The sequence below is a fragment of the Nelumbo nucifera genome, chromosome 1 (genome assembly GCF_055504915.1).
Source record: "Nelumbo nucifera cultivar China Antique chromosome 1, China Antique-T2T, whole genome shotgun sequence".
NCBI lineage: Eukaryota > Viridiplantae > Streptophyta > Magnoliopsida > Proteales > Nelumbonaceae > Nelumbo > Nelumbo nucifera.
Window position 1 is genome coordinate 206,775,697 of NC_142649.1, and position 72,089 is coordinate 206,847,785.

At 40.6% G+C, this 72,089-nt stretch overlaps 3 protein-coding genes across 3 annotated transcripts; 1 reads left to right on the plus strand and 2 right to left on the minus strand.

The window, feature by feature from the left end:
• The first annotated feature begins 3,200 nt into the window (after positions 1-3,200).
• Positions 3,201-12,295, plus strand: LOC104610396 (ent-kaurenoic acid oxidase 2-like). Its single transcript, XM_010276984.3, has 8 exons — positions 3,201-3,691; positions 9,781-10,258; positions 10,353-10,616; positions 10,808-10,897; positions 10,999-11,077; positions 11,226-11,332; positions 11,587-11,708; positions 12,035-12,295. The coding sequence occupies exons 1-8, from the start codon at positions 3,459-3,461 to the stop codon at positions 12,138-12,140; spliced, it is 1,479 nt and encodes a 492-aa protein (XP_010275286.1). The 5' UTR covers positions 3,201-3,458; the 3' UTR covers positions 12,141-12,295.
• A 1,370-nt stretch (positions 12,296-13,665) lies between these two features.
• Positions 13,666-15,792, minus strand: LOC104610395 (glycine cleavage system H protein, mitochondrial). The gene is made up of 4 exons (XM_010276983.2): positions 15,564-15,792; positions 15,216-15,304; positions 14,145-14,315; positions 13,666-14,068 (listed from the first exon to the last, which is right to left on the minus strand). Exons 1-4 carry the CDS (start codon positions 15,670-15,672, stop codon positions 13,940-13,942), a joined length of 498 nt encoding a protein of 165 aa, XP_010275285.1. The 5' UTR covers positions 15,673-15,792; the 3' UTR covers positions 13,666-13,939.
• Positions 15,793-33,053: 17,261 nt separating this feature from the next.
• Positions 33,054-51,526, minus strand: LOC104610394 (uncharacterized). Its single transcript, XM_010276982.3, has 3 exons — positions 51,368-51,526; positions 49,702-51,161; positions 33,054-33,467 (listed from the first exon to the last, which is right to left on the minus strand). Exons 2-3 carry the CDS (start codon positions 50,889-50,891, stop codon positions 33,353-33,355), a joined length of 1,305 nt encoding a protein of 434 aa, XP_010275284.2. The 5' UTR covers positions 50,892-51,161; positions 51,368-51,526; the 3' UTR covers positions 33,054-33,352.
• Between the last annotated feature and the right edge of the window lie 20,563 nt (positions 51,527-72,089).

Genomic DNA, 72,089 nt, shown 5'->3' on the forward strand with positions numbered 1-72,089 from the left:
CGAATACCATTTACACCCTTACAGGGTTCACCTCCTCAGGGGTGCTCATCAAAGGGACCATGCTACTCCACGACCGCAACGATTTTAGGGTGCTCGCGCATGACCACCCTCTGGCAGCGAGCAAAGCTAGTCTACTAGGAGTCCGTAGCAAAATCATCAAGGGCAATCTAGAACTCCTCGGACTCCTTGTACTTGGCGACCGCCTCCGTGGCGCATAGCAATTTCGCCTCCACCTCCTTGGCCACCTTCTATGCCTTGTCATAGTCCCCCTTGAGCTCACGAGCACTATTCTTCAAACTCCGCAACACTTCATCCTTCTCTATTGTTGCTTGCCTCAGCCTAACCATCTCTGCCTACAGATGAGAGAACTCGCCCTCCCAAGCCTCGAACATCTAACGAAAGGCATGCATCCAGTCAACCAATGTCATCACCATATAGACAACCTATAAAAGGAAAATGCAAGTCAATGAGCATGTCAAATCACACCAAAGAACAGAAAAGGCAGTGCAAAGAGTCTTACCGTGGCAGACTCCCTGATGGTTGCACTCTCCAACACCCCGCCTGTAGAATACCCCTAGCTAGCTGCTCGGGCACACCCTTAGTTTTCAGAGTGTCCTCAGGCTTGACACTCAAGCTCGACCTGTACACCTCGGCCGCCAGCTCTACCAGACTCGAGGATACCTCAAGACTTCACCGTGGCATGAACCGCAACTTAGCATGGGGTGGAGACCCATCAGAGCCAACATCCACCACGTCTCCCTCAATAGACTTCATTGCCCTCCTCTTTACGGAAACATACATGCGTTTTGTTCTCTCCTCCTCATCAATGACTGACATATCTGCTAAAGAGAACGAGTGAGTCAAAGCCAAATAAATGAAACAAGAAAAAAGACACTTACAAAAGCAATGACAGACCAGTCGGGGGCTCCATCAGCCCGACACGGATCAACATAGAGAATGACGTGTACTCCTGCACTTCTACCTTGGTCCTCAGGAATGATAGCTCGATAGGGATCGGCCAACCCCCTGGGCAGCGCACAAAGAAGAACCCCTTCCTTCCAATATTTCACCAGGGGGCTCCAATGAGCACCTTATTGTGTTGTTGAGCCAAGAAGTAATGATAGCCCTGCTAGTGCTTTTTCAGGTGTAGAAAGTATGTGAACATCGACAGGGTGATGCCCACGTTGTGAATCGAGCATTAACAAAGGAGGCTAACCAAGTATCTAATGGAATTGGGCATCAGTTGGACTGGGTGGACGTGATACCACCTCAATGCCATTGTGATACCCTCACTCAAAGGAAATCTCAGCCCGGCTATTAGGCTATGCTCATAAATGCAAAGTTCCCCTGGCCAAGCCGAGGTAGTCCTTTCACCGAGGTTGGGGCACCTCAGCTTGTACTCCTCGGGAATGCAATAAAGGACCCTAATTTGGGCCAAGTCTTCGGGTGTCAACCTACAATGCAAAGACGTGAAGGGACTATCGAACCTCACAGGAGCGTCAAGCCCCTCTTCTGACATAATGTCCACTTTGGCCTCATTGGTTTCCCCAACCTCGACTTCTCAAAGGGCCACGACCTCCTCCACCGCAACACTCTCACCCATAGGCCCATCGACCTCGGCCCCATGGGCATCGGTCTCGTGGGCCACGAGCGCGGTGGACTTGGGATAAGCCTCCGACTCTAAGTCATTACCCAATGTGCAAGAGCTAGATGAAGAGGAAGGACAAGAAGATGAGGAGGAAGATGAAGAGATCTTACCAAAGAATTACACCGCAAGACACCTGAAGCATCAACCGAGGACTAAGTCTCGCCAAGCTCTTATGATCACTCACACAAAATGGCAAAGTAAAATGGCTCGCCACATCCCCTTTTATAGGGAGGACCAACAGTCCAGATCTATTCAAATCAACGGTGTCGATTCAACGCCGCACTCCGCACGTGCGTGACCTCGAGAAGATGAAACGACTTGTCTGCCAACCCATAACGGAAATGGGACAAGCGTTAAACTAGCCCATCCACCCAGCGAACCGATCTTACCTTGAGTTCCTCAGCCGAGGACCGCAAAACTCATCCACACCCAATCGCAGCCAAGCACTACACTCCTCAACTCTGGAACTAGGGGAGTCGTGTTCAAGTAATGGTTGAGCTAGCCAAGAATGCCACGTGGCTATCTTCGTAGCCGCCCCCTCTCAGGCCACGTTGATGCCACGTGTAACAAAAGAGCACGACTAAGAAGGAGCATCCCGCATGGACAAGGAAGCAAACTCTGTTGAGGAAAAGGAAACCTCCTAAAAACCTCGACGAACGCCCTCATCTCGACAACCCCGGGAGCCATATCCATCTGGACGTGGACACTCAACTATAAATAGGTATTCTCTGCTCGAGGTAAGGGACCATTTGGAACTGCACTCTTTGAATACCTCTTTGCACTATCTCTTCGCCTCGGACCAACACTATTTAAACCTGATCGGCCGGGCCACATCGTTCTGAATCCTATTGACTTGATCGTCAGAGTACCTACCTAAGGAACAACTCCTCGGGCCTCTAACCTTTCTCCTAGTTGCAAATCTCGATGCACGACTTCATCCTTCTACTTTAACCTCCTCCGATTGGTAGGACTATTTGATTATGTTTTCGATTCGAAACACCTCTAATCCGAAAACATCAGGTACAATAATAAACTTAAAATTATCAAAAATGATACGGAGTTATTAATAAGAATTTGACCATTAAAAAAAGCTACTAATAGGAATTTAGATATTTCACTTGCTCATTTGTCACAATATTTACATGTTATAAAATGGAGTTTAACAAAAGTGGGAATTATTCCTTGCATAAAACAAGAGATCTAGCTAGAGGCTAATAAGAAATGTCAATAAGCCTCAACCCTAACACATCCTCACACCTAACCCAACCCAACCCAACCCATTGGTGAAACCGGATTAATTGGAAACAATCTTAATTTCTTATCAAATCTACAAGTCATACCACTTGTACAAAGAGACACTAAAAAGGCTAGACCAACCCAACTTTTCCATTTTCCAACCGTAATATACAATCTGCAATACATCCCCACTTTTCGGGTTGGATTCTAGGATTGGATTAGGTTCTGTTTGGCCCCACGAGAATTTCACTTTTACAGTTTTACTTGTACTTATTAACAAAGGTGTCTTATTGCGGGGTCTAGAGGGACCCTGTTCAGTCACTTCAATGACGACGTTAGCCAGAGAGAGAGAGAGATGCAGAGGCTGAAGGGTGTTAAATCCTATAACAAGTAGTGACAAGCAAGAGAGAATCCTATAACAGGTGTTGAATCCTATAACAGTATCTTCAGATTACAATTTTTATCTTTTTTCAACTCTCTCTCTATTATATATAGTTGCGTGCTGGAAACCTAGACCGACAGAGAGTTCAAACTCAAAAGCCTCGGCCAGAAGTGCAAAACAGAGAGTGTTATAATGGAACTGGGATCGTTGTGGGTGGCCTTCGTGTCCGTCTTGGCCGGGTTTTTTGCTTTCTATGGATTGCTCCGGAGAGCAAATGGTTGGTTGTATGAGCGTAAACTGGGTGAAAAGCGATTCTCCCTCCCTCCGGGCGACCTGGGTTGGCCTTTGATTGGGAATACGTGGTCTTTCCTCAGAGCTTTCAAGTACGACGATCCTGATTCTTTCATCTCCAGCTTTGTTAACAGGTTATCTCTCTCTCTTTCTCTTTTTAGTTTGTAAAGAGAATCCTAATTTTAAGCAAGGGATAGTGGATTAGTACGGATCTACAATAAACGCTCCCAACGCTGTCCAACAAGCCATTACAGTAACAAGATATTTTCAATGTGCGGCTACAGTGGCCTGTTAGAACAGTATTGGGAGCGTTTGTTGGGAGCAGACTGAGACATCATACACTATTCTTCTTCTTCTTCAGAGATACGTCCGCCGGTTCTCGTCATTTTTGTTGAAACATTCTCTTTCCTTCCGTCAAAAATTTTCTCTGCGTTTAGTTTGGGCTTTTGGGATGGGATTCATATTCACCACAGCAAATGACAGTGTTCACTGTTTTGATAATTGGTACCGGCACATTATGATGTGACACTAAATATGATTGTTCATGCAACAGCAAACCCGATTTCCTCCTCCAACGAAATTGAGACCGGATCTGCTCTTCACACAGCGCCTCAAATCGATCTTACACGCGCGCATCCTATTGTGCATTGGGAACATTTTCTGTACTTACAATTTATTATTCACGGAAAATATTCCCAAATATGATGTGCATGTAAAACACTCATGTGTGAAGAATAGATCCTGATACACCGATTTTACATAAAGTTTCACTATATGCCCGGCATCGATGCTGCTTAGAAAATGGTGCTATATATGTGCGAGTCGAAGCACCTATTTTTAGAAAATAGTGTTTTTTTTTTGTTTGAAACGTTGTTATTAAGTAGGATTTTTTTGGGGCCAACAACAACATCTTCTATTTGGTACCAGTGTATTGCATCTGTTTTCAATATTAGTATTTATTATAGAAAGTCCACATCATATCCTCGTTGAATGCAATGAACTTTAAATTGAGAAAACGTAGAATTTAATATTATTTTACCTTCTCAATTTCTAAGACATGGTTTAAAATACTGTTTTTTTATAAAAAAAAATGATTCCAAATTTTTACCGTGTTTTCTGAAGCACTAATATTTTTAACATGGCACTGAAAATGTGTCACCATTTTCTAAGCAACGGCATCAATGTCAAACACCACCTCAATTACATTAGGAAAGCGCCCCACAATGTCCCACATCACATCTCATCTCAGATGTGTATTGGGACCATCTCCTGATAATTGCTCATTATTTCATGTACTATCATCGGAGATATTCTCAATACATAGCTAAGATGTACTATATGACGTTGTGATCGAGACACTCCTTATTTGGGGCTGATGTGAACTCCTGTGTTTTAAATGCACGACTGATATATGCTGTGAGGTGGGTGTGAGCATTCCCTGTGATAAAAACATGAGAGATACTCCCAATGCAATGTCTGTATATAACTAGCGATCGAGACACTTGAGAGTCATGCATAAAAAACATTTCCCTATAAATAAAATAAATAAAAACATAGAGAAGTGTGAGATGTTTCCAATCCCAATGTACTGCTCTAAGAATTCTGAATTCTGAATTCTGAAACTGTTTCAGAATGACTGAAAAAATTAAAACCCTTTTTTTTTCCCTAAAATTGAAAAATTGGGTCTGACCGGTTGGTTCTTTTCCCTAAAACCATGGTTTTGACTGTTTTTCAATTTTTTTAATTTTTAAGTATAATACTCAGGTTGAACACCCCACCTAACACATGGGTGGATCTGCTGACTATCAGGTTGAACACCCCACCAATCGAATGATTTTTAATTTTCGGACCGTTTAAACCGGTAACAAAAACCCTAACCAGTTCGGCCACCGGTTCGATTTTAAAAATCATGGTCATGCTAGAAGAAGAAACGGAGAAAAAAACACCCCACCTAACACATGGGTGGATCTGCTGACTCATTCCCCTGCATGTTTGCCACGTGCTTTTAGGCCTTAAGTTTATTATTATTATTTTAAACTTAAAAAAATAATAACTAAAAAATTAGTGCTCTAGTTTTCTTTCAACTTTTATCAGAGTCTGTCAAATATGTACTTGATTAATGCGCCAAAAGCTTTTAAAACATGTTCAAGCTGTTACTCGTTTATAGAATTGTTAATCGGGTCTATTATTAATATTAATTGCTTCCAATTCCATAATGATATGGACATTGACGCCATTAAATCCGATTATACTTAACATCTATAATTATTTATGATAATAATGATTTAAAATTTTATTTTTAATAAAAATGATAGTAATTATTAAGTTATCTTTATATATATATTAAAAAGAAATGGTGGTCCAAATGGCAGTAATTTAATTACTAACATTACCGATTATAATACTGTTATTTATTTATTTAAACCCAGTTTTAATAATTACTATTCATTACAGTAATTTAATAAATATATAATTAGTGATTATAATTAATAATTTCCGTTATTATAAATATTATTAATAAATAGATATTTACTTTAAATTAAAATTATAAATAGTGTTATTAATAAATACTGTTAATAAATTTAGTAAGCCGGTTTTAATAATTACTGATTATTACAGTAATTTAATAAATATATAAGTAGTGATTATAATTAATAATTACTGTTATTATAAATATTGTTAATAAATAGATATTTACTTTAATTTTACTTTAAATTAAAATTATAAATAATGTTAATAAATTTAGTAATTATTGTTATATTAAAAGTATTGTTATTGATTATTTAATAAAATATTACAATTACTGACTATTACTGATAAATACTATTAATTTAATTTAATTTTGGTAATTATTAATTTAATGAATATTGTTAAGAAATCATATTCATAAATTTAATAATTACTGTTATATTAAAAATAAAAAAATGATATTATTAAAACTATCATTACTGATTATTTAATAAAATATTATAATTACTTACTATTATTGATAAAGGTTGTTAATAATTAAATATTTAATAAATAATGTTAACAAAAATCAGCAAAAATAATGTTTGTCTTTTTGCTTATTGAATTTCTTTGATTTAAATTTTTGGGTTTTGTGCTTTAAAGATTGTTACACGATGTTAGTTAAAAATGATATTTGCATTTAGCTTAATGAATTGCTTCAAGGTTCTAAATATCACCATGGGTCGATATGCCCTGTGCCGGTGTTTTTTTTATGTTTTACTTATTTTTTCCAAAATCAATTCAGAGGGGTCGATTTAAGGCCTAGCTACCCTCTGAAACAGCGGCTGACCCGATACAATCCCTGTAGGGGCGTATTAGGAAGCCACCGACATGACACGTATCAGCCGATACAAGCCAATATGTGTTTATACTTTGAACCTTGAATTGCTTTGGTTTACATTTATAGATTTTGTGCTTTAAAGATTGTTACACATTGTAAGTTAAAAATATTGCTATTTGAATATTTTTTTGAATTTTGATAACTATTATACCTAAAATTGTCAAATAATGTAACAATAACAATTGTCAAATAATTATAAAAATTATCAAATATAAATTAAAAGAAATTACCATTATTAGACATAAATTACCAATATTTATAAAAAAATTTACTAAAAATAAATCAAAAGAAATTATCACAAATTAGTAGACTTTAGGATGATAATTACTTGAAATTATCAAATAATATAATCCTAAATACATTAAAATAATTTGCCAAAGATTATCATAAATTAGTAGATATCTCCAAAAATTGCCACTAAATACCATAAAATCGATAAATTACTATGATTTACCAATAAACTATGATATAGTAAATATAATACATTAGTATATATTTACCAAGAAATTAGTATTTAATAGAAATTACCAGAAATTAGTAGAAATTATATAATAGAACTAGTCTCCATTAATTGACCAATAAACTATCATATAATAAGTATATATTGACCAAGAATTCTTATAAATTAGTATAATAGAAATTACCAGAAATTAGTAGAGCTTAGCCAAAAATAACCACTAATTTCCATAAAATATTATATTTACCAAGAATTATCATAAATTATTATATAATAGAAATTACCAGAAATTAGTAGAACTTAGGGACTAATTTCCATAAAATATGATAAAATAGATGAAGTTAGTATAACTTTGTAAAAATAACCATTAAATTCAAAAAATTAGTAGAACTTAGGATGATAATTACTTCAAATAATCAGATAATATAAACCTAAATAAATTACAATAATTTATCAAAAATTGCATTTCATTTTCTCATGCATCGCACGGGTCCCTGCTAGTTTATATATTAATAAAAAATGTTTTTAATCAAACTATCTTTTTAGACAAAGTATAACGAAAAAAGAACACTAGGACTTTATATAGTATTAATTATATAATTGTTTTGGATCTGAATTAATTTGAAAAAGCAGAAACTAATCCCAACCCAATTATTATAACAGACAAAACCACAAATCCGACCACATAATCAGTTAAGTCAGTTTGGTTCTATTGAATAGGCCTAACCCATTGACAACCCTAGCTGTTCATCATTTGTGGCAGGTAGCCTTGTCCACAAGGGCTGATACTCTGTCAGTTCTTTGTTTTTTATGCCTTTCACTTCTGCTGTGTTTAGCTTGAAGGAAAAAGTAGGGAAAAGAAGAGAAATGTAGGGAAACAAGCCTTGTATAGGTTTCCTTACGTTTCCCTTCCTTTCCCTACTTTTTCCTTCAAACCAAACATAGCCTTTGTCCCAAATAACCCCTTCTGTAACAACTTTCACTCTACTCTATGTAGAGTGAAAGAACATCAACATATAACATTTCTAATTGAGGTTTATTCCAATTGGAATAACCAATTTTCTAATTTACTAAATTTATTTATTTACTTTAAATAGTAACTTTATTTGTAAGTTATTAAATAATCTCACTAACTTTCTATTTCTATTCTAGTAATTTAAGTAATTTATGATAACATTATTAGTTTACTAGTTTTCATTTATGGTAACTTTATTAATTAATTAATGTTCTAATTTACAGATTTAATAATGTACTATTTACCATAAATTTTACTAATCATTAACATTTTACTAATATACCAGTTTCTAGTAGTTTAAGTAATTATTAGTTTTATTGTTAACTAACCTTTCTAAATGAGCAATTTTAAGTTCACTAATTTTTTGTTCTGTAATTGAAGTAATTTTCTAATTCAATAATTTAAGTAAATTAAGTAATTTACTAATTTAGTCATTTAAGTAATTTTCTAATTTAAATTTTATTGGTTCACTTTAAGTTAAGCAAATTTATATATCTAGTACATTAACTGTGATGGCTCAATCTGAGTAATTAAGAAATTTACTCATTACAATCACCTTTGTAATTTAATTTAATCAATGATTAGCTAATTTTAGTAGTTTATACTTTCTATATCTAAGTTATTTATTATCTAATAGAATTTAGATATATATATAGGGTGAGTTTCCTTTCGTCCACTTCAAAGAGAGAGAGAGAGAGATTATAGTAAAACTTTTAAATGGGGTGGGAAAGTCTGAAATGTGAGTAGTTGAATGTGGGTATTATGTGGAATTAAAAATTCAAAAAAAAAAAAAGAAAATTAGAAAGGGGATTTTGGGGTGAGTTTTAAAGGAGAGAAAGCAGTCCACGTGGACCGAGTCATAGGAATTATCTATGGACCACCATTTAGCTGCCTTTTGGGTTTTATCGACCATTGTCTTGTCATTTTGCACAGCCGGACGAACTCGAAATTTGGGACCCACTAGTTATATGTTATTTCTCCCGGTATGGTTTTCTACTGGACATCCCTTTAGCGGGTGGGCTGTCATTTATTCCCTGGAAGCATCATAAGATGGATTCCAGATGGCCCAGGCCCACCCATAGAAAATAATACCATCAGATCTCCTGGTTCTTCTTCACTTCTTCTCTATATCACAGTATCAGTCAACCGAGTGAACTTTTATGGGCCTGTAATTCATCCATTTTCTCAAGCCCAATTAAGAAGAATTAATTAGCCAATGGGCTGGGCCCATCATCTGGACATACCAAGCCTTCTTGCCCTCTGCAACTCTTCTGTATTGAAATTGTTTCTTCAAGTCAAGACCCCAAAAGTGGTGTAGTAGTAAGATGATTGATTACCTGTTTGCCATTTTTTTTCTTGTGATCACTTTGTAACCTGCAACATCCTTTGATCTGAAACGCAGATATGGTCGAACTGGAGTATACAAGGCCTTCATGTTTGGAAGCCCAAGTATTATGCTTACACTACCCGAACCATGCAGGCAAGCTCTAATGGATGATGAAGCATTTATACCTGGTTGGCCTAAATCCACTTATAAACTGATTGGAAGGAAATCATTTCTTGGCACTGTTGATGATGAACACAAGCGTCTGAGACGTCTTACAGCTGCTCCAGTCAATGGTCATGAAGCGTTAAGTGTGTATATCGAGTTCATTGAGGACTGTGTTAAATCCACCTTAGACAAATGGGTTGGTATGGGGCAAATTGAGTTCTTAACTGAGATCAGGAGGCTTACTTTCAGGATAATTGTGCACATTTTTCTTAGCACTGAGAGTGAACAGATGATGGAAGGTCTGGAGAAGGAATACACAGCTCTGAATTATGGAGTTAGAGCAATGGCCATTAATCTCCCAGGATTTGCTTACCATAAAGCACTCAAGGTGAGACCTTGCTAACCATGGAGTAATAACTTGCTTTCTTGTTTTACTTCTTCCCCTCTCTTAGCAAACTTGAATTGGGTTTTCATGGTTTCAGGCTCGAAAGAAACTGGTAGCAATTCTTCAATCTGCTGTGAATGCTAGAAGGCAGAGGAGGGCGAACTGTCCACCCCCGACGAAGAAAGATATGATGGATGCTCTGTTGGATGTCAAATATGAGAATGGTAAAATGTTGACTGATGAGGAGATTATTGATATCTTAGTCATGTACTTGAATGCTGGCCATGAATCTTCAGGCCACATTACAATGTGGGCAACTGTATTACTACAGAATCATCCAGAAATCCACCAAAAAGCAAAGGTGAAATCAGAGAACCCAGCCAGTCTAATATGCCTCTGCTCCTTGTTTTTTCAGTTATTCCTTTTCAGAGGTTTACATGTACTGTCACTTAGAGCTAGAACTCAGTGAAATAGACTAGCCCATCACTACTTTTTGCAAATTTCAAAATGAGATTCCTTGTGCTAATTGTAGCCATTCCGAACATGTTTTAGGCAGAGCAAGAGGAGATCATAAGGAAAAGGCCACCCACACAGAAAGGATTGACGCTCAAGGAAATTAGACAAATGGACTATCTTTCCAAAGTATGTTCTCCTTCACCTGAATTTTAAGCATCTTTAATGTCCAGTAGAATTGAGCAGATATTTGAACTACAAATGATTACAAAAATGTTCTGCTCTTGAAGGTGATTGATGAAACACTTCGCCTCATTAATATATCATCGGTAGTTTTCCGAGAAGCAAGAAAGGATGTTAATGTCAATGGTCAGTTTCTCTTCTCTATCTTCTACTTCTTCCATTTGCTTTCCTCCTAGGTGAACTCTCTCTCTCTCTCTCTCTCTCTCTCTCTCTCTCTCTCTCTCTCTCTCTCTCTCTCTCTCGATTTGTTGAAATAAAATGGTTTATTTCCCAGGTTACACCATACCAAAGGGATGGAAAGTTCTGGTTTGGTTCAGGAGTGTTCACATGGATTCTGAAATCTACTCTGATCCAAAGGAATTTAATCCTTCTAGATGGGATGTAAGTAAGATTATATTTTTACTCTGATCCGAAGGAATTTAATCCTTCATGATGTTGTGTAAATAAGCAAACCTGTGGACACAGTATGCATATAATGTTGTAGGAATGTTATTTCTTATGCTTATGATTGTACTGTTACCTGTAAAGGGTGGCTTGAGGGCCAAAGTCTGATGCAGATTAAGCACTTCAAGGCGAGAGTACTCCACTTTCAACCCTAGCTATCTAATATATATTATTGCTGAAACTATGTTCAGGGATTCACACCCAAAGCAGGAACCTACATTCCCTTCGGAGCAGGAAGCAGGTTGTGTCCTGGAAATGATCTTGCCAAGCTAGAGATCTCTATTTTCCTCCACCATTTTCTTCTTAATTATAGGTGAGTTACCCTGCTTTGTATTTCTTACTTCTTTATTTTTCTGGACTAGTCTAGCAAATAGAAAAAGAACAAAAAAAATTGGCATGATCTTGATTAATAAGAGAACACAAAGAAGCTCAATATCGAATTCATCACCATATTTTCAATTTAATTGTCTGCGAGTGGAATGGCAATCTCTCCCTTTGGAATGAAATTCCATTCCAGCTGATTCCAATTCCAATTTTAATTCCTGTCTGAACCAAACAAACTATGGGCATAGACCATTCCAATTCTGACTGGAAACCAAACAGACCCTAAGTATCTTATTGTACATTACTCGTGTGCAGGCTTGAACGGCTCAATCCAGACAGCCCATTGAGGTACTTACCTCATACAAGGCCCATTGACAACTGCCTAGCAAGAATTAGAAAGATTTCATCGGCAACTATGTGAGCAGGGATTGAACGAAATACAAAAGCACATCTTGGACCTCTTGGTGCTCAATTTTCGCTTTATAATAAAGTTGCCTTTTTAAATATGGTTGTGACATGAAGTTATGGTGATTTTTTAATAGAGAAATATGACCATTTGATAATTTAAGTATTTAACCTAAGACCCTGAATATGATGCTTTTCCTTTTTATCAACATAGATCATTAATAATTTTACTGATTATAAAAAAAAATGTAGGGAAATTGTCTAAAACTCACTATGAGTTTTCAACACTTCTCTAAAACTCACCATGTCAGTAAGTTTTTTATTTTCTAAAACTCACCTTCCGTTAATGCTTCTTAACAGAGGTGTCCATGTCAGCATAAATAATAATTTTCATGACCAAATTACCCTTGAATTGTTAATGCACCGTTAATGTTTTGTTATAATTTCCAGTGTTTTTTATAACTTCTATTTTTTTACATTTTTCTATTTTCTACAATCTATAAATTTTTCCTGTATTTTTGTTATTTATTTACAATTTCTGTGTTTTTCTATAATTTTTGGTGTTTTTTCTACAATTTTTATTTTCTGATTTTGTTTTTTAATTTCTATAGTTTCTATAATTTGAAAGTATTTTTTATTTTGTTTGCAATTTCTATAATTTTTTTTGTAATTTCTATGTTTTTATGTATTTTATATTTGAAAATATTTTTTAAATTTTTTCTCTTTTCATGTTTAAATATTAAAATGATAATATATTAACACCTGTTAATTTATTTTATATTTTTTTATGAATGTTAAAATGGTAATATATTAACACCCGTTAGTCTGTTTAATGTAAAATTAGTGACATGGTGACTTTTAGAAATTTTGAAAAGTTGTGGTAAGTTTAAGAGAAATGCTGAAAACTCATAGTGAGTTTTAGACAATTTCCCAAAAATGTAAAATGATAGATGCAGAAAGCAAAGGCATTCATCAATAACTGCCTATTTTTTGCTCTTGCTTCTTAGAAACCTGAGTAAAAGCATTACGTTCCCTAGATGTGTAGATGCTTATGAAATTTAAAAGAAATAAATATTAAAAAAAAAAAACAGATGCTGCTTCTGCAGTATATTACATCATTCTGACTACTTATATCCATGTGGGTATACATGTATGATGTAAACCAATGTCATTATTCCGGTCTTCTCTGGATTGGATTTCTTTATCCATGACTGTTTATTGAGAAGGCATCATCCTTTTAAAAGTGTTTGGGATGCTTCTATGATTCAATACTAGCTACAACATGAGATATTGCTGATAGCATGTGATGTATATCAAGAATATAAGACAGAGTTAATGGGGAATCCTTAGTTTAGATGATGACTGATAACACTTTAATCGCAAAGATGGAGATGTTCAATTGTTCACTAGGTTTTTAAAACTTCTAGTTCAAGTGCTTATGGTTGATATGGAAAGTTACCCATGTTTCCTACTAGGCTGCAGTTTAATCTTAGCTCAGAAATTGGGGAGAGATACAAATCCAAACTAGTTAAACAAGAGAATGTAAAATGAGAAGCACTGAATGATTGAAAAGATGGAACAGAAGGAAGAGGACGATGGTTTTAATTACATGAAGATTTCAGAACTAGTAAAAAGGACACAGAACAGAATGGGGAGGGGAAGAACAGTGTTAACTGATTGCTGCCTGTAGTCCTCCATAACCAACAGGAAAACACGTAGTAAGCATAAGAGCAACATAAAGTGGCTAAATTCTTCTTCTTCATGAGAACAGGGCCACAACCAATTGGTCCTAGAGAACACAGACGCATTCCAGTTCTAATGGGCAGCATCTTCTTCCTCGCAGAATTTCGTGTACTCCTTTGGTCCCATTAAAGATTCCAGTTCTGAGGGGCTACTGGGCTTCACCTTGATCATCCATCCATCTTCATATGGGCTGGAATTGATCTACAATTACAACATGTGATGAGTCCAGTGCCAAAGAAAAGAGACTGGAACTTAAGTCTTGAGTGATGGAATTTACCAAACCAGGGGTTTCACTGAGCTTTGAATTCACTTCAACAATCTCGCCTGAAATGGGGGAATTAACATCACTAGTTGCCTTTACACTTTCCACAGCTCCAAAGCTGCCACCTTTAGACACTGAGCCACCAGGTTCTGGCAGCTCCACAAATACAACCTCTCCAAGATGGTCCTGCAGAGGTTCCAATCTTCAGAAATGAAACAACAATTGATATGGACTAGGTCAATTCATTGTTTTTAGTTCAAACAAATTTGCATCCCGACTAATGATGAAACCTTTTCCTTCATGGGAGCCATTGTCCTAGGTGAACAGTTTGGTAAAGAAGTCTAAATAAACCCACAAATCCTCTACGTGGCAAGATTATTAGGATATGAAACTGAAAGGACCTACCTTTCCTCCTGCCACCTGGCAAATTTAAACCCTTCGTGTCTAGTCTCTAGACTCCAGGTCAATCTGATGCCGATACTTTCTACAAGGAACAATGTGTGGGACCCGGATATTTGTGTGCTTGTGAACCGGAGTGGAGTTCTAAAATGTGGCTCAAAAGCCTTGGAGCCTGGAGGTACTGGATAAGGTGGGCAGTTGCAAATGATGGACTAGACTCCAAGGCTCCATCTAGCTCAATGGTCCCTAGTCCCTACCTCATACAAGCAATACATTTCTAAGTTGATCTCTACCGTTCAATGGGCATTTAAATTAAAGTAAAGCCCAAATCCCAGAGTAACCAATAAATCTTAACCTCCCTCCTGCCTCATCCAGAGCTTAAACAGGGCCCATGTTAATGGCAGGAAACAAAGTTCTTATATACAATTGAAGACAGGAGTTTCTAAATTCTAACTAACCAGTCTGATAAATTAAACAGGATTGAAGAAACGCAGGAACATCATTTAATTCGCTTTTTGATGAAACCCCATGTTCCAATCAGTTGCTAGAATATAATATATAGCCACCAATCACCAATTTCCTTTCTCTGATGCAACTCAGACCAACCAAGTAAATAATAACAACTCAGAAAAGCATAATTGCAGAAGAGAAGAAGAATGAAAACTGGGGTTTTGAGAAAATAACAACCTGAGCATGGTCAGTGATGCCAATTGTTGCCACTGAGCCTTCATGCTTCACCCATTCATGTGATGAGGCATATTTCAATCCATCCAAAACTGCAAATGTATGACAAAATTTGATCCAGGGAGGTTATATATTCAAGCATCGTATTCTAAAACTATCCAGTCTTCAAATTTATCTATAAATTTCATGCTCTAACATTTGAAGTTTAAAATTAACCCGAAAGAAAAGCAGAAAATCAAAATCCAAGAAAGCTGGCTTTGTCACAACAGTGATAGGTAGCCCCCTTTGTGTCTGTGTATGTGTCTGAGAGAGAGAAGGGGGGGAGTGAAGAAGGTGAGGAGTAAAGAATACCAGTAGAGAAGCATCTAGAGAGAGAAAAGGCCGGAGAGAGTGAAGCCTTGGCAGTGCAAGAAATTCGTAGTGCATTGGCGGTTGAAGAAGCCCACATTCTGAGTGCCATGAAAAATCTGCTTCTCTGGTTATCTGTTTGGTTGGCTCAAACTTATCGAAAGCGGATACCGGGTACAGAAGCGGTTTGTAATATATTCCTGATTTATCGTGAATGAATGGATGGTTTGTGTCCACTGGTGGACGTTGAGTGCCTCATCCTATATACCCAATTGAACTCCCTCTACTTTTTTATCATGAGATGATACACGGTTTTTCATTTGTAAACCACAATTATGGTCTATAAATCATGATAATCTTTTTTATAAATAAATCATGATAATTAAAAACATATTGATGAGATTATTGGAAGTAGAGATACCTGGCATGCTTTTAAGAAAAAAAATATATATGAATTAGTAGTAATAAGATCAAGTGATTTTGATGATGAGATTGATCTGTATCAAAAATCAATCAGAAATTGTGTTTCCAATATTACAGTAAAAAGGTTAATTTCATGAGGCTATATCAAGTTATCAACAACCTTAACCTTATAGAGATCTAATCCCATGTTAACTTTACTAATAATACGTGTTTAGTCTACAACAATCCCATGATACAGGAATTAACACGGTCTAAGGACTGTAAATCTCACACTTGGACTGTAAATCATGGTTCAAATTATTGACACATGCGATACACAAAACCGATCAGTGTTTTAAATAAATTGGACCATTGGTATTGCAATATGTCTATCACTATTTTAAAAACCGATGTAGAGGATGAATTATTTTTATTTTTGCTCACGGGTCAGTGGTTCAATTTCAACCATTTAGGTTGGATGGGTAAGAGTTGTATATATATATATAGTATGTATGCATGTATATGTATATGTATGTATGTATGTATGTATGTATATAAAGAGTCTGAACTGTTTTTATGTAATGTGTAAAGTGATTTGGTTGAATGGGTCAATAGAACTGCCCAATTCATACGCGTTTTAACCAAGTCAATAGTTTTTGATCAATTTCTGGGTTTAAAAAAACCAGGCCCGAAAAAGAGGCCACATGGTGACTCGAGGTTCTATCATTTGAGTCAAGTCAGGCTGAAAACATTGGCCTCTATATTACAGTGTAATGCTAAAGATCCTATAGTACTTCAGGCTGCAAGTCGGATTGCCCAATTTGAAGAATTTCAATTACATTGGGTTTGGATTGGGGTTTAGACCTATTGAAAAGTTAACAAATTACAAACCAATCCAATCCATGATCCCTTGGACAACCTGACCCAACTTGAACCGAACTTTATAGTACATGTCATATATAAATATGTGTTATATATGATATATCATACATTGATTTGTTTAAATGCATAATAGTTGTATAACCCTCACCATATACTATCATGTCTTCCTTTTAAGATAATCACTTCACTTAATCCCAATCGGAAACACTAAAACCTTAATAACATATTTTATGTTTTTGAATATTTTATTCTTCATTTCCTCTCTTCTGTTTATCGCGCATAGCTTATAGCCCATAAAAGATCTATCATAAATCATAACTCATAATAAACTATAGTCATTTCAAACACTTATTTTTCTAAATTTTGTACTAAAAAAGAACTATAAAAACATAAACATATATAAGTTGAATTCAGATATGAGATTGAGAAGTTTTATGAGATTTTAGTGGATGAGAAGAAGGTTGGGTTGGGCTGGGTTAGGGTTGAAGAAACTTAGTTAGGGTTAGGGTGTTAGGGTTGGGTGTTTAGAACTTAGGATTGGGCTAGGGTTGGCCTCAACCCAACCTAACCCAGCCCGACTTGCAGCACTAATACCAACTAGTTGAACCCCATGCGATCCACGAGTGTTGTTAAAAGAAATTATGACAGGAGCCTTATGACTATTAATTGGGCCAAATGGTACCAAATCCAACCCAAACTATTTTTTGGTTACTTGTTATTAGATAAATGTGTGTTAAATTCTATTATCTTAATTTTTCTATTTTTATTACATTTTATTAATCTTATTACTCTTAAATGTGATGCACAAGTTTTGTTAAATGGCAATTAGGGTTTTATGTTCAAATTCCAATTTTACTTTTCATTCACAATCCAAAAAGACCTTCCCTTCGTTAGTAATGATCAATATTATGGTTCTTATTACTTTTCATTCACAATCTTATTAGACTTTTGGCAACAATCACCACTATAAATCCTCATAAGCATTGTGCCATGTGACCATGCATATCGTATCAGTATTTTGAACCTTGGGCCCAATATACATCCTTATTTGAGAAGATTGGTCACTTAGGAGTGTCAATTGCACTGGACCAAGTCCAATCCGATCCCCATTACAAATGGACCAAGTCCAATTCAATCCAATGAATATTTTGGATTGGTCCAATTCAATATTTGGACTGTCCAATCTGTTCAAATTTGCTTTAATTTAGATTTATTCTAAACCAAACCCGGTCCATTAGATTAATGGACCAAATATTGGCTCAATCCAACCCAATCCAATATAAATTCATTACGGATGGACCAGGCTCAATTCAATCCAATAAATACTTTGGACTATTAAGTCTACACTGGTCTAATTCAATGTCTTGTTGGTCCATCCAATCTGTCCAAATTGAGGGTCCAATCCAAAACCGATCCATTGACACCCCTACTTACTCTTGACTCCATATCCAACTTTGGTCAAACCGAAGCATAGATCTAAATGCCTAGTTCTCACCATACTTATAACAATGGATAGCAGTAGGGTTGTAAGTCGAGCCAACTTCGGGTTAGGCTAGGCTCAGGTTGGGCACAACCCAATCTTTTTCCTATCCCTTAAAATTTCATAGAACTTTTCAGTCTCAAATCTTAATTCAATTTCAATACATATATTAATCCTACATTGTAATAGTATTTGTTTGTTGATGTTTTTATTAGATTCTTTAGTACAAAATTCAGAAAAATAAGTGTTTGAAATGGATATAATTTTATTATGAGTTATGATTTATAATAGATATTCTACGGAATGCAAACTATGGATAGTAAACAATAGAGAGGAAATGAAAAATAAAATATTCAAAAAACATAAAATTGTAAAGAACACTGATGTGGACCCCACTGCTGTGGTCCCCATTGTGTTCGTATGGCAGCATAGCATTTTTTTTTGTTAGTTAGGTCAGTGTTGGTTGGTAGTTATTTCAGTTTGTTGTTACATCTTGTTATTTCAGCTTTATTATTAATTTATTTGTCATGTAAGCAATAAGGACAATTCAGCCCTTTTACAATTAGTCAACATATATAAATATTAAGAGTGGTAGGCAGATCATTAAAATCAACCCTCTCTCTCTTTTCTAAAACCCTTCGTGTGCTTCTTCTTCTTCTTTTCTTCTGAAATCTTTCCTTTTTGCTTTCAAATTCAAGGTTGATTGTAGTCTTGATCGACTACTTGGTATCAGAGCCTACACTATGCCTCCCAGTTGCAATCATGTGGCGCAAGTGGTAATGTCGGTATTGCAATGTTCAGTCGGGACTAGGTGGACTAGCATAAAGCCATCCTATGTGAGAGCCAGGACTGCGGAAGCGTGGTGGGATGTTATGATCCAATTGTCTTATGTTGGTAGTATGGGATGCTAATGTGAGGTATCCCAATAGAATGGGATGTTGTTGTGGGGTATATATGTGCTTGGGTTCCCTCCCTCTAGAAGATAGCTTTTAGGGGTGAATTCTCCTAAGTCATGTATCAAATGGTATCAGAGCTAGGTTCGTGAGAGTGGGATTAACTCATCAAAAGTTCCTTTACCTATTCCATTGAGTGATGAGGGATCGAATGGGGAGGGTTGTCAAAGGTGTCAGGATTTGAGAGTCTATCACAGGCGGTGGAGGCAGGTTGATTTCAGTCATCAGCAGTCCAGGCCAGCCCCAGTTCCTTCTATGGATCCAGATCCAGGTACCACAGTCCCTTTATCAAATCCAGGTCCCCCTGAGATACCTTCCACTGTTGCTATTTTACCTCCTTTGGATGACCTTGACCTCCCCATTGCAGTCCGTAAAGGCAAACGGCGTTGCACCACATCCACAACTCACTGTATTTCCCAGTTTCTATCCTATAATCACCTGTCCCCCTCTTACAGGTCCTTTCTCACATCCATTGCTGATATTCCTATTCCTAGAATAGTGTAGGAAGCCTTGTTAGTTCCTGAGTGGAAAGATGCAATGAAGGTTGAAATGGATGCCCTTCTGAGGAATAATACTTGAGAGCTATTTGACTAGCCTAAAGGAAAGAAACCGGTTGGATGTAGATGGGTATTTACTGTGAAACATAATGCTGATGGTTCCATTGAAAGGTATAAGGCCTGGTTAGTTGCAAATAGACTTATTGTAAAGACTACTTGGAGACTTTTGCTCTAGTAGCAAAGATTACCACTATTCGAGTTCTGCTATCCCTTGCAGCCAATTATTCTTGGCCATTGTTCCATATGGATGTTAAAAATGCCTTCCTCAATGGAGATTTACAGGAAGAAGTCTACATGCAATTACCTCCTGGATTTTATGATGCAGAGACAGGTAAGAAGGTTTGCTGGTTGAATAAAGCCTTATATGAACTAAAGCAGTCCCCCAGAGCTTGGTTTGATAGATTCAGACAAGCCCTTGAAAAATTCGGCCATGTACAGGCTCAGTCAAACCATACATTGTTCATTAAAAGAGTGGACTCTTCCTTGACTTTGCTTGTTGTATATGTGGATGATATTGTAGTGACAGTGAATGATAACAGTGAGATCGAGTCTCTTAAACAGCTCCTTCATCAAAAGTTTGAGGTGAAAGATCTGGGAGAGCTATGATACTTCTTGGGTATTGAGTGAAGGGATGAGAGAGCCATCCTATGGACGCCCAAAGATTGCGGAATAAGGGGCGAATTTCAAAAATTTTATCTCTCCCTTCAACTGGGAATCGTATTCCCTATTTAGAAAATCATATTTTCAATGATCAATCTTGAACCATAAACTGAACCAGATCTGAACCAAAAGGAGTGAGAGAGGATTATACCTGATACGGAGAAATACTATCTCCCAATGGAGGTGTTCACGCCCAAGGAAGGATCCAAAATCTGCTCCCACTGAAGATGGCACAGTGAAGGATGGAGTAGAATCAGCAATGTTCTTCAAAAGAACTTGACCCTTCGCAAGAATCAACTGGACGGCTTGTGAGTACAGCTCCAATCAATCTTTTCCCAAAAGATTGAAATCAAGATCCAATCTTGATTGCTCCCAAGAACTGGAGATCGAACTGAAGGAATGGCAATGGCAGGAAGGTGGCGGCAGGAGAGAATTCGCAGTATGCAAGAAATCTCTCAATCTCTCTTTCTTTAAGAGAAGAATGTTGTTGATGATGTAAAAGGCTGCCGCCCCCTTCCCCTTTTATAATCTCAAAGGGATCAGCACCTAATCAGATTAGGAGTTGCTAATCCAAATCATATTTGGGTTAGAAGTCCCTTAGTGATAAGGGATAATCCTTATCTTATCTGCAAATCAGATCAGCTGTCTCCTAATCTAATTAGGAGGTTTCCAGATCTAAATCTTATTTAGATCTTGGACTCTCTGAGTGGATAGGGTCTAAGCCCAATCCTTTTAACTGACCCACTTCAGAATTCGCCCCCTTTAAATGACTGAGCAAATCAGCCCAGTTCGAAATGGGCTTAAGGCCCATTAAGGTTATGTACTCAAAAACCTTCCAAATTGCTGCCCAGTTGGGCTTCCTTGTATGGCGTGGGACCCAAGCATTGATCTACACATCAGCCACATGGGTTCAGTCCGGCCTTTGTTACAAGGCCTGGTCGAATGTACTGCTGAAGACAGTGTACCCCCTGAAACCCATCAAATGAGCTCTATGGGCCCAACACTTACACTAAGTGGTCCCTGGGCCAAGCCACCTTGTAACACCCAGGGACTGTGGGCAGATGCAAGATTAGCCCATCAGGCATTATCCTCAATGGTCTTACACTTAACCTCTCAGCCCATAATGATCATACACTGCCCGACAAGAGAGGACCTCTCCCTCGGCTGCAAGGAACAGTGTTGCACTCTCCACTTATATGGATCCCGGGAATTAAAACCTTCTTGCAAAGAATTTAGAAACCATACATATATACTTTTATATCTTATATAAAATATATTTTGCAAAACAAATCTCAACGGTTGAAATCGGCTGCCGGCAGTCTTGGTTTCCATCAGTGAGAGTGCATCCCCGATCATTACCTTTGTCCGACAAAGGGGCTGATCATGTCACTATGATCACCCACTCAGATGAATTCTCGGACTGTCCCAACATACCCAGGTTTTGACCCCCACTAAGGATCTCACTGATTGGTACATCAAAGACAGCCCAATCTGACACCTAGTGCAGTATCATAATCGAGTCTAGGGGTCGGGTGTAACTTTCCAGTTTTGCCCATCAATCTCCAAGGTCCAGGGCAATACTGGAAATCTGGTCCAGTTCAAAGATTCAATTAATCCTACACTGTATGTGCCCAGGGTCTCACCCTGGCAGCTGAGACAGGCCACCCCAACCGACTTGGTGGCACCACAATGTCAGCCTTGTCAGGATAGGTCTCCCCAGACCGACCCACTGGCTGTGAACATTCTAAACTAACACGAGTCTCATTAAGTGTCCAGTTTAAGGGTATTACACAGAAACATACCAAGGGAACATGAATCAAATATGTATCTTTATTCATTTACAATAAACTCATAAAGTACATCATTCTGATTGAAGCTAAGGGCATACAAAACTGTCTAACAGCTCCCACTTGCACTTAGGTCCAATCAGGTACTAGCCGGAGTCCCATGCTTTCCACGTGTTTCTCAAACACTTTCTATGATAGTGGCTTTGTCAATGGGTCTGCTACATTTTCCGCTGACGCTACCTTCTGAATCAGGACGTCCCCTCTACCAACAATCTCCCGCAGTACGTGGTACTTCCTCTCGATGTGCTTCGACTTCGAGTGGGCTCGTGGCTCCTTAGCCTGAGCAATGGCTCCATTGTTGTCACACAACAATGGGATGGGTGATGTGCTGGACGGAACAACTCCTAACTCGTGAACGAACTTCTTCATCCACACAGCTTCTTTGGCAGCCTCACTTGCGGCAATGTATTCGGCCTCGGTCGTGGAGTCTGCAGTGGACCCCTGTTTGTTGCTTTTCCAACAAACAACACACGATCCTATCGTGAAAATATATCCAGATGTAGACTTTCTATCATCTGGGTCTGACTGGAAATCGGCATCTGTAAACCCCTGGATCTGTAGTGAGCTACCGTCGAACACCAGACAAAACTCTTTTGTCCTCCGAAGGTACTTAAGTATGTTTTTCACAGCAGTCCAATGCTCCTGCCCTGGGTTGGCCTGAAATCTGCTTACTACACTCACTGCCTGAGCTATGTCAGGACGAGTGCACAGCATGGCATACATGATGCTCCCTACGGCTGAGGCATAAGGAATGTCTTTCATGCCATCAATCTCCTCAGAAGTCTTGGGAGACATCTTCTTGGAGAGAGTGACTCCGTGCCTGAAAGGAACATTTCCTTTCTTGGAGTTTTCCATGCTGTATCTTTTGACTATTTTGTCAATGTAAGCAGATTGGGATAATCCTATTATCCGCTTCGATCTATCTCTATAGAGTCGAAGACCCAGTATATAGGAGGCTTCTCTAAGATCTTTCATGGAGAATTGCTGCGAAAGCCATACTTTCACCATAGTTAACATTCCTACATCATTCCCAATGAGTAGAATGTCATCTACATACAGGACCAAGAAGGTAACCTTATCCCCACTGTACTTCCTGTAGACACAGGGTTCATCCGGATTCTGCTCGAAGTCAAACGATTTGACAGCAGAGTTAAAACGGATGTTCCAACTTCTAGAAGCTTGCTTAAGCCCATAAATGGATCTGTTAAGTTTACATACCATGTTTTCCTGACCTACAGCAATGAAGCCTTGCGGCTGCTGCATATAGATATCTTCAGTAAGATCTCCATTCAGGAATGCAGTTTTGACATCCATCTGCCAAATCTCATAATCATGGTATGCTGCTACAGCTAGCAGGATCCTAATGGATTTAAGCATGGCCACAGGCGAAAAGGTTTCCTCATAATCGATGCCCTCTTTCTGAGTGTACCCTTTCGCCACCAGACGAGCCTTGAAGGTCTCAACTTTACCATCGGGGCCCTTCTTCCTCTTGTAAATCCATTTGCAACCGATTGCCTTTACCCCGGAGGGCGGATCTACTAGAGTCCAGACTCCATTGGTCTCCATTGAGTCTATCTCTGCCCTCATGACCTCCACCCACTTCTGGGAATCTATGTCCAACATAGCTTCCGCGTAAGTCACAGGATCCTCCTCACTAGTCAAGGTTTCCACCAGGTAACTATCCTGATCATAACCATAACGGACTGGTGGCCTGGATGCCCGAGTGGATCTTCTAAGTTGGTCACTACCTGGAATTTGTGGGACATCTCCCACTGCTTTTGAGCTCTCCTCATCAAGAACAACTTCCTAACGATGGGTGTCCAGGATATAGTCGGTTTCCAAGAATTGTGCATTTCGACTGCAGAACACTTTCTGCTCACTTGGGTCATAGAAAAGGTAACCTACAAAGCCTTTTGGGTAGCCTACAAATAGGCAACGGCTGGTCTTAGATTCCAACTTGTCTGCACTCGTTCTTTTAACGTGTGCTGGACAACCCCAAATCTTCAAGTGTCTGACACTTGGTTTCTTTCCGGTCTAAAGTTCATATGGAGTATTCGGAACCGATTTGGTTGGAACCCGATTCAGCACGTAAATCGCAGTCTCTAATGCGTAACCCCAAAAGGATGTGGGTAACTCTGAGTGTATGAGAAGCGACCGGACCATATCTAATAAGGTCCTATTCCTCCTCTCTGAAACACCGTTAAGTTGTGGTGTAGCAGGAGGAGCTAATTGTGATACTATCCCATTGTCCTTTAAGTAGTCCCTGAATTTGTCAGAGAGATATTCGCCACCTCGATCGGATCGAAGGGCTTTAATTTCTCTCCCTAACTGTTTCTCGACCTCTTGTCTAAACTCTTTGAACTTTTCAAAGGATTCAGACTTGTGTCTCATTAGGTACACGTAACCATATCGTGAAAAATCATCTGTGAAGGTGATGAAATACACGTGTTGATTTTGTGTCCTAACACTCAGGGGACCACATACATCAGTATGTATTAGGTCAAGTGTGCCTATACATCTTTCAGGCTTTCCATTAAATGGCCGTTTCGTCATCTTGCCTTGTAGGCAAGGCTCACAGGTGGGAAGATCTTCTACAGCTAGAAAATCCAAAGGACCATCCTTTACCAACCTTGTGATTCGGTCAACACCGATGTGGCCAAGTCGGTAATGCCACAGACACGTGGGATTAACTATATCACGGGCTCTCTTCTTGGGGTTTTCAACCGACGTAATTTCGGTTATGTTAGTTTCTAGAGAAGGATGTAGAACATAGAGACCGTTCTCCAGTTCCCCGTATGTGATGAATCTGTTATTTCTTTTAATAGTAATCGTATTACTAAAGAAGACAGAATAACCATCTGCACACAGTTTTGAGACAGAAATCAAATTTCTTCTTAAATTTTGTACATAAAGACAATCTTTTAGTACAATTTTTCCTTCTCTAAAATATAATTCCACGGTTCCTATGGCCGCGGCTGCAACAGTTGCAGTAGTCCCCAAGTAGAGTGTGACTTCTCCTTCACTCAGCCTTCTGCTTACCTTGAACCCCTGCAATGAGTTACACGCATGAGTTGAAGCCCCAGAGTCAATACACCAGGACGCAGAAGCTACCAATAAATTGGTTTTTATAACACAAGTTTCGAAGTTACCTTTCTTGGATTCCAGGTAGGCAGGACAATTCCTTTTCCAGTGGCCGGTCTTCTTGCAGAAGTGACAGGCATCCGATGCTTTGTCTTTCTTCTGCTTCTTGCTTTTAGTGGCTTTCTTCTGAGGCTTCTTTGCCTTCCTCTTTCTCTTGCCTGTCTTGCCAGCTTCAACAACCATGGCTACAGGCTCATCCTTTTTAATCAGTTCTTCAGCTCTTTGCAACATATTGCTGAGCTCTTGTAAGCTGACATTCAGCTTGTTCATGTTATAGTTCATGATGAACGGATTAAAGGAAGGAGGCAAAGAGTTAAGGATAGCATCTATCTGGGTTGCAAGGTCCAGCCCGGATCCAAGAGCCTCCAGTTCGTTGATGTATCCCATCATCCGAAGACAATGGTCGTGAACTTGTTGACCCTTGGACATTTGTGTGGTCATGAACTGTTTCAAGACCTTTTGTCGAGTAGAACGATTCTGCTCTTCATACATTGTCCTGAGACTGTCCAATATGTCTTTGGCAAGTTCGATCTGATCGAACTGCCTCTGTATCGGATTGTCCAAAGAGGCAATGATGTAACACTGGGCAAGGGAGTTTTTCTCCTCCCATTCTTGATAGTCTCTCCTTCGGGCCTCAGAAGCCCTATCTCCCGGACGCTCCGGGGCAAGATTCTTTGCCACTTTGCCAAGTTTTTCAGAAGCAAGGACCAGCATAAGGTTCCTATACCAGTCAGCATAGTTTGGGCCCTTCAACTTGTTGTCATCAAGTAGCTTTGCAAATGATCCGTTTGCCATTTTCTGATAAAAAAGCAAACATCAATCCACGACCTAATTTGATTCATGTTCATTTCATAGATATGGATTTTAATCTATGATCCATTTCCATTTATTCATCTCTGAGATTTCCCTCCTTTCTCAGTGACGGAGACTACGGGTTGTCTCTGGAAATGTGGGAAATCACATAGGGTGCATGAAACCAACTGTTTCAGCTGCATAACCCCACCACCTTTCTGTGAAGGATCATATTCACTCATCATATGAGTTTTCCCTTTGGCCTCTGTCAGACAAGGTTCAGAGCCGTTTTCAGGTAAACCTTTCTGTCCAATGAGTGCTTACCCATCATATTCGTGAACGCCAAGGTACCGTGAGAGAGTTCCCATTTTCTGGTGAAGCCCCTCCCACATCGGTCTATGACGCCCCTATCATCTTATGAAACACTTAGACAAGCCCAACAGCAAATGGATAGCCCATTTTCTGGTGCGTTTCCTCATTACTGAAGGACCCATCTTCGTGCTAATGATGGAAGGCCTTTAGAGAGTTCATCATATGAATCTCCCTATCACATGCACTCATATTATCTGGAGGGAACAGATAATTACGCCCTAGTTTTATCTTTAGGTCAAACCAAAGTGGCTCCCACTGACTTCCATAAAGCCAGATTTTGGTGGGCCTAAATCGGCTAGGGTTCCGCACGAGACCTCATGATGAGGTGTGGGGCCCACCACTGAGGGAGGTCATCCAATGACCAAAAAGGACACCATGGCAATGATGTGCATTCAGCCATGGTGTGCGAAAGAGCCACTGTCGATTGAGCATGGGCCAAGTACTTATGGCCCATGTACGTAGCACATCACACATCCATACATCACATGCAGGGATAAATTGATCCAATCAATTAATCATCTGTAAAGCCCATTTGAAGCCCATTTTAAATCCATAATATTAACCATTAACATTATCTCGGTATATGGGCCGAACGGTTCAACCCATATAGCTTTAAGGGTTAAGTGGGCTTTTAGCAGTTTTAACTGTTTAAAACTGGGCCTTTACAGGTTGGGCCGAATTAACCATTCAATTAAATATCAATCCTTAGGCCCATTAGTGGGAAAATTAGGGCTGACTTTCAGCCTTGATTAAACCCTAGATTTGGTCCAAACAGTTTGAACCAATCTTGGTCCGAATGGGTCTAGGGTTTGATTTTTAATTAAATCTTTAATTCAAGAAAATAATCTGAAATTAATTACTGATAAAAGAAAAACAACAATCAGTAAATCAGGGCTGTTCGCACAATCCATCCTGCAAAACAAAGGTTAGATCACAGAATGCAGTTTCACAAACTGCAAATCGCAGATGGCGATTCTCCCATCTGCGAAATCTCCCTTTCTGCGCCGCCATCTTCGATCCAAAAATAAATAGAAATCCTATTTCTATTAATAATTACATCAGATCGAATACCTATACATTGAGTCTAGAAAATAAAAAAAAATATATTTATAGACCAAATGTAACAAATAAATCAAGAAACTGCAAATCTTGCAGGTTCCTTGCGAAAACCAAGATTTCGATCTCCTCTTGTACGAACAGCCCATAAATCAAGAAAATCATAAAGAACAATTCTAAATAATAATCAGATTTATAAAATTAATTTTAGATTATTCGCCCATTAATTTTGGGAACAAAATTTCCCAAAACCCATATCTGCGCAAATCGGGTAGAACACCTTCTGCCCATTTGCACAGGTTCAGATCTGAAACAAATTGGTTCAAGATTTGAACCATGGCTCTGATACCACTGAAGGGATGAGAGATCCATCCTATGGACGCCCAAAGATTGCGGAATAAGGGGCGAATTTCAAAAATTTTATCTCTCCCTTCAACTGGGAATCGTATTCCCAATTTAGAAAATCATATTTTCAAGGATCAATCTTGAACCATAAACTGAACCAGATCTGAACCAAAAGGAGTGGGAGAGGATTATACCTGATACGGAGAAATACTATCTCCCAATGGAGGTGTTCACGCCCAAGGAAGGATCCAAAATCTGCTCCCACTGAAAATGGCACAGTGAAGGATGGAGCAGAATCAGCAATGTTCTTCAAAAGAACTTGACCCTTCGCAAGAATCAACTGGACGGCTTGTGAGTACAGCTCCAATTAATCTTTTCCCAAAAGATTGAAATCAAGATTCAATCTTGATTGCTCCCAAGAACTGGAGATCGAACTGAAGGAATGGCAATGGCAGGAAGGTGGCGGCAGGAGAGAATTCGCAGTATGCAGGAAATCTCTTAATCTCTCTTTCTTTAAGAGAAGAATGTTGTTGATGATGTAAAAGGCTGCCGCCCCCTTCCCCTTTTATAATCTCAAAGGGATCAGCACCTAATCAGATTAGGAGATGCTAATCCAAATCATATTTGGGTTAGAAGTCCCTTAGTGATAAGGGATAATCCTTATCTTATCTGCAAATCAGATCAGCTGTCTCCTAATCTAATTAGGAGGTTTCCAGATCTAAATCTTATTTAGATCTTGGACTCTCTGAGTGGATAGGGTCTAAGCCCAATCCTTTTAGCTGACCCACTTCAGAATTCGCCCCCTTTAAATGACTAATCAAATCAGCCCAGTTCGAAATGGGCTTAAGGCCCATTAAGGTTATGTACTCAAAAACCTTCCAAATTGCTGCCCAGTTGGGCTTCCTTGTATGGCGTGGGACCCAAGCATTGATCTACACATCAGCCACATGGGTTCAGCCCGGCCTTTGTTACAAGGCCTGGTCGAATGTACTGCTGAAGACAGTGTACCCCCTGAAACCCATCAAATGAGCTCTATGGGCCCAACACTTACACTAAGTGGTCCCTGGGCCAAGCCACCTTGTAACACCCAGGGACTGTGGGCAGATGCAAGATTAGCCCATCAGGCATTATCCTCAATGGTCTTACACTTAACCTCTCAGCCCATAATGATCATACACTGCCCGACAAGAGAGGACCTCTCCCTCGGCTGCAAGGAACAGTGTTGCACTCTCCACTTATATGGATCCCGGGAATTAAAACCTTCTTGCAAAGAATTTAGAAACCATACATATATACTTTTATATCTTATATAAAATATATTTTGCAAAACAAATCTCAACGGTTGAAATCGGCTGCCGGCAGTCTTGGTTTCCATCAGTGAGAGTGCATCCCCGATCATTACCTTTGTCCGACAAAGGGGCTGATCCTGTCACTATGATCACCCACTCAGATGAATTCTCGGACTGTCCCAACATACCCAGGTTTTGACCCCCGCTAAGGATCTCACTGATTGGTACATCAAAGACAGCCCAATCTGACACCTAGTGCAGTATCATAATCGAGTCTAGGGGTCGGGTGTAACTTTCCAGTTTTGCCCATCAATCTCCAAGGTCCAGGGCAATACTGGAAATCTGGTCCAGTTCAAAGATTCAATTAATCATACACTGTATGTGCCTAGGGTCTCACCCTGGCAGCTGAGACAGGCCACCCCAACCGACTTGGTGGCACCACAGTGTCAGCCTTGTCTGGATAGGTCTCCCCAGACCGACCCACTGGCTGTGAACATTCTAAACTAACACGAGTCTCATTAAGTGTCCAGTTTAAGGGTATTACACAGAAACATACCAAGGGAGCATGAATCAAATATGTATCTTTATTCATTTACAATAAACTCATAAAGTACATCATTCTGATTGAAGCTAAGGGCATACAAAACTGTCTAACATTGAGGTTGCTAGATCTAAACATGGGATTTTTATTTCTCAACGGAAGAATGTTCTACATCTATTAGCAGAAACTGGAAAGTTGGGTGTTAAGCCTACAGATACATCTATTGAACAGAATCACAAGATCAGTGCAGAGGGTGGAGAGCCTCTTGAAGACAAAGTTATGTTCCAACGGTTGGTTGAAAAACTTCTCTATCTTTGTCTCACACGACCGGACATCAGTTATGCAGTCAGCGTTGTCAGTAAATATATGCACTCTCCTAGAACTACTCACCTCTTTGTAGTTGAGAGAATATTAGCATATTTGAAGAGATGTCCAGGTAGAGGTATATTATTCAAGAATAATGATCACATGAAGATAGAGGTCTATACAGATGCTGATTGGGCTAGGAGTGTTGATGACAAAAGGTCTACCTCTGGATATTGTGCCTTTGTAGGAGGTAACCTTGTCTCCTGAAGGAGTAAGAAACAAAGTGTTGTTTCTCATTTTAGTGCTGAAGCTGAATATAGATCTATGGCTAATGGTGTGGCTGAAATCCTATGGCTAAAGTCATTATTTGAGGAGTTGGGTATTGCTTATGAGAAGCCATTAATGTTGTATTGTGATAATCAAGCTGCTATTAATATAGCTCATAATCTAGTACAACATGACAGAACTAAGCATATCGAAGTCGATCGACATTTTGTCAGAGAAAGGGTTTCGTCTCAAGAAGTGTGTCTCTCGTATATCACCTCCAGCATGCAGCTCACAGATCTTCTCACCAAGGCTATTCCAATGAAGAAATTAGAAGCAAACCTATGCAAGTTGGGAATGACAAATATCTATTCCCAATTTGAGGGGGAGTGTAGAGAACACTGATATGGACCCCACTGCTATGGTCCCATTGTGTTCATATTGCACCATAGCATATATTTTTTTTGTTAGTTATGCCAGTGTTAATTGGTAGTTATTTCAATTTATTGTTACAGCTTGTTATTCCGACTTTATTATTAGTTTATTTGCCATGCAAGCAATAAGGGCAATTCAGCCCTTTTACAATTAGTCAACATATATAAATATTAAGAGTGGGTCGGTAGATCATTAAGATCAACCCTCTCTCTCTTTTCTAAAACCCTTCGTGTGCTTCTTCTTTTCTCCCTCTCTTCTTTTTTTCTTCTGAAATTTTTCCTTTTTGCTTTCGAATTCAAGGTTGATTATAGTCTTGATCGACTATTAAAATATGTTACTAAGGTTTTAATCTTCCAATTAAGTAAAGTGATTATCTTAAAAGAATGATATGATAGTATGTGGTGAGGGCTATACAATCATCATGCATCTAAACAAATTAATCTATAATCAGTATATCATATATATATATAACATATATTTATATATGACATGCATTATAGAATCGGGTTTGGGTTAGGTTGGGTTGCCCAACGAGTCAACCCTAACCCAAGCATCAACCTGACCCTTGGATTAGGGCTGGGTTCGAGCCAACCCAGCCTAAGTTGCAGCCTTAGCAAGATCAGTGATAGTCGAATGCAGACCGACCCCGTGCTTTGCCTTTGCCCACATATCAAGAATTTCTACTCGCTACAAATCCATCCAGTGCTGGTTTGTTGATTCTCAGAGATCAACTCCATCCTTAATGGCAATTTTGAAGGTTCAGGAATACTTCACATGTGAAAGGTGAGATTAACGCCAAGTAAGGTGGTGTTCGGTAGCACTGAATCGACCTCCGAACACCGAAGTTTTTGCTTTTCAGTGCTTTATGGTTATTCGGTAGCACCTCCGAAATCACGCTCTAGAATACAAAAACTCCTCCAAATTGTTAAGAGGGTCTGCTACCTCCGAATGTGCTCAGAGGTAGCAGACGATATTTTGTTCCCTAAAATACTTAATATTTTCTTTCTCCTTTTCTTCTTCCCTCTTCCCTTTCTCCTATATTCTATCCTCCACCTTCAGATCGCCATCCTCTGTAATACCATTGACTATTCTCCCATCTCTCCTCTTTCTTCTTTCTTCTTTTTCTTCTTTTTTTCTTCTTCTTCTTCACTGTGGTCAATAGAAGGGCAATGAACGAGGATAGATGACTATTATCTGTTCTCTGTATCAAGGATGAAGAAGGAAAAAAAAGAACAATGAAAGAAAAGGAGGGAGAACGAGAAAGAGGGGAAATAGATGGAGATGGGAAGATGGGGAGGAGGAGGAGCGACGCTATTCTTACCGTTGCTGCTTGCAAAACGCAGCAGGTTTGCCCCTTGTAAAAAAGTAAAACATTTTTTCTATCAAAGAAACCCTTCAATGAACTCTCAGAACCCTAACCGACTGTTTTCTATGGTTGTATAATCGGCAAGAAAAAGCCCTAAAACACAAAATACAAGGGAACACAACCAAGAATTGCACTAATTGTGGCCTTCAGCAATGACAAAATCGCAAAATCAATAAGGGAGAAGAGATTGATCGCAAAATCAATAAGGGAAAAGAGATTGAGGACAACCAGGATAGTAATTGTGGTGCCTTTCTATGAGAAGAAAGTAGCAAAGCTCAAAGCTCAAGAAGCTGCATGTACATTTTCCTTCTTCATGCCGCTAACCAGAGATTTGACCCCATTTTAAGTTTTTTATTTATAATTTTCTTTTTTCTCTTTCTTTATAATTCTAATATTTCCTATAAATAAATTAAGATGATTTATTTACTAATTAATTAATTGGTTTTTAAAATTTTTATCATTTTTGTTTATTGGTTTACCATTTTTAATATTTTGTATTTATTTTATGGTGTTTAATTATTTTATTAAAACAGTTGTAATTTATAATTATCCTTAATGGTATATTTAAATTTTTTTTTATTGGTTAAGAAGTTTTTGATATTTTATGCTTTTAATTATCCTTAATACTATATTTAATACTTATTTTATATTATTTTTAATAATATTATTTATTTTTTATTTTATAATATTAATCTTTTTATTACTTTTTAATGTATATTTTAATCATTTCCATTTATTTTTATTTAAATAACTTTGAGGGGTAAATTTGTAAAATACATAATTTTCAGACATTATAACATTCAGATTACCGAATAACTCCACTATATTCAGAAAGTGAAAAAGAAGGCCTTCAGAGCTTTTTCAGAGGTTTTTTTTTTCAGACTTCACACTTCAAATTTAGCGAACGCCACCTGAGGCCAAAGATCTTCTGACGTGAACTTTGAATTACAATGGTATGAGCTGATATACGAATCAAAAAGGGAAAGTTAATTTATAAAACATGGTCCCTCACTAAGTTGGAGCTTTATGTAGTTGAAAGCTTTAACAACAGCCCCATGATAGCTGAATGGAATTAGTGCTAGGAATTGATCTAGCCAGTCATTCTCAACGGCCCTCCCAATCCTTCAGCTTCTTGCTTCCTTTGGGTTTGGCGATTGGCGCATTCATTCCAGCCATTTTGGCATTGTATTTTGCCCTCAGAGGATCATTATATGTCCATCTGCATCAGAAAAAAAACAATACCCACGTCAGGATATAAACGTCTAAAGGGGAATTGCACTTCATAAAAATAGTAGCTGCTAGAACAAAAAATTGCAGTGTTAATATATATTCAAGTAGCATGAAACATTATCTAAATTTAACTTGACTACTATTTTATTTTTCATGAGAAAGTAAGGAAAGGTTAAATTAATCACAATAGAATGCCACAAGTATAGCCCATGAACAGTGCAAAGCTAACAACTGAAAAAAAAAATGAAAATACAAAATGGAACAAGATTTAAATCACGAAAAAAGAAAGCGAGAAAAACAAATCTTGTTAAGAAAAAACAAAGTGAACAAGTAAGGCTAAAACCGAAGTCTTATTGGATTGATAACAGATAACCATGAACGCATCATCCCCATTGTCTCTCAAAAGGCAATTGCCTCAAAGCAATAGCAAGTTAAGAACTATAAACATAAGCATTTCTCAAAAGGCAAGAGGGTCATGTTCCATAATACCTCCCCCCCCCCTCCCTCCGGGCCCCCTAAAACCACCTTTCCAAGAGGTAGACTTGTTCATGGGCTGGGTAGCCCAGCTGGCTTGCCCAACTTGGCCTGTTCTTTATTGGGTCTGAACATATTTTGGGGTCCATGGGCTAGGGCTTTTATATATAAGCCCAGCCCGACAATTTTATATATAATAAAAATACGTAATAGTAAATAGTAATATATAATAAAAAATATATCTCAACATTTACTAATATATTATTATTAGTAATATATAATAAAAAATATAAATTAGTAATATATAATAAATTTTGCTTGGGTCTCAAATTTACTTTTACTTCCTATTCATACTGGGCTTTGAGCTTTATATAAGGGCCAGGCTCGGGCTCAGGCTCGGGCCTGAACATTTTCTATTGATAAGTGGTAAAGCCTGGCCTGTGAACAGGTCTTCTAAGAGACCTTACCAAGCTGCAAAACTTTCACAAATAAACCTTTTCATTGTTTATTCCTTGGGTTGGTAGACTCCATGAATGAATTTCAGAAGCACCAACAAAACCCATACACACCAAGAAATTGAACCCAAAGCACAAAGCAGGAAGGGTAATATGGGAGAAGATGATTACTGCTATTGCTACTTCATTGACTGGATTTCAACATAAATTTATTGAGTTCTTAACTCATTAACCATAAATAGAATAGTGAAATCTGTAACCAGAGATAAGAAGCATGTCTTCAAATGTAATCCAATAGGGAAGAAACAGTTTATAAGGGTATACCTACATACCAAAAAGGTTTGCTAATTGGATCAGTAGGGAGCTTCCCTACACAATCCAATCTATTTCCGCCATGTTGAGTGGTTCTGCAGCCAATCCAGACTGTCTATCAGATAGGGACCCCCTGGATTCGCTCTCTGTTCAATCCCAGAATCCATACATAACTTACTATTGGTTATGTAAGTTGATACTAGCTGTACATTATGCCAATTTTTTAATATATATGAAATTTGTCCATAAAAGGGCTCTCACATGGAAAGGTTCTTCGGGAAAAAACTTTTCTATGAAGGGGTGTATAACGTATTGATTCGCAAAAGAGAGTAAATACAACTTTAGCCTACATATAACTAGATGACATGCAATTGGACAGAAAAAGCCCTCCAAAACAGGCACTAATTCCATATACAGAATTTTCAGATTTCTATACTCATAATTTTTTTATGAATAAAAAGGATTTGAACCTAGGTTGATTTCTATACTCAAAATGCCCAAATAGGTTTAGTTTTTCTTTGTGGAAGGGGTTCTTGTGCTCAATTTTGAGACATTAGAAAATGTAATGCTTTAAGTGGATAGAGTCTCTTTGGAGTTCACAATCAATGTGTATGTTTTTTTTTTGACAAGTATCTATGTGTATGATAATTGACTAACCCAGATGGTTAGTTGGACAAGTTCCATTTAAGTAACTAAAGTAACAACTAAAAGCTTAGCAAAATATCCATTGGATTTCTCTTGGAATGATAAAATGGTGTAAGCACTATTCATAGCAAGGATAAAACCAGTCAGAAAAATCATCTCATTCAGTTTACAGGTGATGCAATTTGGAAATCTTCTAGCTGTACCAGTGTTGCATGGACCTCCTAAATGGATGAAGTCCCCATGTTGGACAGCCATTGGACCTTGACACTCGTGGATTCTTGAAGGGAACTTCTATGTGGCATTTTTTTCTCCTTGCTCATTCAACATAAATGAACAGCTAATATACACCGTCATTTTTCCAAATAAAATATTATCAAGATCCTAGCTAAAATTCTGGCGACCAGGTTAAGAAAGGTGATGGACTCTTTAATCTCTAAGTATCAAGAGGCTTTCGTTCACAACAAGCATATTCAGGATGTAGTTCTCATAGCAAATGAACTATTAAATTCAAGGCTAAGAAGTGAAGAAAGTGGGCTAATCTGTAAAATTGACTTAGGGATGGTTTATGACCATGTTAATTGGTTTTTTTGGATTATTTGCTGAACAAAATGCACTTTGGCTCCAAGTGGAGAAGTTGGATGAAAGTTTGATTTTCCACTCCAAGATTTTCAGTTCTTGTGAATGGGTAGCCAAAGGAAATTTCAGCAGTTCAACAGGTTTGAGATACACTCTTCTTCTACAAGAGATTCAAGAGGTTTGTGAATGGTGGAGGGCTTCAGAGTGAAGTCCAATGGAACTGCTATTCCAATTCTACAATATGTTGATGATACACTCTTCTTCTACAAGGCTTCAGAGGAGCAAGTTCTGAACCTGAAGTACCCTCTTTTCTGGTTTGAGATTGTGTCAGGCCTGAAAGTAAATCTAGCAAAATGTGAGATGATAGCAGTGGGAGAGGTCCCTAACATTCAAGGCTTGGCAGATTTGTTGGGGTGCAAGGTTGGGCAGCTACCTTTAAATTATTCGGGGTTGCCTCTAAGTGCCAAATGTACTTCTAAAACCATTTGGAACCCAATAATAGAGAGAATGGATCAGAAATTGGCTACTTGGAAAGCAAGGTATCTCTCTAATCTCTCTAAAGGGGGGAAGATAACTCTTATTAAAAGTGCCCTGGCAAGTTTGCCAACTTACTTCATGTTTCTTTTTCCTATCCCCTCGGAGGTGGTGGAGGTTTTAGAAAGGAAGACGAGAGATTTTTTTCTGGGTGGGCTGGAAGGATTCACAAAAATACCATCTTGTAAAATGGAGTCAAATTTGTAAACCCCTATCTCAAGGGGGGTTAGGGATAAGGAGCCTAAAATCTTTCAACCTAGCTTTGCTAGGAAGCTGGCTGTGGAGGTTTGATGCTGAACCTGATAACCTCTGGCAGAAAGTAATAGTAGAAAAATATGGGTTGGATGACAGTGGTTGGGGTAGTGGTCCACCTTTGTCGACTTATGGGTGTAGTCTGTGTAAAGGTATATGCAGAGCTTCAAACTTGTTCAGAAGGGGAATTGGCTTCAAGGTTGGGAATGGGAGGAGGATCAGGTTCTGGTTGGATCCCTGGACTGGGGAGAGTTCTCTTATGGTGCTGTTTCCCACCTTGTTCAGTTTGGCTGTAGATAAAGAGGCAATGGTAGCTGATACCTTTGTGTTAAGGGACAATTCTATTTTCTGGGTTCCAGCCTAATAGAAGGGATTTCAATGACTGGGAGATTCAGCAGGTTGGAAATCACCTAGCTTTGCTTCAGTCTCAGGTGTTGAATCTGCAATCCAAGGATTCCTTAATGTGGAGATGGAACAGAAGTGGGGAGTTTTCAGTTAAATCCTTCTACAACTCCATAGTGGGAGGATCTAAAGCCCTCTTCCCTAGCTGGGCTATTTGGGGGACTGTGGCAACCTCCAAAGTCAAGTTCTTTGTTTGGGTGGCTGCTTTAGAGAAGTGCCTCTCTAAAGAGATGTTGGTGAAGAAAGGTTTTAACTGTAGTGATCTGAGGTGTAGCCTCTGCAGTGTGTTTACAGAATCAATAAACCATTGTTTTTACACTGCGATTTTGTTACAAAAATCTGTAATCACTTAGTAAGAAGTTTGAGGTTAAGTTGGTGCATGCCTGCCTCAGTTAAAGCTTGCCTGGAGGCGTGGCAGATCCAAGGGATGACAAAAAAAGGAAAGAGGTGCCGGTCTTCTATTTCCTTGGCAGTTTTGTGGGCGGTATGGACAGAAAGGAATAGCAGGATTTTTTATCTCTCCTATTCGGAAGAAGAAGTCATCAATATGTCTTTAAGCTTTGTTAGAAATTGGTTGTCTATTCTTGCTGACTTTAAAGAGGTTACTTATGACTGTAATTTTCTGAGGATGATATTCTTTTGAGGTCCTTCTGGCTTTTTTGTACAGCTTCTCATTGTACAGAGGACCTTCTCATTAATACAGTTATACTTTACCTTTGCTCAAAAAAATAAAATATTATCAAGTAATAAAGATAATTTTTTAGACCTTTTCTATTTTCTATAGATTTATAATGTTAAAATTCATCAAAATATGGTCTATTTTAATAGTGTATACTTTTCTATAGATGTGCCCACAAGTTGTCTCTTCATCTTGGCAAGTCAGATCCTGGACATATGAGATTCCCTTTTCTGTGTCCATGTAACACGTAAGTTGTACCATAAGCTTATCAGTGGGAGAAATGTCTAACCAAGAAAATGCTTATAAGAAAGGGTGTAAATCCGGTAATACACCCTCTGTCCCCTCTTCTTGGAGGAAGAAGATTCTTCCATCCATTTATTTCTGCAGTATACCTTCACATATAAAATTTGGATGTACTTCTTCAAGGCTGTAACAGCTCAGGGTTGCTTACCAGCCATTGTACAGGATCTGTTACATGGCTGGAAGGTTGCTGGAATGAGCAGGAAAGAAAGACGTTTATAGGCTGCTATTCCTTTGGCAGTAATGTGGATGGTGTTTATGAAGAGGAATTCAAGGATTTTTATCAGAAAAGAAATCCAGTGAAAAGAGTGATCAATGGCATCATGGAAACTCTGAGGCAATGGCTATCAGTTACAGTTTACTTCAGGAATAACGATCTCTCTTCTTTGTTTTTGGCTGTAAACTATTTTGGGGATAGTTGATATCTTGTGTAGCTGTACAGAATCTCATTGTACACATGTTTTTTTTATACTAAAAGGGCAGCCCATTGCATGAGGCTCCTGCCAATGTGGGGGTCTGGGGAGGGACAGTATGCAGCCTTACCTTGCATATACAGAGAGGCTGTTACCAAGATCTGAACCCTGGTCAACCAGGTTGAAATGAAGCAACCCAACCATTGCACCAAGGCCCACCCTCACATGTTTTTTGATACTGATTATTTTTCTTTTTTCTTTTTTATAAATGAAGAATTCATTAGAGAAGGAAATCAGGAGCAACTTTTACAGAAGACACTTGGAGAGACACGAGCTGCGACCTCTCCAACTCTTCAAACACTAAAAAAGATTACAGCTGAGCCCAATACAAATGTTCCCTCGTTGCCCCTTGCTTGGCTAAACAGTCAGCCATAGCAGCAGATCTCCCTACCCATTGTATTCTAACATACAAGTTTCTTGTCAAGCATTTGAATCTTTTAAGTTCATTTCTGAAGCACCAAACTGCAGTCTCTGGATTCTGTAGCCACCCCACAACCACCTTAGAATCACCTTCTATTAGTAGCTGCTCCACTCCTATCTGTACAGCAAACTGTACCCCTTGTAGTGCAGCTAATGGTTCTGCCCTCGTGGAGTCCCCCTCACCTAAAGGGCCTGAAAAAAGGAAGAGCCACAGAACCACTTTCATTCCTTATAACCCCTCCCATCCCATAAGGGCTTGTGTTGCCCAGGCTACTCTCATCAAAATTTAATCTCAAGCCGCCTTCAGGTGGGGGTAACCAGCTCATGTGCATCTCTGTCTTCAATGAGGAACTGCATGCCACTTCTGCCCAATGCCTCCACAGGTCATTAAAAGAAAACTGTTGAAATAACTCCGAAGATTTTAGCCACACTATAGCCCTGCACAAAATACAGTTTTGCACCTTCTCTTGGAATATTCTGGCATTCCTTTCTTCCCACACTGTCCAAAGCAGTGCTGCTCTTGCAACCCTCCACATTATTCTTCCTCTTCAATGGCGCCAAGCAAAGGTAGAAGGGTCAAAAAGTTAGCTTACATCTACTGGCCTATTCCACCTGCATCCAAAAATCAAGAAGAGCCAATCCCACAAATCCACTGTAACAGTACAGGAAATTAGCAAATGATTACAATCCTCACCATGGGATCTGCAAAGGGTACACCAATTGGGTAAAATGCAGAGATAGGGTCTTCTCCTTTGTATGTTATCCAAGGTGTTTACTTTCCCATAAAACACTTCCCAACAGAAAGCCAAGACCTTAGGGGGAACAGGTTTGCACCAAACCTCCTTAAAAGGAAAAGGAGGAGTAAACACTAGACGGCAAAGGGTCTTGAAGAAAGTGGCACAAGAAATACTACCCAAGGGCACAAGAGTCCAAAACCTTTTATCTGATTCCATGGGATCCAAACAACTTTTTCAAGGGTACTCAAAAGGCAAATAAGACTCACAATCTCCTCATCCCTTAGACCTCATTGGAACCCAAAGTCCCAAAACTAGAGTCAACGAAGAGTCCAAAGGGGAGCAAAAAGAAGAAACAGGCTCTTTCTTGTACCGGGAGATAGTGTATAAAGACGGAAAAAGCTCCTTCAAAGGAGCCTCTTCAACCCAAATATCTTCCCAAAAGAGAATCAAATTACCAATACACACACCATACCTGAGAAAATTGTTGAGTTGAGGGAGGACACTATGGATTGCCTTCCAATGTGTTGCCAAAGTTGCCCACCGAGAGACCCCAGCATCCCATCCGCTCTCTGAGTGGCCATGAATACTTCCTATCACTTCAAACCACAATCTCTCTCTCTAATGGCCATCTCCATAGCCATTCTCCCAATAAAGTCATTTTCTTTTGCATCAGGTTCCCTATTCCTAAACCTCCCTCTTCTTTACTCCTGCACACCACCTCCCACTTCACCAGATGATTATTCCTACTTTCCCCCGGTTCCCAAAGGAAGTCCCTCGTCAACTTTTCTAGCTTCTTAGCTTCTCTAGATGGAATCCAAAAGACTAACAAGAAATAAGTTGGTAGGTTGGACAGGGTGGCTCTAATTAGGGTAATCCTACCCCCCCCCCCCACAAAGAGAGAAGTTCTTTTGCCCTAAAGGAAGTCCCAGGTAGGTCATGGGCCAAGTGGCTACAAAACACTCTAAGCACCCTGCAATCGCCTCCACCTCTCTATTATCCAAATTTATCCCTACCACACTACTCTTTTCAAGGTTAACTCTCAGATTGGACATACTTTCAAACCTTTGCACCAACATCTTTAGATTCCTCAACTTCTCTATGTCCCCTCCTTCACCAAAAACTAAAATATCATCTGTAAATTGAAGATGGATAACTGACACTCCAAACCTACCTATTTTCCAATCATTTATTAAAGGGCAAATTTCTTAAACTATCCCTAGTGTTCAGCTATTTGTCAAACTCTACCCTTACTGTTTATAAATTGTCTTGAAGCACCCTTACTATATCTGACAATTGTCACCACCGTTAAATTGTAATGATTTTGTTGAAATGTCCTTTCTGCCCTTCTGTTACGTTGGACCAGCATTCACACAAAATGAAAATTACCATATTAACCCTCGATGGTTTAACTATTAGGCAGGCGATCCTTGGTGTGCCTTCATAACCTCGATGGGATTAGAATGAGGCCATCGACAGATCAGGATCCCATGACAGCCAACAACAATGTGGCTGCTGGTAGTGGTAGTACTTGTTCGGTTTGACGGCATGTCGATAATCAAGATCGGAGGGGAGAGAGGAGGGGTCTGGAGCGTTAGGGTTTGTGTAGTATTTTTGGTAGTTCAGAGGAGCGCCGGTACGGTGTAGTGATTAGTAGTGGTGGTGGTGGTAGTGTTTGTGGAAAAGAGGAGAAAGAAGATAAGACAAGAGAACCTGAAGCCCAAAACAAGGCTGATGAGGTAGCAGAGACCATGGAGGACTAAAGGCACCGTCAATAGAGGAGTCAAACGAACCAGAAGTTCTGAAGCCGTTTCTCCGGCAGGTGTTGCAGTTTTGTTGCTGCAACACCAGGTGCTTCATTTGGGTGGTATCTGACTCAGAAAGACAGGAGAGGGATCGGGGAGGAATGGACGGAAATGGAAAGGAAATCGGTGGGTCCTAGTGGGTTAAGTTGGGATCTGAGGGTATTTCTTTTGTTGTTGTGTTTATTTCTATTACAGCGTTCCTTTTGGTTGTTTGGAATTCTAGAAGATAGACGAAGAAAGCATCATAGGAATGAATAAGATTAGCAGAAACACAAATCAACCCTCCTCTTTTTTATTATTTATGGGTTGTTAATGTTGTTTAACCACACATATTTCTTAAGTTTTACGAATGATGAATTGCTTGATTGTCTGGTTTCTTCTTTCTTTCACAAAGAATTTTAGTTGGTGCTTTGATTTCAAACAAGAGCTTGGTTTCGAAGAATCCCCCGTTTTTTCTTGATAAATAAAAATGGTTGGACTGATGGAGACCTGGTGGGTGGTGTGCCCTTTATTTTAGACCCTGCACTGAAAATTCCCAAACCAAAAGTGCATTTTAGACCAGAGAAGGATAACCCAAGAATTTTTTAACAATAGATCTGTCAAGTGATGTCACATGTCAACAGTTCATGAGGGATAGTTGACGGTAGGGGAAGTTTTAGACAATTGTCAGAAACAGTAAGGGTGCTCCAAGACAATTTATAAACAGTAAGGGTAGAGTTTGACAATTAGCTAAACAGTAAGGGTAGTTTAAGAAATTTTCCCTTTATTAAATTCTCCCTATCAGCCTTTGAGATCATTCTTCTTAACACATCATCTAACAAGGTGAAAAGGAAGGGTTTCTTCATTCATCAAAAAAAAAAAGGTGAAAAGGAAGGGCAAGAGAGGGTCACCTTGCCTTAGTCCCCTACACGCTGGGAAAAAATCCTTTACCACTCCATTAATCAAGATAGAGAAGTGACTAAAGCTCACACAACCAAAAATCCATTGACACCACCTTTCTCCAAAACCACACTTCCTCAAAACTTGTAAAAGGAATTGCCAATCCACCAAATCATAGGCCTTTTCCAAATCAAGCTTGCAAACAAATCCCCTCTTTTTGGATCTTCCCTTTTCTCCCAGGCATTCATTAGCTACTAAGATTTGGTCTGTAATTTGCCTCCCTCGTACAAAAGCTCCTTGGTATTTGCTGATTAGGGAAGGAAGAACCTCTTTAATCCTCAACGAAAACACCTTAGCTAAGATTTTGTAGATACTAGTCATCAGGCTTATTGGTCTAAAATCCTTTAGGGACTAAGGCCAAGAAAGTAGCATTGACGCCTAGGCTTACTATATGGTTGTCTGTAAACTCTCTAAACACCTCACAAAGATCTTCTTTCAAAATCTCCCAGCAATCTTGATAAAAGGCCATTGTAAAACCATTTGGGCCTGGCTTCTTAGACCTATCCATCAAAAACACTGCCCTTCTAATCACATCTTCTTCAAAGCTTCTTTCCAACCAGCAAACTTTTTCATTGCCCAAACTTGGTCAATCCAATCCTTCCAGGGGTAGCCTCTCAGCCAAGGGCCTTCTTCCATACAAATTTTTGAAGTGATTGACAATGGTTCTAGCTATTTCCTCCTCCCCTTCTACTTCTAATTTGGCTATAAAATTTCTCCTTTGATGTCCACTTTCCAAATCATGGAAAAATCTGACATTTCCATCTCCTTCCTTAATCCATTGATGCCTTGATTTCTGTCGCCAACAAATCTCTTCCCAAAGCAGCACATCTTCTAGGTCCTTCTTCAACTATCTTCTTTGATCTCTATCTTGTTCAATCAAGATCCCTTGGGACTCCTTTTCATTTAAGGCCTCAACTTGAGTGATAATATTCATCTTTTGTTCCTACACTATACCAAAATGATCCATATTCCACTCTTTTAGTTTGAATCTTAACCTTCTCAGCTTCTTGTGGAATCTCATGACCTTCCACCTTACCCCTATTTGCTCTTCATCCCACCATTCCTTCATTTTAGCCTTATGCTGGATGTGTTTTTTTTTTTTGATGAATAATAATAAGTTTATTGATTCAGAAGCAACTTTAGAGTGAGTTCATACATCATCCCAACGAGAGGCACGAGCTGCAGCCCCTCCTTGAGTCTTACAAGTAAACTAGGAAAGAAAAACAATAATCACAACTGAGCCCAAAATAATTCTTCCCTATTTACCCCTTGCTTAGCTAACACATCTGACAAAGTATTTGCTGATCTCCCCACCCACTGTACAGTGACCAACATATTCCTTGTCAACCAACTAAATTTCTTCATTTCATTCTTGTATCGCCACATAGCCTCTTCAGAATTTTTTAACAAACCCACCACCACTTTGGAATCCCCCTCGATTATTAGGTGTTGTACCCCCAGCTGGTTTGCAAATTGCACCCCTTGTACAGCAGCTAAGAGTTCTACCCTGATGGAGTTCCCAATTCCCAAGGGACCTGAGTAGAGCAACAAAATCTCTCCCTTCTCATTTCTCAAAGCACCCCCCACTCCAGATAATCCTGGATTACCCATGCTGCTTCCATCAAAGTTCAACTTTATTGAGCCTTTGGGTGGAGGAGACCAGCTTGTAATTGATTTGTCCTTTAAAGATGAGCACCTTGCTACTACTGACCAATTTCTCCAAAGGTCATTAAAGGAGAATTGATGGAAGATTTCCAAGGTCTTCAGCCAATGTATTGCCCTATTTAACACAGTCTTTCAAATCTTGGTTGTTCCTTTCCTTGTCTTGAAAAATTCTGAGATTCCTTTCTTCCCAAAGAGTCCAAGTCAAAGCAGCACGAGCACATCTCCACATAAATCTCCCTATTTTTGTAGGCCAATAAAAGGTAGAATGGTTGAAGAGCATGTGAACTTCTGCTGGTAGACTCCAACTACCCCCAAACAACGAAAGTAGCCAAGCCCAAAGGTCTGCAGAAAAGGAACAAGATACTAGTAGATGGTAACAGTCCTCACCGTGAGCTCTACAGAGGATACACCAATTAGGAGAAATACAGAGAAAAGGTCTTCTCTTTTGTAGGTTGTCTAAAGTGTTTACTTTCCCATGGAATACTTCCCAACAAAAAGCCATAATTTTTGGGGGGACTGGCCTGCACCAAATTTCTTTAGACGGAAAGGGTTGGTGAGAAGAAAGTTGAGAGATGGACTTGAAGAAAGAAGCACAAGAGAAGGTTCCAATGGGTCTAGGAGTCCAAACTCTCTTATCTGGCTTGGAGGGATCCAAACAAACCTGATTAAGACAACCAAGCAAAATAGAAAGAGACTCAATTTCAGCATCCCTAAGTCCTCTACGAAACCCAAAATCCCAAGTAGGATCTAAGGGTGTTCCCAAAGGTGCATTTTGAGACCACCTCTTTTTTGTACAAAGAAATAGAAAAGAGCGAAGGGAACAAGTCCTTTAACGGTGAGTCCCCTACCCAAATATCCTCCCAAAAAAGAACAGAGTTGCCAGAACAAACTTCATACCTGATAAAATTGAGGAATTGAGGAAGGGTGTTGTGAATAGCCTTCCACGGTGCTGCTAGGTTAGCTTGCCTCGATACACCAGCATCCCATCCGTTCTCTGACCTCCCATGAATGCTTCCCACCACCTCATGCCACAATCTCTCTCTTTCCAGAGGCCATCTCCACAACCATTTCCCTAACAGAGCTTGATTCTTTCTAATTACCCTCCCAATTCCCAAGCCCCCCCTCTTCTTTACTTCTGCACACAATTTCCCAATTAACCAAGTGATCCTTTTTTTCTTGTCCCGGCTCCCATAAGAAGTCTCTCATCAACTTCTCCAGTTTCCTGGCTTCCCTAACTGGTATCCTAAAGACAAACAAATAATAGGTAGGTAAGTTAGCCAAGGTAGCTCTTATTAGGGTAATTCTCCCTCCCAAAGAGATATAGTTCCTCTTCCATGAGGCTAATCTCTTCTCAAACTTTTCTATCACTAGGGTCCAAAATCTACTCTCCCTAGGATTTACCCCTAAAGGAAGCCCTAAATATGACATAGGCCAAGCAAAGGTGGAACACTCAAGACACTCCGCAATAGCCTCGACCTCCCCTACCTCCAAATTTATACCCGCTATGCAGCTCTTTTCCAGATTTATTCTCAAATTAGAGACACTTTCAAATCCTTTTATTATCTCCTTTAGGTTTGCTACCTTTTCACTAATACTCCTTCACAAAAAATCATTAGGTCATCTGCAAACTGAAGGTGGGTGACGGGGACTTGGTATCTCCCTATTCTCCAACCCCTAATGGCATCTTCGCTATCAACTTTAGTAATGATCCTACTAATCACATCAGCTACTAAGGTAAAAATGAAGGGTGAAAGTGGATCCCCTTGCCTGACACCCCTGCAAGCTGGAAAAAAGTCTCTCACCATACCATTTACCAGAATAGAGTAGTGACAAGTACTGATACACCCAAAGATCCAACTACACCACTTGTCCCCAAGTCCACAGTTTTGCATAACCTCCAATAGAAACTTCCAGTCCACCAAATCATAGGCCTTTTCAAAATCTAATTTACAAATGAATCCTCTCTTACTAGACCTTTTCATTTCCTCCATACACTCATTCGCAATTAAGATCTGATCTGTTATTTGTCGCCCTTGAATGAAAGCCCCCTGGGTTTCACTAATGATGGTAGGGAGGACTGTTTTGATTCTCAATGAGAGCACTTTAGCCAGAATTTTATAGATGCTTGTCACCAGACTAATAGGCCTATAATCTTTTGGGTGGTTGGCATCATTCTTCTTAGGTATCAAGGCCAAAAAGGTGGCATTAATTCCAAGGCTTATAGTGTGATTGTCTGCAAATTCCTTAAAGACTTCAGCTAAATCCTCTTTCAACACCTCCCAACAGTCTTGATAAAAACCCATTGTAAAGCCATCTAGACCCGGAGCTTTGGATCTATCCATTATAAAGACAGCTTTCTTAATCTCTTCTTCCTCAAAATCCCTTTCCAGCCACCTTGCCACTCCTTCATCAATTCTTGGCCAATCCACCCTTTCCATGACTGTCCTCTCTCTCAAAGGCCTTCTATAAATCGATTTGAAGTGGTCCACAAATTTTCTGGCTATGTCATCCTGGTTGGTAAACACCTCCTCTCCTATCTCTAGCTTGGTCACAAAATTCTTTCTTCGTCTCCCATTTGCCAAATCATGAAAGAATCTAGTGTTCCCATCGCCTTCCTTAATCCACTTGTGTCTAGATTTTTGTCTCCAACTGATTTCTTCCCTCAATAACACCTCTTCCAAATCCTTTTTTAATTGTCTTCTTAACACTCTGTCCTCCTCGGTCAACCCATTGTGAGATTCCTTTACATCCAAGTTCTCTATTCGAGAGATTAGGCCCAATTTTTGCTCCTCAATTCTACCAAACTGATCTCTATTCCATTCTTTTATTTTGGCTCTCAACCTTTTTAATTTCTTGTGGAACTTGATCCCCTTCCATCTTACCCCCCCCCCCTCCTCCTCACCCCACCACTCCTTCACTTTTTTCACAAAATCTGGATGGGTAAGCCACATATTTTCAAATCTAAAAGGTTTGGGTCCTATAGGAAAAGACTCAGTACCTATTTGGATAGGACAGTGATCGGAGGTGACCCTGGGTAATGCCCTAGCAACCAAGTTTTCCAAACTATTCTCCCAGGCAAGGTTAAATAGGAATCTATCCAACTTCGAGCACAAAGGGGTTTCCTGAAGGTTGGACCAAGTGTAACTGGCTTGCAGCAGAGGTATTTCCTTCAGATCACAATCTTCAATAAAACCATTAAATTTCCTCATGCTTGTTGAGATTACCTGTTGGGGATTACTGGTTTCATCAGAGAATCTAATGACGTTAATCCCCGCCCAGGCACCAAAGACCATCCCATAGCCCCTTGATTGCATATAGTTCCTCTTACATCTCATTCCTCTCTCTATAGGAATTAGGGCCATAAACATTGGTTAAAACCCATACACACCCATTCTCTACATTCTTGCACTTAATGGAAACTGAGAATCTGCCTATCAATTCTTCCACTACTTCCACCACATCCTCCCTCCACAGTGTTACAATCCCCCCCGAGGCTCCCCAAGAAGGAGTCGAGCTCCAACCTAAACCTCTAGACCTCCAAAAACTCCTCACCCATCTCCCATCTAATTCCATCAATTTGGATTCTTGTAACAGCACAATATCAGGTTTTTCCCTTCGGAGTAGGTCTTTGATCACCCTTCTCTTCCTTGCACTCCCTAACCCTCTTACATTCCAGCTAATAATTTTCATCGAGACAAAGTAGCAAAAGAACCCAATAAGAGGCCATATTCTCCTTATTTTAGGCCCTTCCTCCTATCCCCTCTACCACTGAATTCTAAATCCCCCTCAATGTGTTAACCACATATTTTCAAATTTGAAGGGTCTAGGACCATTGCTAAAGGACTTCACACCTACATTAATTGGTCAATGGTCAGAAGTGACTCGAGGCAGATCTCTAGAGACCAAATTACCCCAATAGTTTTCCCAAGTTTTTTGATACTGATTAGTACAATTAGATTTTACCCTTTCCCCCAAAAAAGAGCTATGGCATGCTTTTTTTTTGTAGATATAAGATGTTGTGACATTGCAAAATGTATGGATAAGACTTGAGAGATACAATGCTAACATTATAACATGGAACTTGGCCACAAGTCCTGTTAAGCTTCAACAAGAAATAGAAAAAGCATACAAGTATAGATATAAATAAGTTGTACAATGGAACCATCCTAAAGAAATAAGTAATTTAACAACAGAAAGTTACAGTGATCAAATCAATCAATCTCAAGTGCCCAAAAATGTTTACATGAACAGAACCATTATATCAGTGAGGTTTTGTCTCAGCAATCCTGATAGGCTAGCCAGTGAAGGAATTACTTGGTACTTACAAAATACATGTACAAATTCATATGTAAACCCAAGAAATCTCAGTGTCATATGATCTCTACATGTTTTGGTTTCCAAGTTTATCCCATGCCAAAATAATTGGATAAGCATGCCAAACTGCAAAGTAAGGCAGTTACAAAATGAAGATCCATGTATATGATGCAGGTAAATACTGCATAGCACACACATCCTGCTATTTTGACAATGTTGAGGTTACCTCTTGGATGTGACACAGCACAGAATTGTACAAATCATATGGTCCATACAATACATCAGTTGCAGAAATTTCACAATACTCAAATGCACTTAAACAGAGGATAAGAGAATATGGCTTGGGAGAAACCTGGTCAAGTTTCCATTAGATCATTCTACAAAAGGTTGTCTGGACAGGTGGAGAGTCCAAGAGTGGTTTTCCTAGCAGTAAGATCTGGTGTACAGCTATCCCCTCTAAATAGCATTTTTTGTATGGTCTGCTACAATAAACAAGATATTCACTAGAGACAATCTGATCAGGAGAGGAATGCAGCTGGTGGATCCAAGCTGTGCCTGTGTGGAGAAGCCTTAGGTACTGTTAACTATTTGCTCCTTCATTGTAGTTTCTCCAAAAGTGTATGGACAAGGATGCTAGGTTTATTTGTAGTAAGGGGCTGTTTTCATAATTCAACTATTAATATGTTGAAGAGTTGGAAATTGAGAATTTTGAGCAAACAACAGAAGGTAGCATGGGGTGTGCTTCTGGCAATCTGGCATCTGTTTTGTGGTGAATTTGGAAGAAAAGAAATTCTAGAACGTTCAAAACAAGGCAAGCACAGTGGAGGAGGTTACAAACAAATCCATTAATTCCTTTTTATAAATACTCATGGTCTGATTTCATAGTGTATAGTGATCTGAGATTAGTGAGATGTATATTCCCTGTGTATAGCAACCAGTTTTACAGGGTTTTTTTTTTTTTTGCCTTTTGGATATATATACAATGACATTACTTTACCTTTTTGGAAAAAAAAAAGTAATTTTGACCATACACAAACATTTTCTCCAAATTTTCATACATGCAAAATTTACATTGTAAGTGCATCTAATAAAAGAATAGTTACAGATTATCAGGCAGAAAAGAACCATAGTGGTACATATCTATTTCATCTACAAAATTTCTGAAAATAATAAGATCACTAAAATGAGATAATTATTAACAAAAGGAAATTTGAACTGAGAAGCAGAGGTCAAAGTAGACATACGGATTATTCCAATCAGTTGTATCCTCATTGACAAGATGGGTCCATTTAGTCCTCCCACTACGCCCAAAGTGCTTAACCTGCATGACTTTAGGAAGTATTGTCTTGTCCATCTTATCCTCCCCAGTAGGAGCAGAGAAATCACGAGAGTAGATATTGTCCGCACCAGCCGTAGCTGCATAATCATCTGGATCAGACTGGAAGAAAGCACCTTTGTGGTAATATTTCTGCATAAATCTCCATTTCTGCTTGGGTGCAGGGAGTGGTTTAGGATTTTTCCTCTCCCATTCTCTCCGTTCTTCCTCTGTCATGTTTCTAACCTTCTCTATCTCCTCCTTCTCCTTCAACATTGCCTCCCGGTCTTCCCTGTCCCTCTTAATTCTTGCAATTTCTCTTGCCTTCCAAGCTTCATACTCTTCTGCCTCATTAACCTCATCATCAGTATCCACGTCCGCAATGTTTGCCTCCACTTCCAAGTTCTTTTGTATTTCTTCATCTTTCCTAATCTCTTCAACCACAATCTGTTTGGTCTCAACCTTTCTTTCTTCCAACTTCCTTTTCATCAACTCTTCAATAGCTCTTTCTTCTGCTTCAAGTCGCTCATGCTCAGCTATGGTGTCCCGTTCCGACTTAGGAACAAAGACAGGCTTCACCATAGCCATACCCATTAGTTCCTCCTCTGAATCAGTCTCATACTCAGACTCCTCCTCCTCTTCTTCCTCTGCTTCCTCCTCCTCTTCCTCCGGAAGTAGTGCAGCTTCCTCTTGCTGCCTCTGAAGCAATTTCTCCCTGATTCTTCTTCTCCTTTCCTCTAAAGCATCTTCGTCCTCATCCTCTACATCTGCACCTTCTTGCCTCTTGCTTTCCTCTTCAATAGTGGAAACAATCTCAGCTTGCCGAATGCGACGATGATCAGCTCTAATTTCTTCACGATTATCAATCCTACTCTCAGCCAAACGACGCAGCCTGGGGTCATCTTTTTTGACAATTCCGGAATCATCATCCTGGCTAGGGAAAGCTTTCTCCAAGGCAACTGCCCTAGCCGTCCTGATATCGGCATCTTCGTCCGCATCATCTGCCCATTCTGGTGCTTTTCCAGGCCAATACCTTTTCACCTTGGTTTGCCCAATCTTACCTCTAAGTTTATCCCTAATAGCAATCACAGTATCGCTAACACCAGCAGTGACAGACATGGTTCTAAGTGATAAAGACAAAGACCCAATAAACCCTAGAAACAGAAACCACGGTACTTCCTTCCTGTCCTTCAAATCTCCCCCTCTCTTTATCAATTCTGGAGACCTTAATTCTCAATATTTTACTCAACTTTCCGGGTTCCAAAGCTACAATGAAATTAATTTCTCGTCCGAGAAAATAAATCAAATCTATACTTACAAAGACGCTAGTAACCTCTGTTTCCAATGAAAATCCCTAGGTTTCTCACCAACCCATCAAATTCTTCGGCCCTAGAACCAATAGAAGTAAAAAATGCAGTTAGAGTTCAAGCAAAATCAACGAATTAAATAACCCATAAGCAAAACATGCCATTCATAAACAAAACTTATCCCAGAAAACCCAAAACAGAGGTGAGAGAGAGAGAGAGAGACATCAATTGCAATTTGAAACAACTTCAGAAAACACATAGAGAGAGATAGAGAGAGATGAATCTCACTGGCTGGCCCTATGTAGGAAGGGAAGTGGTTTGAGTGATGAAGAGAGCAAGGAACGAGCAAACGAAAAAGAAGAGAGAAATGTTGTTCAACGTTTTAAGAGGCTAAAGGCGGAGGCGAAGCCTCGAACGAAGCGTTAGCCTCTGACCAAAAACTTAAAATTTATGGAAATATAGAAAGAAATAAATAATTAAAATTTTATATAATTATTTGCAAGGTTTTTAAAATCAAACCGGACAACGAACCGTTTAAAGCTCCGGTTCTTGGTTCAAAGGTCTGGTCGTTCAAACTAAATGAATGGCCCATTCTGACAAAAAAAATTAAAAAAATAAAAAATAGCCAAAAATCGTTGGACGCTTTGAATGGTTCGACCGCCCGGGTCAATGATTTGCTGACCAAATCAATGGTTTTTGTCCAAAAGACAGTTATAGAGTAAAATGGAATTCCCATATTTTTTGGTCCAACCATCCGATTTGGTCCGGTTTTGAAAACATTGATTATTTGCGATTTTATTTAATGCATTAATGGTCCAATAATGGTTGATTGTGTGTTAAAATCTTTTCAAAATTACCTTTTAAGTCTAAGAAACACTAAAATTCTAGTTATGATACAAGTGTCTATAATCAATTAATCACTGATCAAAATATAATTAGGCTATAATTGATGAAGCGCAACATGGTCACTCCTAGCTGGAAGTGGTTGCGCTCCTAGCTAGCGGCAGACGAAGCACTTGTGAAGAAGAAGATGAAGGGACCCCGGGGAGCTCACCCGGCGGGAACACTCCGATGCTTAAGTTAGTAATTGGGAGAGAAAGCTGAGAGCTGAAAGAGAGAGTTGCAGAGAAAAAAGGGCTAGAGTGCAGATCACGCAAGTTGCAATACCCTTGCTTTTTGGGGGTCGGAGCTCTTATATAGCGGTGTCCTGACAGATCTGGCATAACCGCCTCTGACTCTTTGTTGCAGCCGTCACTTGCCAGGGGTGAGCTAGTGGGCACAGGTAATCGTTGTAGAGTACGGCCTTGCCAGACAAGGGACACCTCTCAGGACTGGCAGGCACGACGCCGCCTTGCGAGAGACGTGGGTGCAGGTCTCCAGGTTTGGCAGGTACGGTTGTTAGACAGGAGATCTTCCTGTGATACGCCAAGCTGCTCTTCCACAAGTTGCCTTGTACCGAGCTACCCTGTGTCAAGCTACAGGTGTCGTATCGAGGTGCTTCTACCCGAGGTGGCCTACTTAGGTTTGGGCAGGAGTAAATTTATTCTAACTTAGGAGGCTCCCGAGCTCAACCCGAAGTGCCTTCAGCTCGGGATATTCCCGACTTGGAAGAACCTTAGCTCGGGGTAATCGAAGTGTCATCTCGTAGCAAGCTGCCATGCTGGATCTTGGTGGGCTGGTCGTGCTGAATTGTTGCTTATGTTGAGTCATGTCCACGTGTCCCCTCATGATGAGGTCGGGCCAAATCACCCTCCATCAATTGCCCCCCACTCCCCAAGCCAGGGGTCCTGACCTGGTGTGGGGAGTTCACGACGTGACGGGTGGATTTGGCTCGAAGTCTACGCCGTCCAGTCAGATAGTTCATCGTTCGGACCAGTTCGCTGCTCGGCTCAATCAAACACAACCCGGGTCACGTGCAATTCACGCGCGGACTTCACGCGATCTATAAACTCTACGGACGTCAAAAAACGCGCTAAACTGATTTCACCTCAGGGGTCGCGCAGCTGGTTTTCTTGAGAGCCGTTAAATCGTCTTGATCTCAACCGTTGAATCTCAGACGTAACGGCTATAAATTGGGGGGACCCCCATCATTTTCTCTGCCATAAGTTCACTAACGCTCGTCTTGAGGTTGCGGCTAAGCTCTTCAGCTTGGGTTTTCTAGTCCACCATTCTTCCTAGTTCGGTCGTCTTCCCTTGGTGAGTCTCCTTAGCCTCTCCTCTTTAGTTCGGTTCTAGTCTTTTCAGTTTCGTAGCTAGCTTCCCTTAGTTTATTTTTCAGTTCGTAGCTATGTCAGACCATAGCTTCAACAGTCTTTTAGATGAGCCCAAGGCGGGTACCTCGGCTCACGTAGGTGTCTCCGAGGCACATTCCATCTACGAGGTGCGGGAGACCTCGGGTAACCCGGCATCCACCCCTAATCGAGGTCGGATACTAGACAAGTTCGGTCCTTCTACCATGACGGTAGACAGACTTAGGAGCCTGATAGCTCGGTATAACCTTCCTAGGGAGTATACCTACCACCTTCCTGCAGGCGACTTCCCTTGGGAACATGGTCGCAACGAGATCGTGATTTTTGGGGAACAACTCGTGGCCGGACTCCACCTTCCACTGCACCCCCTAATTATTGAAGTGTTAAATCACTTCGACGTCACTATAGACTAGCTCCACCCGAACTCTATTCGGAACGTGGTCAATATCATCTCCCTTTGCTTCGAGTATTCCCAGCCTCTCGACCTTGACATTTTTGCCTCCATACTTTCCATAAAGAAGAATGCTTCTAGCATTCTCCCCGAGCACAGACGGACTTACTACCTGTCCCCTCGCCCGGGCTACAAACTGCTACATGACCTCCCCAATAAAATCCCGGCCTGGAAACGGGATTATTTTGTAGTTCGGAACCTTGCGGGATGGCCCTTCCCTACTCACTGGAGGGTGGCCATTTAGGACTCTGGCATTACGTTGGACCGGGATACAAGGGAGACGCTCCAGTCTTGGGCGGAGCTCGGCTTCGACTACAAGGACTTCATCGCCGAGAACAAGCTCATTGAGGCCGGTCTAAGTCCTGGTAGGTCGCCTTGTTTAGAGTTAGTATTTTTCTTCGGTAGCCAGTTTCTACTTCTTAGTAGCATTACTGGCGTCGAACTCTGTTGCAAGTCCTATGGAGTGACTTTGTGCAGAGAAACTCTTTGGAAAAAATGAAGGGGAGAAAGAAGCGAGCTACAAAGAGAGCTCGCATTGAATCTCCACGGGCTCCTACTCCGGAGCCCGAATAGCCTACTGTAGCTCCTCCGATGATTCACTTGGAGGGGTCAGAGAACCTCCCACCTCTGGAGCCCGAGACGATTGCGGAGCCCGCTCCCGAGACCACTGCAGAGCCCGCTCCCGTGCCCGTCACTTCCTCAGGGAGCGAAGGAACAGCTCAGAGCATCTTGAACCCGCAACACAACCTTCGGAAGAGCAAAGGGGTTGTGTATGCCGAGGAGGTCTCCGAATGGGCCGAGCTATCGCCTTCTCAGCTCGGAGCTCGGGCAGCTACCCACTCTATGGTGGTAAGTCCCGTTATACTTCAAACTTCTGCAATTGTTTCCTTACTGGTGCTAACTGGCATTCTCTTGGCAGGTGAACTCTGTCGTGCATGCCTTGACTCTCCAATCTGAGAGGCACTTGAAGCGAGCTCCGGCTGTCGAAGACTCAACCTGCACAGCTCACTCCGATCTGAAGCTAGCTCGCGGCCAAATCCATCGGCTGGAGGGCGATGTGCTAGCTCAAAAGGAGCTAGTTACGTCGCTGATGTCAGAGAAGGAAGAGTGGCAGCGCGAGAAGGAGGATTGTTGCGCGAGAAGGAGGAATTGTTGCGCAAGGTGAAGAACCTTGAGTCGGATAAGGGGACTCTGAGGCGCCAAGTAGAGAACCTCGAAGCCGATGTCAAGGAGCGAACTGATATCTTTCTTGGCGCTATGGAGGAGGCCAAGGTCAAGGCCGTCCAAGACTACGTCAAGTCGGAGGAGTTTGACGGGGTGATGGTGGAGAACTACCGCAAAGGCTTCAAGCTCAGTCGGTGGCTGATAAAGCGCGAGTTCCCGCAGCTTGACGTAAGCGCCATCACCACCTCACGAATCACAGGAGAGATAGCCTGCGAAGCCGCCGAAGACCTGGACTCTGAGGAGGAGGGTGATGATGTTGAAGAGGCCACTGCCACCGATCAGGCCGACACTTCTGTGGAGGCTCCGAGCGAGAAGTCCCCCATGTAGTTCAAACTGTCCTTGTACTTTGAGCCTGTGAGCTCAGTTCTTTCTTTCTTTCTTTCCTTCTTTGTAACAAACTCCTTGTAATGAAATATCTTTGTAATGAAAGTCCACTTTTTGCAAAGCGTTCCTGTAATTTACCTTATTTTCCACCCCGAGCTACTAAGGTATCGAGCTAAATACCCGAAGTAGGGGTTTCTTGACTGTCGTCACCCCAAACTGTCTCCCAGTACTTGGGGGTGATTCTATGATGTACACCGAGGTGAGCGACATAGTGGGGTATATGCCTGACCTGTCTACAAGTAATATTGCCTTAGGTTAACAATACTCCATGCCCGAGGTATTTGCTTCCCTTCTAGGGTTTCGAGCTCATCCGTTCCTTCCCCGAGCACCCACTTTACTCGATAGGGTCCTTCCCAATTTGGCCCGAGCTTACCAACACTGGGCTCAGGTACCATGACTTTACGAAAAACCTGGTCTCCGACACGGAGGTTCTGCTTCTTGACCCTGGCGTTATAGTACCAAGCTACTCTCTGCTGGTAGGCCGCAGTCCTAATGTATGCGAGGTCCCGTACCTCGTCAAGTAGGTCGAGATCGGTGCGTAGCAAACCCCCATTTGCTTCGTCAACATACACTTCCAGACGTAGCGTGGGAACCTCGATCTCGGCTGGGATGACTACCTCAATGTCGTAAGTGAGGTTGAAGGGGGTCTTGCCTGTTGCAGTCTTCACTGTGGTTCGGTAAGCCCATAGTACACTGGGTAGCTCGTCTACCCACAATCCCTTAGCTCAGTCTAGGCGTGCCTTCAGCCCGCGGAGAATGGCTCTGTTTGTGACCTCCGTTTGGCCATTCGCTTGAGGGTGCACCACCGAGGTAAAATTTTGTTGTATTCTCATATCTTTGCACCAGTTCTGGAATTTAATGTCCTTGAACTGCTTGTCGTTGTCAGAGATGAGTACTCGGGGTAGTCCGAAACGGTAAACTATATTCTTCCAGAAGAAGTTCTGCACATTTCGCGCTGTGATCGTTGCGAGAGGTTCGGCCTTCACCCACTTAGTAAAATAATCAACTGCTACCATTAAGAACCTCTCATGTCCTGTCGCTAGTGGAAACGACCCGAGTATATCGATCCCCCATTGTGGGAAGGGCCATGGGCTGGTGAGGTACTTTAGGTCGGCAACAGGCTGGTGGTGGATATTGGCGTGCTTCTGACATTTATCACACCTTCTGACAAACTTAATCGCATCTGCCTTCAATGTTGGCCAATAATATCCCTGTCGTAGTGCTTTTTAGGCGAGGGCCCCACCCCCCAAGTGTCTGCCGCACAAGCCCTCATGAGTGTCGCGGAGTACGAGCTCGGCTTCGGAATGTCACAAGCAACGCAGATAAGGGAGCGTGTAGGATCTTCGGTACAACCGTCCATCTATTATGACGTATTTGGCTGCCTGACGCTCTACCCTTCTAGCAGCATTACGATCTGCAGGGAGGGTCTCGTGTAGCAGGTAGCTCGCGAGTGGATCAATTCCGCTCGGATCTGCTTGTACAACAGGAGCGACCTCCTCTGCCCCCCTGAGAATGGTGTTATCGCTTGTGCTGGCTAGTCGGGACAAGGCGTCAGCCTCAGCGTTCTCGGATCTCAGGATATGTTTGATGAAGTATGACTGGAAGTTGATCAAAGCCTCTCTGACTTTGGCTAAGTAGGCGACCATGGCTGACTCACGAGCTTCGTACTCGCTGGTGACCTGGTTGACCACGAGCTTGGAATCACTGCAGATAATGATGTGTTTGGCTTTTACTTCATTTGCTAGGGCCAGCCCGGCTATCAACGTCTCGTACTCCGCTTCATTATTGGACACAACGAACTCGAACGTAACGCATACTCCAATTTCACGCCGCTTGGTCCGTACAGAACGATTCCAGCTCCACTGCCCTACTGATTTGACGAGCCATCAACATGGAGGATCCAGGGCTCCTCATCCCAGGTCGGATTCTATCTAACCACGAGAGAGGCCGCGCTAGTTGGAGCCTCACTGTGCTCGGGCTTGACCGACTCAGGGACCTCAATGCTGAAAGTGCATTCTGCGACAAAGTCAGCAAAGGCTTGAGCCTTAATGGCAGTTCACGGTTTGTTCTGGATGTCGTACTCACTGAGTTCGATGGCCCACTTTGTCAATCTACCAGAGACCTCGGGCTTGAGCAAGACTTTCCTCAGAGGCTTATTGGTGAGGACGACGATCGTATGAGCTTGGAAATGCGGTTGAAGTTTCTGAGCTGCAATGACTAGCATGTACGCCAACTTTTCAATCTCTGGATACCTCGTCTCTGCTTCCAGCAACACTTTGCTAACATAGTAGATGGATCATTGGGCCCGATCTACTACTTTTGTCAGTACCAAGCTTATTACCTCGTCACTCGCGGAGAGGTACAGCTCCAGAATGTCTCCCTCCTCGGGTTGGGTTAACACCGGGATACTAGCGAAGTACCTTTTGAGCTCGTCAAAAGCGAGCTAACACTATTTAGTCCATTCGAAGTCTTTGCTTCTCTTAATTGCCTTAAAGAAAGGCAGGCAACGATCTGCCGATTTAGACATGAAGTGGCTCAGAGCGGCGATTCGGCCATTCAACCTCTGAACCTCCTTCAATTTCTGGGGTGGTCTCATATCTAGGATGGCCTTAATTTTATCAAGGTTGGCCTCAATACCACGTCGGTTAACAATGTAACCTAGGAATTTACACGAGGTGACACCAAAAACGCACTTGTTCGGGTTTAACTTCATATTAAACTTGCGCAAAATTTCAAAAACAGAGTGCAAATTTTTTATTAATTCGCTTGAAAATTGGGTTTTGACGACCATGTCGTCTACATAACACTCTACTTTTTTGCCGATCAACGGCTCAAACAGTCGGTTTACAAGTCTTTGAAATGTTGCCCCGACATTTTTCAGTCCGAAGGGCATGACCTTGTAGCAGTACAGGCCGAGCTCAATTATGAAGGCCATTTTTTCTTCGTCAGTAGGGTCCATTCTGATCTGGTTGTAGCCTGAATAGGCGTCCAAGAAGCTCAGCAACTCATGCCCTGAGGTCGCGTCCACCAAACGGTCGATCTTGGGGAGTGGAAAGCAGTCCTTCGGGCAAGCTCGGTATAATCGACGCACATGCGCCATTTACCATTAGCCTTTTTTACCAGAACGGGGTTGGCTACCCAACTCTGGTAATGGACTTTCCTGATAAAATTGGCTGCGAGGAGCTTCCCGACCTCTTCATCAACTGCTCTCCAATGCTCTGGGGCTAGGTTGCGTTTCTTCTGTCTAACGGACCTAACTACAGGATCATTGTTCAGTTTGTGAGTGATGATTTTAGGGTCTATGCCGGGCATCTCGGCCGCAGACCATGCAAAAATATCTAAATTTTGAAGTAAAAAACTTGTCAGCTGAGATCGCAAAGGCTCTTCAACCGAAGCGCCATTTTGGAGAGTCCGACCTGAATCCTCTGTCGAAGTGGGCACGGAAACCGTTTCTTCTATAGGTTTAGCTCGCTCTTCATGGTACTCAGCAGATCGCTCCAGATCGAGGTCACCTGCTGCTTTGGCTTTCCCTTTGAGGGTGGCGACGTAGCATTTGCACGACTCGAGTTGATCACCTCGCGCTACCCCAACTCCGAAGTCCATGGGGAACTTCATGGCCAGATAATAGGTGGAAACCACCGTGCGTAGAGCATGGGTGATGGGCCGACCTATTATGGCATTGTACGAGGAGGGAGTCGCGACCACCAGAAAGCTGTGCTCGAGCCTCACTATGCTAGGACAAGTGCTGACCTCCACAGATACCAGGACTCTCCTCAGGGGCCTGACTTCCTCTCTCCTAAACCCCACCAAGGGAGTGTTCGCAGGTTTGAGATCGCTCTCCTGAAGCTGAAGCTTGTCGAATACGGGCTTGAAGAGTATGTTTGTCAAACTACCGGAGTCGACTAGGACACACTTCACCTCAAAATCATTGATTCTTATCTTTACAATGAGCGCGTCATTGTGGGGGTACTGGATTCTGTGCGCGTCATCCTCGGTGAAGAAGATCGGTTCCTCTGTCTTTGGCCGCTTCTGGGGGTTTCGCTCTTCTCTTTTGATTTCACGAGCCAAGGTCCTTGCCGCGGCCGAGCCCGCGAGGATTGACCCGCTAGTGATCATTTGGATTGTTCCCCGAACTAGCCTCTCTTCGGGGGGCGGCCTTTGCGGCTGCTCACTTTGTCTGTGGCTGGACTCTGAAGTGTCTCTGCCTTGCTCGCCCTGCGACCAGTTTTATTATCATTTTGTACAAAATTTCTTAAATATCCGCGACGAATGAGCTCTTCTATCTCATCGCGGAGGTTTTTACAACTTTCGGTACTATGACCGTGATCTTTATGGAAATGACAATACAAGTTTTTATTTCTAACATTCGGATCTCCTCTCAGCCAAGGTGGCCACTTCACGTACGGCGTGTCCTTGATCGCCATGAGGATCTCAGTTTGCTTCACATTCAATGGCATGTAGTTCGGCCTGTCGACTGGAGAAGCTCGGAAAGACTGGTCTGGCCTTCCTCCCCAAGCTGATTCTTTCTTGTTTTTGCTGTCCCCGTGGGTCGAGGACACACCTTCTCTTTTCCTCTTCTCAGGCGGATTCTCATTCTTCTGGTTCATCTCCTCTTCTGTTCCGATGAACTGGTCCGCGAGCTTGAGGAATTCGGTTACATCCTTAGGTCTGTTGACAACCACGTTCCACTCGAACTCCTTGTGCATTATGTCTCTCTTAGCTGTTGTGAGCCTCACCGCGAGGTCCAGGTCGGGTATCTGCAGGCATGCATCATTGAATCTCTTGATGTAGCTGCGGATGGACTCTCCTTCCCTCTGGACTATGCCGAGGAGGCTTTCTTGGGTCCTTAGGCATCTTTTGCTAGAGACAAAGTGGGAGGTGAAAATCTCCACGAACTGTGCCCAACTCTTGATCGTTCCTGGCGCAAGGTTCCTGTAGCACGTCCGAGCTACTCCCTTGAACGTGGTGCAGAAGGCTACGCACATGCAGGACCCACTCGCCCCGGCTAAGTGCATCTGCGACTGAAAGATATCTACGTGATCATTCAGGTCGAATGATCCGTCATACTTGTCCAGGGGAGGTACCTTGAAGTCTTTGGGCATTGGGATGGCCAGGAGTTTGGGAGCTAGAAGAGATGGTACTGAGAGGAGCGGGGTGGTCTTCACTACTCCCAAGCTCGCCTCTTCTTTGGGGAGTTCGAGCAGGCGTTGGGCTATAGTTCGGCGAGCTCGGTGACGTCTCCGCTGCTTCTTCGTTGGCTCTGCATTAGGGTTGTTGGCCTCTGTGTTATCGGGCACGGTAAGCCCGGGAAGGGGCTCGGACTGCTACCGATGGTTGTGGACCGAAGTGCCCTGTCTATAATCCGCAGCAAGGACTTCGAACTGGTTCTCAACGAGCGAGATCTTGAACTGCGAAGGCCGAGGTGATGCAGGCCTGGTTGGCTAAGAGTCCCCCGACCTGACTACATGCTGCGAGGTGGGGGGGTGACTTGCCTTTCCCTCCCACGTGATGAGACCTGACTCCCAAGAGGGTTCTGAGTTTGGGAGGTCTCTCCCGGCGGGGGGGGGTTGCTCGCTGCGATGGCAGGGCTTGGCCTGCTGCGCAATGGGGTGTCGAGGAGGAACTTGTTGCTGGTTCAGAGGCAATGGTGGAAACTGCTGTTGATACTGGTGCTGACAGACTTGGTGCAACACTTGCTGCTGATACAGCTGAAACTGTTGAAATTGATGCATTTGGGCCTGCATAGCTTGCATGCAGTGCACCAGGTCTTCAAGCTGGTTTTGGTCGGTCATCGGAGGTACAATGGAGGGCTCGACGAAAGTGGCTCCTACCGTGGAAGGGAGTGGAGCGTTCACAAGTGCCATTATCTGAGGCACATTCAGAGTAGGAACTCCATATGCAGAGAGAGGAACGGTGAACTGTCCAATACAAACTGCTAAGGCCTGAAGTTGCTCCTCGGCGGCACTCATTTCTGCGGTGCGTCCGACGTTGCTGGAGGAAGCCATGGAAACCGAAGTTGCAGAGTTTGGTGGAAGAAGGCTTTTCGAAGCGTCTCCCACAGACGGCGCCAATTGATGAAGCGCGACCTGGTCACTCCTAGCTGGAAGTGGTTGTGCTCCTAGCTGGCGGCGGATGAAGCACTTGTGAAGAAGAAGATGAAGGGATCCCGGGGAGCTCACCCGGCAGGAACACTCTGATGCTTAAGTTAGTAATTGGGAGAGAAAGTTGAGAGCTAAAAGAGAGAGTTACAAAGAAAAAAGGGCTAGAGTGCAAATCACGCAAGTTGCAATACCCTTGCTCTTTGGGGGTCGGAGCTCTTATGTAGCAGTGTCCTGACAGATTTGTTGCAGCCGTTACTTGCCAGGGCTGAGTTGGTGGGCGCAGGTAACCGTTACAGAGTATGGCCCTGCCAGAGAAGGGACACCTCTCAGGGCTGGCAGGCACGACACCGCCTGGCGAGAGACATGGGTGCAGATCTCCAGGTTTGGCAGGTATGGTTGTCAAACAGAAGATCTTCTTGTGATACGCCAAGCTGCTCTTCCGCGAGCTACCTTGTACCGAGCTACCCTGTGCCAAGCTGCAGGTGTCGTATCGAGGTGCTTCTACCCGAAGTGGCCTACTTAGGTTTGGGCAGGAGTAAATTTATTCTAACTTAGGAGGCTCCCGAGCTCAACCCGAAGTGCCTTCAGCTCGGGATATTCCCGACTTGGAAGAAACTTAGCTCGGGGTAATCGGAGCGTCATCTCGTAGCGAGCTACCACACTGGATCTTGGTGGACTGGTCACGCTGTGTTGTCGCTTATGTTGAGTCATGTCCACGTGTCCCCTCATGATGATGTCGGGCCAAATCACCCTCCATCAATAATCAATTAATCATTGATCAAAATATAATTTTCCTAAGGAAGACCACAATAAAAATTAATTTAGCATCATTTTGACGTTGAGCCACTAACATGGAGGCAATTATGTGGGCTTCATAGCCAAGCACCCAAGTAGGGGTGAGTAAAAAAAACCGAAAAACTGAACTGACCAAAAAAACCGATTGAAACTGAACTAGCCGGTTCGGTGATTTTAAAAAACCAAAGGTACCGGTTCAGTTTCGGTTAACCAATTTAAAAAACTGGTAGTTAACCGAACCGACTGGTATACATGTTTTTGTATATATTTTTTTATATATTTATGTATATTATATATGTTATATGTATTTTATATAGTATAAATTAATAAATACACATTATATATAAATATATATAATATGTTATATATTATTTATTATTTAAAATATAATATTTTTTATATATTTCTAATTTTTTATTATATATTTATATATATATATATTTATAATAAATATTATAAAGTCAAAAAAATTGAAAAATTGACGAACCAAACCATCGGTTAACCGATTGGTTTCGGTTCGATTCCAATTATCAAATTTCCAAAAACCAGTACTACCGGTTCAGTCCAAAAAGAAGGCCCATGGTTCGGTTACCCAAACCGTGAGCACCCCTACACCTAAGAGCTCATGTGATGACTCATGAGCTCCTAAGAGCTCAAACTTGTTCAATAAACAGAAAATAACACTATGACTTTTTGCTTTGTATTTGTTTTCTAATCTAGTAAATAGTAAGTTTCAGCCTATTGTTGTAAGCATGCAAAAAAAAATAATGACATTTATGATTTAACCAACTGGGATAGTTGGTGTCAAATGTCAACAAACTGGAGATTGGATAATGGCCATAGTGTCTAAACCACAACTTGGTATGAGGTGAGGGAACCAAGTATATTATGCATCAGAAATTGGCATCTAACAAAATGCCATAATGTATCAATTTCTAGTCTCCAAGACTCCAACAAACACCGGAACCAAAACATATAGCTCTTGCACAGCCCTATGGACAACGTCCGTCCACATTATATTAAAACAATTTGTCATGTTGTGGTTCGACTACTAAATTTGAAGGTTTTAGACCACAATAGGTCTGCTTTTAGTTTCATTTGAATGGTGGACAGCTGAAGCTTCATCGACTACAAGGATTGTGGTTTGGTTATTGGGTTTTTCTTCCCTTGCAATTGAAGCTCCAACTCTTTGGAAGCCTTGAAAATGGTGAGATTGGAAGGTCTATTGAACATTGTTAATTTGTTATTGAGATGAACCAACTAAATGATCGGCTGGGATCTTGTCACCCAGATCTTGTCTTCATCAATTGGGTTCCTGTTACATTGTTCCAAAGAAGAAGAAGAAGAAGAAGGGGGAAGGACGACTGACCTGAATGGATATGATTTCGTTTCTTCCACTTGATTCTTGAATCTTTAATGTTTTGCTCGAAGAAGCCAAGCCACCACAGTGTTGAGAACTGAGAACACCATGAGTTCGGTCTTTTGATAATGGAGATTTGGGTTCGAAGAAGCCTTAAACTTTGGGCCCTTTTTTATTTTTTCACTTTTCTTTAATCTTTTCCAATTTTACCCTCTATCAACTAAATTTTCCCCACCCAAAAGTTTGTCAACGTGAGGCCCCCACCTCACAAAAAATGAGGAGAAAGGCTAAAGGCATACACCTCCTCAGTCACAAAAAATAAGCCTCAATTTGACTGAGGCATACACCCTCTGTTTTGCAATAGAGGCTACTGAGGCCAAACGAAATCTAATCGCCTCGCTTTGAGGCATATGCCTCTCGCCTCGCCTTAGACGCCTTTTAAAACCATGATCTTGCTTGCAGCTGCCTCCTTGAAGGCAAGATGAGCAAGTGTTAGGGAATGCGGTTCATTCTTATTGCATGTGATAAATGTTCTCTTTTATTGGTTCATTTTGGAACCGGGAAAGTTTAGATTTAAACCATACTTGTTTAGAAATGGAAAGAGTTCCGTTCGAACCAAATTCATACAATGACCCCCGAAAAAGACATCGGTTCCCACCGAGACCATCTCAAAATATCAAAGACTTTGATTTACTTGTTTCAACGCAAGGCTATGACACTGTCATAGCAAATATGGGTTGCATGGGTGGCGTTCTATCCATCGTTATTTACAATGAATATACTTTAGCTTGGAAACTTTGGTGAAGTCTCTACTCCTCTCCCTAGTGAATGATAAAATGTAGCCAATGAGGAAGGACTTAGTTGGTATGTTAGTTGGCTAGTTCCGGTAGCTTAGATTCAATTCTTGCAATGAAAACTTTGGGAAGGGGGTTATTAGTGTTGCATGTATCACCAAATACCAAAAAAATAGGTAAAAGACTTCAACATGCCGAGTTTTAAATAAACTTAAATCTACCTCATGATCTGATCTAGTTGTACTTAAACATACCTTCATCAATGAAACAACTCACTTAAAATTTTTAAAATCCTATTTTGCCCTTCATCAAGAAAGAGAAGTGAGGTGGAAGAAGAAAAAAAGTTAGGTCATTTCTACAATAACATAGGGAAGGTATAGATGAAATATTAAAACTTGCAAATATAGAGGAAACATGGTAAAAGGTGCTTAATAGAACTAAAAATGAATTAAAATCAGAAAATTATTAAGACAACATTCGTTTTACCTTAACCAAGCACACAAATAAAATAAAATAAAAACTACATATAACAGAAATTATAAATTTTTGAAAGGTGAAATTGGAGATTCATTGCAAAGCATGAGAGATGATGAAATTCTGCAATGCTTTTAAAGTTCTTAACCTTTAGAAATTTTGGTATAAATTTGAGCTTTAATTAGTTGGACATGTAGAGAAAGGTTAGCTACCTCAACTATTAATACAGGGGGAGAGAGAGAGAGAGAGACCACTACTCACATGAGTTTGAAAACTTCATGGTAAATTTTGAAAATTTGAAAGAAAATGAAGGATAAAAGAGTCACAATGTATTTTTAAGTATTTCTAAAAAACACAAGGTATGTTTCTAAGAAAACTCAGGGTATATTTAAGCCTTTTACCCAAAAAACAAGTAGGGTAAAATACTTAAACTGCCCTTATGTTTTAACCAATGGACTAAAAGTTACCCTATTGTTTGAAAAAGCACTTAAAGTATCTCCCATGTTTTCTAATAATTGATAAATTCTTCCCCTGTCATTAACACTATTATAATCCATTCACAATGTTGATTTTGTCCTCCATTTTTATTTAAATTTTCAAGATAAAACTCAACAATTTCAAAATTACAGAAATCACATGCAATCACCATCTGTTGATTATCACACTAGCTACTCACCAAGCAACTAATAGTGAACTTAAAAAAGTTGACAAGAAATGGTGAAGTTGAGGAACTAAGCAACACAACTTACAATAAGATGAAGGTGAGTAATGTTTTGTTCTCACTAATCACAAAACTCCAAAGACTAGATCCTGAGCTAGAAGGTGTTGGTGCTAAGGATGTCAACGTGTCAGGTTTGACATTGGTTTGCCTCAACCCTAACCCAACCCTCCAATGCCCAACCAGAACTCGACCGACTTAAAAATGCATAATTCCCAAACCCAACCCAACCATATAGGGTATAACCTAATACCAACCTGACCCAACCCATAAAATTTTCAGTTGTATTTTTTAACACATTTTGAAGAACTAAAATTCATTAATTTAAGTTAGAAAATTGTTTTATAGATTCTAAAGTGTAATTTTACCCATTTAAAAAAAGAAGAAAACCAAAATCAACATGTAAACAAATTTTAAACTTTAAGGTTATAGAGTTAGAAGTCAAAAGGTTACAAGAAAACTTTGTATATATGTAGGGTATTATGACCCAGCTGGCCAAGTCAGCCTGACTTGAACCCGACTTGGATTAAAGAACCAAAACCCTAACCTAACCTTGGAACCGAATATACCTGACTATAATCCAACCCTATAAGGTTGGGTCAATCTGGGTTTACCATTTAACCTGACCCATTAACATCCCTAATTGGGGTGTTTGTTTGAGATAGAAGTTGAAAGGGAGAGAATGAGAGAGAGAGAGAGAGTGTGTGTGTGTGCGTGTGTTTGTGAGAGAGAGATAAATGTGTCGGAGCGCTTGTTTCACGGTGGCATAGATCTTGAGCCGGAAGGTGCCATAAAATGAATGGAAATAGATATAGAATTTTGGTTGAAATGATGGCTTTTCATGTTACAAATGTTGTTGTTGCTTGCAATTATAATAGTATAGTCAAGGAGAATAGTACTGCTATTGCCACTCACTGCCAACACTTTCTAATATGTTGCTTTCCACATCAATCAGTTTAATATAAAGGATCTACATGTTTTACTCCACAAACTCTATTGAGCAACTTATTTAGAAATCAAGTTCTGTAGTTCCTCCTTTTAATGGGTTGTGTTGTGGCTTAAAAAAATCGGTTCTACTATTCTAATGAATCTTGAACATTTGAATGGCTTAAATAGAACTCAAAAGAATTAGTTCTACTCTAATCATCTTTACAACTCAACCAAATCTGCATGTATTACTACATTTGAATGCCTTTGAAGGATCAAACCTTTTAAGGGTTTGATATGCCCTTCCAACGCAACTTAAACATAGCATAGCAGCAAACCGACTTCTTTTGTCATTAGTACATTAGGGCATTTGGTAAAAGAGGGCAAAACCATCAATCCAACCAAAACACATGAAACAAAGAACTTTGGCTTCCATTCATTTGGTTTGTGCAGTTAGAGGAATGGATTTTTGTGGATAAACACCAGCTAGCTTCAGCCATATCGATTTGCTCTATGTAAGCAGATGCATTTTAGCCTTACCAATTTGGTACCCCACTACATATAAAAACACCCCAACCTGATGCACTCGCTACCTTGAGATCATGTCTAATGGTTGCTTGTTCACATCCTCTACCACACGCTACCTTCACCCAATGAAAATTATAATTATTTTGATTCTATTTTAATAATTTGGAAAAAATGAAGGGCAAAATTGACATTTCAGCCAAGGCCAAAATGGTATTTTCGACCATAACATTTTTAGCCATGCAAGTGGATTGTAACAACACACTAACAATAGGGAAAGCACTTATCAATTATCAGAAAACTTAAGAGTACTTTAAATGATTTTATTAGTAGGATTAGTTATAGTCCATTTTCTAAAACATAGGGGTAGTTTAAGTGTTTTTACCCTAAAAAGCGTTCAAACACAAGGTATCCTCTCCTCTAAATCTCACCCACAATGTGAGTTTTAATCAACAACTCTCATTACAGGGTTTGGGATTGCATATTCACCTAATTAAGAGTAGATACATCGAGGTGGTGCATTTATTGGCGGTTCCGGAGGGTTGCTTTAAATTGAATGTTGATGGTGCTTCCAGAGGAAATCCTGGCCCATGTGGTGGAGGGGGTATCAATAGAGATAGAAGAAATGGTTTTATTAGTGTTTTATCTAACACTTATGGTTTGGACTCCAATTTAATTATAGAGGCTATGGCTTTTCTGGATGGCTTACACCTGGCAGTTGCCCATCACTTAGATAAGATTATAGTGGAATCAGACTCCAAACTTTTGATTGATATACTCAATGGTACTTGTACAACCCCTTGGAAGCTTTGGTTTTGGTTATCTCAGATACAGGAGCTTAGAAATGGACTACATTTCTTTTGTGTTCATATTTATAGAGAGGCTAACCAACCGACGGATGCTCTTGCAAAACTTAGTTGCTTAGCGTCTCAGAAAATTGTTTATGATTGCACAGATACTCTTCCTTCACACATACAGAACTTGATTACAACAGATGGTCTAGGTCTTTCTTTTCTGAGAATACGTTGATTCTAGGTTGCCTAGACACTTTATGTTTATATGAGCTAGGCTTCCTTTGTATAGAGCGAGGGATAAGGCTTTGCGTCCCCCCCTCTAAGGTTTTATCTGTAAAATTTTAGTGGCCACCCCTCCACCGAGAGTAAATTTTGGGGCTAAAAAAAAGTGTTCAAACACAAGGATTTAAATTTTGCAACGTATAGACTGATACATATCTTATTGAGGCCCCTCCGATATGCCCCTATACATGGTGTTTTGGGGTCCCACCTATTTCAAGGGGTAGACAAATCTTAAATTGACTCCTTGAACAGATGTCAAAGAAAAACTAAAAAAATGAGCTTTGATACAGTCCAATATGACTACTATATCAATATTTAAACCTTGGTCAAACATGAATTTCAGGGGTTATCACATATCCTAATGTTTTATTGAGCATATTTATATTTGGGCTCTTCCCAAACTGAGCCTAATAGAAGTTAATTCTCATTTGCATCAACTAGAATATGGTGGAACCATGTCTAAGTGATCTAAGATCACATGTAATAATGTAAAGAAGAGAAATTGGAACAATTTCTTGTTTTTTTTTCTTTTTACTTCTTTGGAGATTAGTGACAAGGCATGATAGCTATGAGATCAACAGTCAAAAGATCACAATTAAAAATTAATGAAGGTGGGATTAATTCCCAAGTAATTGAATCCCCCGAGTATAACTAAGTTGTCATTCGGAAACTCGTTTTAGAAAGATCTTCCAACAACCTATATGGCAAAAAGACGTATTGAGCTTTTGGGGTATTGTATTTAAAGACAAAGACCATTTGGTAAGCGGTTTGGCCTAAAAATGTGTTTAGAGGCTATTAATCACACGGAAATGCCAAAAAGCTTCACTTGAAGCTCCCCAAAATTTGGTATTTTTTTGTGTTTTTGAGTCTTTCAGTGCACACGTCTTCTAGTCTTTCCAACTTTTGAATACCAAACAAAAAATGACTAATTTTCAATCTTCTGAGCTTGACAAAGCCTAAAAGACAGCACAAAAAAGACTTGCCAAACACCACCTACATTAACCAACATGGCATGTGTTACTAATCCCATCTTCATCAATTTTAATTATGATCTACTAAATAATGATTGCATAGCCATCACACCACCTCCCCAAAGAAGAAAAACAAAAACAAGAAACTGATCTAATTTGTTTTCTTCACATTTCATGTGATCTAGGACCACATAGACATGGCATGTGTTTTGTAATGGCATTTCCCTTAGAATCAATTTTTATGAGTTTTACAAGTAACAAAAGTTACAAAATATCATAGCATTTGGTTAGTTAGTTTGTTGTCTCTACGGTGATTCAATTACATAGGAATTAATCCCACCTTCATCAATTTTAATTAGGATCTATTGATTGCCGATCGCATAGCTAGCAACCCCTATTCGAAGAAGAAAAACAAAAAACATGAAACTGGTCCAAGTTTGTCTTCTTTACACCATTACATGTTATCTAGGATCACATGGATATGACATGTGTTTTGTAATGGCATTTCCCTTAGAATCCATTTCTATGAGATTTACAAGATAACAAAAGTTGCAAAGTATATTTAATTGCCTAGGAACTAATCCCACCTTCGTCAATTTTAATTAGGGTCAACTGACTATTGACCACATAGCCATCACATACACATGAAACTGGTCCAATTTTTATGAGCTTTATGAGGTAACAAAAGGTTCAAAGTATTGTATTTGGCTTTTTGCATCATTCTGGCAAGTCATTGAAACATCTATTTTAAGGCTTATCCAAGAAGAATGACAATATTATAAGCCTATTGTGAAAATATGAAAGTAAACAAAATAATAGGTCACCCAAATGCACATCAAGTGTTATTGATACTGAACCCTAGTATCAATCTTTAGGAACTCCTTTCTGGTGAATAATATGAAAGTGAAAGTGTAAATAAGTAAAAGAAATATTTTTTTTTATTATGCAAGAAACTTAAACGTTTAGAATTTGAAAATAATGGTGGTACTAAGGCTCACAAAAAACCAAAAAATCGAGAAAACCAAACCAAAAAGTCTAGTTAACAGAATTGATCAATTTGGTTTTGGTTTAGTATTTTTGAAAAACTGAAGGACTAGCTCAATTTTCAGTTAGCCTAAAAATCCAATGGTTTATCAAACCGATCAATAGAAAAAGTCTACGAATATACAAAATTTTAATAGATACGAAGGAAGCTAGAATTTTGAATTTTTCATGTAGGCCCTGACCAAGTCTTACTAGCATGGGCTGGGATTCTAGGCTTTCTGAGCCTATAAACTAGGTGAAGAGAAGCAATTAGGCATTCAATCTTCTAACTTCCACTAATCTAAGTATATTTTACTCTAAAGATGACAATCTAACTACCTTCTCTTCATCTAAATCATAATTCACAAAGCATCCTATATAGCAAGCTTTCAAAAAATCAAAATGGTATCATAAAATAAAGGTAGACTCACAAAGCATCTTGATGAAGGGAAATTTGGCCCAACCTCGTAACAGGGAGACACGTGAGCATGACTCAGCAAAAGTGATAATTCAACATAATCAGATCGACACGTGAACATGACTCAACACAAGTGACAGCTCAGCATGATCAATTCGCTACAAAGCGACTTCAGGTACCCTAACATTCCGAGCGGGAGCTCTCTCGAACTGAGATCACCTCGGTATCAGATCACGACCAGGGCAACGATATCAAGTCCACTACGGGCCAAACCCGGGCAGATGGACCACCTCAGAAGCCTATCTCGATGCAAGATCGTCAGTACTAAGGCACCTTGGCATTCAAAGCAGGTCGAGTCTAAGGGGCACGAGCTCAGACAGCTCTTCCCTGAGTAGCTCACCACTGGGCAGCTTGCCACCATGTAGCCTGTAAGCTTAGACAATTCGGCACTGCACAGGCAGCACGCTACTAGGCAGCTCTCCCCTAATCAGCTCGCTACCTAGTCAGACCAACCCCGAGGAGCTCATTACCGTGCCCCGCATTTTGCGGGACTATGACTCGTAACGGCTATATTAGCTCACCCACTCCCCGGTTCAGACGGGAGTGGGCAAACTTACCGGCTAGTGGCATTTCACCCACCTAACACGCAAGTGGATCCCATCACAGCGAGGATCCAGGAACCGCTCCACCAACCCATGGGGACTTCAGTATATAAAGACTTCACCCCCCCCCCTAGGGACGAAGGTATGTTTTTTGCGTAATCTTTGCTCTCTAGCTCTCAAACTCACTATTATCATCTTTAAGCTCTCTCCTACAGCTACTATGTTCTTACTTAGCCATTAGAGTGTCCCCACCGGGTCAGCCACCCCAGGATCTCTAACTCCTCTCTTGCAGGTTACCCCAGTTTTCGTCATTGTTGGCAGCCAGATCGTCTCCAGCAGAGAGCAGCCAGATTACGCCACATCATTTGGTGTCGTCTATGGGAAATCGTTACTAAAAGCCCTTTTATCTCTATTTCAAAAGCCTCAAGCTCAAAATCAAAACCCATGGCTTCCTCCAGCAACGCCGGACAACACAACGAAGCAAACGTCTCCGGGGGCAACCTCAGTTCCCCACTGTCTGCATAGGCCAGTTCACCATACCGCTCCCCGCGAATGGGATTCCAGCACCAATTGTACCTGTGAACGCCCCACTTCCCCCTATAGTGGGTGCGACCTCCGTTGAAACCTCTGTAGTTCCCCCTGGAGTCAGACCAAACCAGTTAAGAGACCTAGTATACTGTGTGCGGGCTATTCAAGCCCAAATGCAGCAGGTCCAGCAGTTCCAGCAGTACCAACAGCAAGTCCTACACCACATGAACCAGCAATAGTTCCCACCACTGCAGTAGAACCAACAACCAACCCCACTTCAGTGTCCGATCACCCCAAGCAAGCCTCGCCGCCAAAACAGCTGTCCTTGCCGGGGAGAGACCACCCAGGTCTCATCTCAAGGCAGGAGGGAAAGACAAGTTGTTCCTCCCA

Excerpts from the sequence above, each read along its gene's own strand:
- LOC104610395 (XM_010276983.2), bottom strand. The coding sequence starts at position 15,672 with ATGGCACTCAGAATGTGGGCTTCTTCAACCGCCAATGCACTACGAATT. Across the intron at positions 15,305-15,563 it reads CTCTAGATGCTTCTCTACTG|TTTTGGATGGATTGAAATAT; the intron begins GTATTCTTTACT and ends ATACATTTGCAG. Across the intron at positions 14,069-14,144 it reads TCAGTGAAACCCCTGGTTTG|ATCAATTCCAGCCCATATGA; the intron begins GTAAATTCCATC and ends TTGTAATTGTAG.
- LOC104610394 (XM_010276982.3), bottom strand. The coding sequence starts at position 50,891 with ATGTCTGTCACTGCTGGTGTTAGCGATACTGTGATTGCTATTAGGGAT. Across the intron at positions 33,468-49,701 it reads ACAACTGATTGGAATAATCC|ATGGACATATAATGATCCTC; the intron begins GTATGTCTACTT and ends TTTCTGATGCAG.
- LOC104610396 (XM_010276984.3), top strand. The coding sequence starts at position 3,459 with ATGGAACTGGGATCGTTGTGGGTGGCCTTCGTGTCCGTCTTGGCCGGG. Across the intron at positions 3,692-9,780 it reads ATCTCCAGCTTTGTTAACAG|ATATGGTCGAACTGGAGTAT; the intron begins GTTATCTCTCTC and ends TCTGAAACGCAG. Across the intron at positions 10,617-10,807 it reads AAATCCACCAAAAAGCAAAG|GCAGAGCAAGAGGAGATCAT; the intron begins GTGAAATCAGAG and ends AACATGTTTTAG.